This window comes from Erinaceus europaeus, chromosome 14 (genome assembly GCF_950295315.1).
Source record: "Erinaceus europaeus chromosome 14, mEriEur2.1, whole genome shotgun sequence".
Taxonomy (NCBI): domain Eukaryota; kingdom Metazoa; phylum Chordata; class Mammalia; order Eulipotyphla; family Erinaceidae; genus Erinaceus; species Erinaceus europaeus.
In genome coordinates this window covers 28,554,055-28,616,541 of record NC_080175.1, presented here as the reverse complement: position 1 = coordinate 28,616,541, position 62,487 = coordinate 28,554,055, and the positions used below count along the sequence as shown (strand labels likewise).

General features: G+C 43.1%; 1 long non-coding RNA gene and 1 other non-coding gene across 2 annotated transcripts; one reads left to right on the top strand and one right to left on the bottom strand.

Moving 5' to 3' along the window:
* Nucleotides 1-2,096: 2,096 nt before the first annotated feature.
* LOC132532769 (uncharacterized) lies at nucleotides 2,097-38,869 on the top strand. Its single transcript, XR_009544692.1, has 3 exons — nucleotides 2,097-4,645; nucleotides 30,583-30,728; nucleotides 38,511-38,869. It is a non-coding gene; the product is annotated as an uncharacterized LOC132532769 (long non-coding RNA).
* LOC132532942 (U1 spliceosomal RNA) lies at nucleotides 36,848-37,010 on the bottom strand. Its single transcript, XR_009544854.1, has one exon. It is a non-coding gene; the product is annotated as a U1 spliceosomal RNA (small nuclear RNA).
* Nucleotides 38,870-62,487: the final 23,618 nt, after the last annotated feature.

Sequence of the window (62,487 nt, the reverse complement as noted above, 5' to 3'; positions counted from 1 at the left end):
TATCCACAGGTGCACGAGCAAGGGCTCAAACTGGGGTCCTTGCATGTGGTGATTTGTGCGCCACGCCTGGCCCCCCATCTTTGATATTAAGAATTAGTTAACTGCACCAAAGCAAAGGACTCTGGGATGGGAGGAGAAGAAAACTTTGGGGACTTATTACATAATGAAATTGTATATATAATGTCAGTGATTGCACTGAAAGCTATAGCCCCCTCAAAAAATAAATAAATAAATAAAATGTATTTAACAGAATTTTGTATGTAACAAAATCACATTTCCTGTATGACAGCAGTACACTTAAGTAGCTGCCACTCCTTTGTGCTATTTCAAGTTTGCCATAGTTCCACTCATTTTGGTACCTGACACCTTGTTTATCTCCCCCTTTTAAAAGATTTAGTTAGTAGTCAATGAGAAGACGAGAGCATCTGGCACATGCAATGCTGCAGATCAAACTCAGGATCTTAAATTTGAGGGCCCAGTGTCTGATCCACTGTGCCACAGGTTTATCTCTTATGTGACCTGTCTGACCCACACAGACTGAAGTGTGTGACCTTGAATGAGGTTCTCTGAAGTTCTAATAGCTGATAGGTGGCTTCAGAGAAGAGCTCAATAAAATTGCAGGCTTCGCCTTTTTCTCTCATCACCCCTACTCCATTTGGACTGCCAATCTACCCGGCCCCAAGACTAATTTCAGTCTCCCATCAAGAATATGTTAAAAAAAAAAAATGGGGTGGGGTGGGGCGGTAGCCCAGCGGGTTAAGCGCACGTGGTGCGAAGCACAAGGACCAGCATAAAGATCCTGGTTCGAACCTCCGCTCCTTACCTGCAGGGGAGTCGATTCACAGACGGTGAAGCAGGTCTGCAAGTGTCTCTCTCTCCTGTCTTCCCCTCCTCTCCATTTTTCTCTGTCCTACCCAACAATGACGATATCAATAACAGTAATGACTACAACAACAAGGGCAACAAAAGGGGTAAAAGCAAATTAAAGAAAGAAAAACTCTCCGGGGCCGGGCGGTAGCGCAGTGGGTTAAGTGCATGTAGCGCAAAGCGCAAGGACCAGTGTAAGGATCCCCGTTCGAGCCTCTGGCTCCCCACCTGTAGGGGAGTCGCTTCACAGGCGGTGAAGCAGGTCTGCAGGTGTCTAGCTTTCTCTCTCTCTCTGTCTTCACCATCTCTCTCAATTTCTCTCTGTCCTATCCAACAACAACGACAACAATAATAGTAACTACAACACGGATAAACAAGGGCAACAAAAGGGAGAAGATAGCCTGCAGCAGCAGTGGATTTGTAGTGCAGACACCGAGCCCCAGCAATAATCGTGGGGGCAAAAAAAAAAAAAAACCTCTCAGGCTTGAACTTTTTCTTTCTTTTCTTTTTTCTTTCTCTTTTTTTTAATGGTATGCCCTGTTGTGGTAATTTATTTCCAAGGACTGTTTTTGTTTTTGCTTTGTTTTGTTTTTTTAATCTTCTTCTTCTAGCGTTTGCCCTTCTTCCGTAGCCAGTCAACAGCATCAGGTTGAGCCTGATGTAAAGTATCGAGACCTCCTTTGAATCTGGAGAGGTGGCAGTCGTTGACTATGTGGGTTTTTTTAATGAGAGGAAGGGATATGAGTGGGTGAAGGAACTTGCTTAGATTTTTCTGGGACAGGACCAAACCATTTTCTTTTTCTTTAAATATAATTTTTATTATTTATTTAATTTATTTAGCCAGAACACTGATCAGCCCTGGCTTATGGTGGTGTGGGGGATTCAATCTGAGACATTGGAGCCTCAGGCATGAAAGTATTTGCATAACCATTATGCTATCTACTCCCAACTTTTTCTTAAAAAAAAAAAAACAGGACAGAGAAATTGAAAGGGGGAGAGGAGATAGGGAGAAAGTGTAGACCTGGTTCAGTGCTCATGAAACATCCCTGCTGCAGGTGGGGAGCAAGGGATCAAACCTGGTCTTTGCACATAGTGATATGTGCGTGTTTGACCTGGTGCACACCACCCAGCCCCAGGCTTGGACTTTTCCAAACATCTCTTTATTTCCTGCTCTTTTCCGTGACTAGACCTAGTCCAAATATTTTCTTGCCTAGATAATTTGCCTAGGTTATAGCCATATACCCAGCTCTGGAGAAAATTATATATATATATATATATATATATATATATATATATCCTCAGACATGGGAGTCTCTGCATAACCATTATGCTGTCTATACCCCATATTCAGTTTGTCTATAGTACAGTCTCACTTTGGGACATGAGAGGTACCAGCCTCTATTTTATGAAGCTCCCATACCTGCTTATACCTGATCTCTCTGACTTACTTGTTACCTTCTGACTCAGAACCCCAAACCCTGACCTCATCTCTGCTAAGGCTACTTACTTCATGGTCAATGTTGTTACTCAGCCTGGGGACTGGAAGCCAGACTTGGGAAATTTCAGGAGAATTGGCAGATGAGGTTGGAAGTATTTGGACTTTCAAGAGAAAGACAGGTAGAAGTCAACCACAATTTAAAGAGACAGCTCATGGAAGGCTTTTAAAATAGGCTAGGTTAATGCATACGTTTATAGATAGATTTTAGAGATTTTACCTGTAGGAATAAGGCTTCAGAAGAGGCTGGGTCAGGGGTGGGGAGCAGGAGTAGGAAAGAGCAACCGTTGGTTATTCCCAGGGAGATCCTGAAGCTCAGAAACAACAATACCTTAAGAGATGGCAGGAAGGACACCTTTTGAAGTCTAAAATCCTCTAATGAATGAGTCTAGAGTTTGGGAAAATAGAGGGCACAGGCGTGGCGTGAGGCAGTACCCTGAGGCAATAGAAATCTCCAGCAGTGCATCCTACAGCCTCTCATAATATATCTATGGATGTAGCAGAAACACCTAAACCAAATGGTCATGAAGCTTGGTGAAGATCCAGGCCCAGTGAGGGTTGATTAATGGGTCCATGTCAGTGTGGACTAGAGGGACGTCTCCAGCAGTGTGTCTTAAGGCTCAGTCTGGGCCTGAGTCCTCTGACATTTTTATTGACATCTGACCAAAGGAGCAGGCTCATCAAGTTTGCAGGTGATAGAGCTAGGAGGGGCAGCTAATACTTTGTATGAAGAAGTCAGGATTCAAAAACGATTTCAACAGGCTGGAACACTGGGCTGGAACCAACAAGATTAAATTTAACAGGGATAAATGTAGAGTCCTGCACTTAGGTTAAAACAAAATCAATGACATAAGTACCGAGTGGGGGTGGGGTGGGCCCAGCTTGACAGCAGTTCATGAAGAAAAGACCTGGGGGGTTTAGTTGACTGCAAACTCAATATGAGTCAACTGTGTGATGTGACTGCTAAAACCTCTAATACACTCATGGATCACATTAACCAAAAAGGAGCAGCCAGATCAAGGAGGTGCTTAGCCACTGCGTCCTGAGGTGGTTAGACCACCTCTGGTGTACTGGGCCCAATTCTGAGTTTTATTTCCCTGTTATTTAAGGCCACTAATAAATGAGAATATTTTAGACACATAGCCAGTTTGGCCCTAAATATCCCCAGAAACTGGCCAGAAATTTTACCATGCTGAAGTTCTGGGATGAGGGGCAGGGACATACATAATCTGACCTCAAGCAAAAAGACAGTTGTATCTGGAACACCTTGGGGATTTGGGAAAAGATACTGGGTGAGGTCTGCTTTGCCTCAAATATATATATATATATTCCCTTTTGTTGCCCTTGTTTTAGTTATTGTTGTTTTTGATGTTGTCATTGCTAGATAGGACAGAGATATGGAGAGAGAAGGGAGAAGACAGAGAGGGGGAGAGAAAGATAGACACGTACAGACCTGCTTCACCGCTTGTGAAGCGACTCCCCTGCAGGTGGGGAGTCGGTGGCTCAAACCGGGATCTTTACACCGGTCTTTGCGCCACGTTCGCTTAACTGGCTTCGCTACCGCCAGACTCCCTTTGCCTTAATTCTTACTGACATCCAAATGTCAATCATCCCAGGGCTTCCTGAGTCAGACTGAGGATTAGAGGTTACTTAGGAACACTCTAAATGGGGGTCAGCGTTGGAGTGGGTATAAAATGGCTGTGAGGTGGGAAAGAATCCGAAAATGTGGACCCTTGCCATCACTTCCCCTGCACCCCGCGTCCCCGCGCCCCTTCCCAGAACATGCAGTTCTCTTTTCTGTCACTGCGTGGCGCCCTAGCTCCATGCGGGGATGCAGAATGGGCGGCGAGGCGGAAGCTGCCTTCCTTCCCTTCGCTCCCCACTGCAGGAAGCCCGCAGGTGCTGCTCCACTTTGGCTTAGGCCAGACCTTTATGGGACTTTTGCTCCCAAGACATTTATTGCAGAGTGGTCACAAGCTTATTCAAAAATATAATCCAGATGTAGCTCTTGTTAGCCACTCCTTTTCTTCCCTCAAACAAAAACAAAAACAGAGTCGCTGTGCATGTGACTTCTCATCTGCCCTGGTTGTGAGATCAGCTGTTCTTCCAGCAAGAAGGCCTCTTGTCATCCAGGGCTCGATAGCTCTGGGGTCACAGAGAGCCCAAATCCCGTTCCACAAACTGGCTTACAATGGCCACCAACTTACCTAAACTCTGTGTTTTGAATTCTGGAGTGGACTGACACTACCAACGTCATGGACTAGTTAGGATGGAAGGAGACAAGTATCTAGGGCAGCGACTCTGAAGTTTTAAAAAATCACCAGAGGAGCTTGCTGAAATCACAGATTTCTACACCCCTGCCACCATCACCCACTTTAACCCCAGTCAATCAGTTGTTCTGGATGAATTGTATTTGGGGATGAGGGATGCTTGAGTATTTATTTATTTATTTATTTATTTATTTATTTTGGAGGCACTAGAGCCTTACTACATGTGTGATTTCACAGGTCCAGGGCTTTATATTTTCTTTCTTAATTAAAAAAAAAATACTGGATAGAAGTATCTTGAGAGGAAAGGGAGAGATAGAGAAGGGGAGAGAGCGCCTCCTGCAGCACTGCTTCACTGCTTGTGAAGCTTTCCTCCCGCAGATGGGGACTGGGAATTTGAACCCAGGTCCTTGAGCAATGTGACATGTGCATTCTACCAGGTGTGCCTGGCCCCTGGGGCTGACTTTTTCATTCTTTTAAAAAATTAATTAATTAATTCCCTTGTGTTGCCCTTGTCGTTTTATTGTTGTTGTCGTTGTTGGATAGGACAGAGAGAAATGGAGACAGGAGGGGAAGACAGAGAGGGGGAGAGAAAGATAGACACCTGCAGACCTGCTTCACTGCTTGTGAAGCGACTCCCCTGCAGGTGGGGAGCCAGGGCTCAAACTGGGATCCTTACACTGGTCCTTGCGCTTTGCGCCACCTGCGCTTAACCCGCTGCACTACAGCCTGATTCCCGACTTTTTCATTCTTTTAATTTCAGATTGAGAGGGAGAGACAGGGCCGGGTGGTGGCGCACCTGGATGAGTACCTATGTTGCCATGCACAAGGATACAGGTTCAAGCCTCCACCCCACCTGCAGACAGAAAGTTTTATGAGTGTTGTCTATCCAATAAATAAAGATAATAAAAATATTAGAGAGAGCGCGAGACACCATAGCACTAGAGCTTACCCCAGTGCTGTGGCATTCCCACAGAGTGCCAGGACTTGAAGATCAGTTACATGCATGGCAAAATACATACACTTCCAAGTGAGCTACCGTTAGGCCTGAAATAATCACATTTTCATAAAATGATCTAGTATATGCAAGGTGACCTAGCATGTGCTAGTTCTCTTAGAGGCCAGGAAGGACACGATGGCAGTTGTGGGGCCAGACTGACATATACTCAGACTTGCTTTCTAGGTGACTAGCTGGGAGGGAGGATCTAGAGATGGGGACTCGATAGTTAAGCTCAAAAAGACTTGAGACCTGGGAGGAATGAGATGTATTAAGGGCCTTAGAGGGGTTGTGATGCTGTTATCCAGGGCTGGGGAGACACTTAGCAGTGGGACGGACCATGGGACTGTGTTGGAGTTTTGGAGTCTTAAATTCAATATGTATTTAAGAGAATGTGGTCAGGGTGTACTGGGAGGAAAAGGAGCTAAGAGGATGGGGTTGAAGAACACTGGCATTTCGTTGGGGGTGGGTGGGGAGTTGGGGGTTTGTTTTATGAATATGGGGCCAAGGAAGAGGTGATGTAGACTGCTATGCTCGGTGAAGCCCCATGGGGGCAGCCATGCTTTGTGAACAGTGGTGAGGCCTTTGGATAGGAGTGGAGGCAGAGGGAGGAAGCTTCTGAAGATCTCTGGGAGAACTTTCCTGTCCCCAGGGGACACAGGTGAAGAGAGAAGTGGGGGTGGGGGGAAGGGCAGTCTGCATAGTGAGATTTCAAACATTCCTCCCTGAATTTCCTGACTATCATGAGAAAAAGAGTATCTCCCAACACTCTCTTCTCTCCTAGTCTGCCCTCTTCCCCCCAATACTATTTTACTCCTCTCTTGAGGCCCAAATCCCAAAACAGAACACCCCTGTCCATAGCTCAAGAACATATGGATGTCTGCTAGTTGAAATACCTTCCAGAAACTTTGAAGATCTTCCCAGATAAATAGTCTAGGAAATATCTTAAATTCCTCAAATCCTCAAACATTGGAGCCAGAAGAGAATTCAGATACTGTCTGATGTAGCCTCCCTGGCTTGACCAGATTGAGCCTTTCAGGATCCCAGGGGATGGTTTGGAGGACAAGACTCACTTATTTCATACCTATAGAAAAAGAAGTGTGATCTGGGAGATGGTGCAGTGGATAAAGCATTGGACTTTCAAGCATGAGGTCCCAAGTTCGATCCCCGGCAGCACATGTACCAGAGTGATGTCCGGTCCTTTCTCTTTCTTCCTATCTTTCTCATTAATAAATAACATCTTTAAAATTCAATCAATCAATCAATCAATCAACAAATCAATAAAAGAAGCTATGAGGCAGGGCTGGGTGGTAGTGCACCTGGTTGAGTGCACACATTACCATGTGCAAGGATCCAGGATTGGGCCCTGCTCCCCACCTCAGGGGGAAGCTTTATGAGCAGTAAAGCAGGTCTTCAGGCATCTCTCTTTCTCTCTCCCCATCTACTCTTACCTGCTCAGTTTCTCTCTGTCCTGTCAAATAAAATATGGGGTGGGGGTAGAGAAAGTATATTTATAGTACTGGCTCCCAGGGGCAGAAGGGGGGATTCGCAGTAGTCAGGTTGTGGGGTTCTGAAGTGCCTAGGAGATCAGAGATAGATGAGTAGCTATAAAAGAAAAAAAGTTGGGAGATGAGAGAATGGAACATGTTTGTTTGTCTGTCTCCAGGGGAGCAAATTTGTAGAGGCCTAGGTCCAGCTGAAGTTTAGAGGACAGTAAAGAGACTAGCTAGATTAGACCAATGTTGAGACAAAGAGAGAGGACAGAACTTAACTGCAGCAGGAGGTCTGAGGTGCAAAGCCCTGAGGTGAGAGACTTAGGGTTGGGTTCATCTTGCCAGGAACAGTGAGGATTGGGACTGGAGGAGTAGAGGAGAGCATTCAAGGTTACATGGAGGGGGAGAGAAGAGGTTTCAGGGGCAGGTGTTGACATTCCAGAAAAGCATTTCCCAGTTTATCAGGAATAGAACCCCAAGTGGAGGTTGTTGAGGATGGCTCACACTCTGAAGAGGAGCCTGGGTGTAGGAGGTGGGATGGAGACCCAGTGTTATTAGAGTTGGTGATGAAGAGGTCAGCAGGATGGCAGGGGATAGAGGTTGAGTTGGTGGAGAATGGGGGCAACAAGGGCAGACAACTGTAGGTTGTCTTCTGAGAAATACACAGAGGGCTGAACATGGGCTTATATTTTGAAAAAGAAGTTGTAGCAAAGCTACAGCTGGGGCAAAAGCACCATTGAAGAGGAAGAGACTGGGAAGTTGCAATGACCTCTCATGCAAGATTCTAGAAGGGAAAAAAAGGAAAGGAAGCCAGGGCCTAAAAGAGGTTAGCATCTCAGAGGAAGAAGGGCTCTGGCTAGACGTGGGTTTTGATCTACTAAAAGTATGAGTCAAGGTTTGAGGTCAGCTCCTTCAAGTAAGGGTAGAAGTGTGGGAACTGGGCTGGAAGGATGCAGAGAAAGGTACAATCACAGGAGCTGTCACCATCTGACATATTGTCCAGTGGAACTGAGACACAGTGGGGGTCAGGGCTGGGGGTTGCCTTGGGCCAGGTCTGATGCTCTACTTCTGAATGCTGCATGTCACAAGCAAGCCACAAGGTGGCCAGATTACAACAGTGTCAGAAGTCTAGGTGCATAGACACCAGGAGGGCAGGGAGAGACGTCCATGAGGGAAGGGAGGAACATGTCCTAGAGCCCTGGCTGGGGGCTCCTGATGGACCAGTGTGGAGGTCAAGATCCAGAGTTTAAATGTGAGACATTATCATTTTCACTGTCTTCCCGTCTTTGGGGTGAGCTTTGAAGTGAGGAGTAGAGTATAAGGAGTTGTCAAAAAGGAGCATTGATTTCTGCCAAACACTGTTCTCTATTAATTTAATCCTCGTAAGATCTAAGAATGAAGTGCTATTATTACCATTACCATTGTATTTATTTTTACTTATTACTGGATAGAGACAGAGAAATTGAGAAGGAAGGGAGAGAGGGAGGGAGTCAGAGAGACACCTGCAGCTCTGCTTCACCACTTGTGAAGCTTTCCCGCTGCAGGTGGGGACCGGGGGCTTGAACCCAGCCCTTGCTCAGTGTAGTGTGTGCCCTTAACCAGGTGTACCACCACCTGACCCCTCATTACCTTTTTACAAATGAAAGAATTGAGGTTCAGAGAGGGTGGTTACTTGGCTGAGGTCACATAGCTAGTTGGTGGCAGGGTTAACACCTGAAAAGTTTATTTTTAAATTTTATTTATTTATTATTGGATAGAAGCAGGGAGAAATTGAGGGAGGGGAGGTAGAGAAGGAAACAGAGAGACATCTGCAGCCTTGCTTCACCACTCCTGAAGCTTTCCCCTTGCAGATGGGGACCAAGGGCTTGAGCCTGGGTCCTAGTATACTGTAATGTGTGCGCTTAACCAGGAATGCCACTGCCTGGCTCCTGAAAAGTTTTTCTGATTCCAGAATCTGAGATTTCTGTTATATATCTGTCTCTGTCTCTGTCTATATATCTTTACTAGGTGGGTGATCTTGGGCAGATTCTTTTTTTTTTTTTTTTTTTGCCTCCAGGGTTATTGCTGGGGCTTCAGTGCCTACACCACAAATCCACTGCTCCTGGAGGCTATTTTTCCCCCTTTTGCTGCTCTTGTTTTCTCATTGGTTTTTTTTTAAAATAATTTATTTCTTTATTGGGGAATTAATGCTTTACATTCAACAGTAAATACAATAGTTTGTACATGCATAACATTCCCCAGATTCCCATTTAACAATACAACCCCCACTATGTCATTTATCATCCTTCATGGACCTGTATTCTCCCCACCCACCCACCCCAGAGTCTTTTACTTTGGTGTAATACTCCAATTCCATTTCAGGTTCGATTTGTGTTTTCTTTTCTAATCTTGTTTTTCAACTTCAGCCTGAGAGTGAGATCATCCCGTATTCATCCTTCTGTTTCTGACTTATTTCACTCAACATGATTTTTTCAAGGTCCATCCAAGATCGGCTGAAAACGGTGAAGTCACCATTTTTTACAGCTGAGTAGTATTCCATTGTGTATATAGACCACAACTTGCTCAGCCACTCATCTGTTGTTGGACACCTGGGTTGCTTCCAGGTTTTGGCTATTACAAATTGTGCTGCCAAGAACATATGTGTACACAGATCTTTTTGGATGGATGTGTTGGGTTCCTTAGGATATATCCCCAGGAGGGGAATTGCAGTGTCATAGGGTAGGTCCATTTCTAGCCTTCTGAGAGTTCTCCAGACTGTTCTCCACAGAGGTTGGACCAATTGACATTCCCACCAGCAGTGCAGGAGGGTTCCTTTGACCCCACACCCTCTCCAGCATTTGCTGCTGTTACCTTTTCTGATGTCTGACATTCTCACAGGAGTAAAGTGATATCTCATTGTTGTCTTGATTTGCATTTCTCTGACAATCAGAGACTTGGAGCATTTTTTCATGTGTTTCTCAGCCTTTTGGATCTCTTCTGTGGTGAATATTCTGTCCAAGTCCTCCCCCCATTTTTGGATGGGGTTATTTGTTGTCTTGTTGTTGAGTCTGGCAAGCTCTTTATATATATTGGTTATTAAACTCTTATCTGATGTATGGCATGTAAAGATCTTCTCCCATTCTGTGAGGGGTCTCTTGGTTTGGGTAGTGGTTTCTTTTGCTGTGAAGAAGCTTTTTAATTTGATGTAGTCCCAAAGGTTTATACTTGCCTTAGTCTTCCTTGTAATTGGATTCGTTTCATTGAAAAAGTCTTTAAAATTTATGCGGAAAAAAGTTCTGCCAATATTTTCCTCTAAGTATCTGATAGTTTCCGGTCTAACATCCAAGTCCTTGATCCACTTGGAATTTACTTTTGTATTTGGTGAAATACAGTGATTCAGTTTCATTCTTCTGCATGTTTCAACCCATTGTTTCCAACACCATTTGTTGAAGAGACTCTGCTTTCCCCATGTAATAGTCTGGGCCCCTTTGTCAAAGATTAGATGTCCATACGTGTGGGGCCTCATTTCTGGGCTCTCAATTCTATTCCACTGGTCAGTGTGTCTGTTCATGTTCCAGTACCAAGCAGTTTTGATGACTGTTTTCTCATTGTTGTGGTTATTATTGTTGTTGTTGTTGTATAGGACAGAGAGAAAGCGAGAGAGGAGGGGAAGACAGAGAAGGAGAGAGAAAGACAGGCACCTGCAGACCTGCTTCACCGCCTGTGAAGTGACCCACCCCTGCAGGTGGAAAGGGTGGTGGTGGTGTGGAGCCAGCATCCTAATGCCGGTCCTTGCCTCTTAACCCACTGTGCTACCGCCCTATCCCTGGCAGATTCATTTTTCATTCACTTGCCTCATCTGAAAAGTAGGAATAAGAGTAAAACTGCCTCATAGATTTCCATGAGGAGTGAATCAGTATATATAAAAGACTTAAACAGTGTCTAGTCCTTAGGAAGTGTCAGTGTTGGAGGTGTTGATACCATTGTTTTCTTCTTCTTATCATTACTTCTCACAACCTCTAGCTAACAGCTAAGAATTGATGGAAAGAAACTGGTGCTTCTGTGCATACTGGTGATTGAGAGAGGGTCAGAGATGTTCTTGTTGCCATAGTAACCCAGGGGCCTATTGCTTTCTGGTGGACAAGAGCTGGGAGTGTTGGCAGTGGTTAATCCCATCCCAGTTAAGTATAGGCAGGGGAAATTTAGCTGGAAAGGATGCTTGGGATTTCACTCCTCAGCAGAGACAATGCCAGAGATTGGAGCAAGTGTGGGTGTTTGGGATGAGTTTGGAGGTCTGTGGGTAGTTGGAAAGAACTGATCCTATTGGAGTCCTGACTTCCTACATACAGGAGAGACAGGAGTAGGCTTGCAAACCTCAGAAGGCCAGACCAAGGGGTCTGGACACTGAACAGGAGCAGTGGAGAACCCTGGATGAGGGGCAGGATGCATTTGGAAAGGTCATTCATGCAGTCAGGGGAGAGACTGGGTGAGGGAGCAGAATTTGGAGACCTTTTAGGGGAATAGGGCCAAACTCTGGAGGGTAAGCTGGGCTGGGTATGGTCTACAGTGTGCAGAGAAATGACAACACTGAGGAACATTTGAAGGTAAATTCATGATGTAAAGATGCATGAGTGGCTGGGCAGTGGTGCACCTGGTAGAGTTCATATGTTTCTATGTGCAAGAACCCAGGTTCAAGCCCTGAGTCTTCACCTGTTGGGAAGGGGGAGCTTCATGTGCAGTGAAGCAGAGCTGCAAGTTATCTATCTCCCTCTTTATCTCCCCTGTCCCTCTCAGATTGTCTCTATCCAATATAAATAAATGAATAAATACATAAATGATAAACTTTTTTTTTTGCCTCTAGGGTTACCGCTGGGGCTCAGAGCTTGCACTACAAATCCACCACTCCTGTGGCCATTTTATTTATTTATTTATTTATTTGATAGGACAGAGATAAATGGAGGGGAGATAGAGAAGGAGAGAGAAAGACACCTACAGACCTGCTTCACTGCTTGTGAAGCAACACCCCCCCCCCCCAAAGCAGGTGGGGAGCCAGGGCTTGAACCAGGATCCTTGTGTGGGCCCTTGTATAATAAACTTTCTTTTAAAAGGATGCATGAATGGAGTGGCACTGGGATACATCTTTGCAGGCAGTAGGGGGTTCTGGGAGAGGGACTGGCTGGGGGCTGCAGGTAATCATGATGGATTTAAGGTGATGATGGGAAAGCTGGCAGGGGCTCTGTTGAGGAACTGGAAGTCAGGACTGAAGTATCTACTTGGGAGTCATTAATCCACATCTATTGACTCCCCAGGATGCTCAATACACATATAAAATGGGACTTTCTAAAAGGGCCATTTCTGTAGGGGTGCTGGTTGCATTTGAAGTCCTGCTTGTAGACAAATTGGTCAGAAGAGAAGCATATGGAAGGGGAGCACTGAAAACGTGCAGGCATCTTGAGCCTGTCTTCCCCTAATGGGTCTCAGAGGACTGGTGAGATGGCCACTGTAGGTCATGACAAGGGGATAGCTGAGCCTGGTCACCTGAGGGAGGAGACAAGATCACTGGGCGAGAACCAGGGAAGTGGGAGAATGAACAGAGGGTTTCTAGAAGGGCATCACCAGGGACCAGGGAGAAGAGGCCTAGGGGCTGGCAGCCTCCAGAGTAAGTATCTTCAAGACAGTGGAGGCTATGGAGGCAGCAGGGAACCAACCACACAGGGAAGGAGGCAGTAGGTAAGGAATGCTGGTGGGCTGGAGGAATTTTCAGGCTGGGGGCTGGGGTTGTAGGTGTGGTTCTGAATATAAGATGAAAAGAGTATACATGAAAAAGAGAAAATAGTGGAGCTGCCAGAAGGGAAGGAGCAGGAAGGAGGTTCTCCTCTGAGGTACAGGGCTCTGAGGAAACAGCCCCATCTTAGGTAGACTCAAAGCATAGATTTCTGCAGAGTAAATGCTCTAGATTTCCCTACACCCATGCTCCGCCCCACCCCCAACCCCTAACTTTAACTCCCAGGTTAGGCTATTTCCTCTGCCCTGGCCTGAAGGAACACGGAGGAAAACCAGTCTGTGTTTTAACAGGTTCCTATCCTTTCCTTCCCTAGGATAAAGCTCAGGCCCTGTAAAGTGTCTTGACTGTGGAGCTCTTTCCTGTTTTCCCTCAGCAGTGCGTGTGGGCTTTTCAGGAAGCTTGTGGACCACCCTGTGCCCTCCTCGCCTCCCCCCCCAACCCACCCCCCATCATCTGCTACTCCTATTCAGGCCTGACTGGTCTTTTCTTGGCTGTTGCTTTGATCACAGTCCCTTCTGGGAAGTGGTGCTCTGGTCCCTCCCCCAGCAGCTCCCTGGTCTCTTTGAGTCTGTCACCAGAGTTAGGAATCAGCAGAGGATGTTGAAAACTCCTCTCCTCTAGGAATATTCCCCCAATTGGGCTCATTCAAATCTTATTGCTCCTTTCCTCTGTCGATTCTGCAGATGGGGGGCCCACTTAGATAGGTTTGCAGATAAAAAAAGCAGCACGTGGTCTGGGCTCTTACTGCTCCAGAACCATTTTGCTTTCTGTTGCATTATGATCTTCTGGAAGGGAACTGGAGATCACTCCATCTAGGGATCTCAGATAACATTTTATTTTTAAACAAGGTTTATTTATCGATGAGAGAGGACAAAGCATTGCTCTGATAATATATGGTTCTGGGAATGAACTTGGGACTTCATGCATACAAGTCTAGTGTTCCACTCACTATGACATCTCCTGGGCCATTAAAAAAAGAAAGAGAGAGAGAAAGAAAGAAAGAGTATATGTGTACAATCAACCTCTAAATATAACTTTTTTCTTCAGATAGAAAGAGAGGGAAAGAGACCACTGCACCAAAGCTTCCTCCAGTGTAGTGGGGCCAGTCCCTAACCTGGGTCTTGCACATGACAAAGCAGGTGCACTGTCTAGGTGAGCTATTTTGCCAGCCTTCAAAGAAGATTTTAACTGTTCAGATCTGAAGTCCTCTCCTGTGATCATTTGCATGATAAAAGCAGACATGCTTAGACAGCTGGGGTGAAGGCTGGCTGCTCACCCTTGCTCTAGGCCTCTCTTGTAAGAGAGGCCCTACAGCTCCACAGAGCACATTCTGCTAGGCTGTGACTTTATCTGAGGTGAGAAGATTGAGACCTAGACGGATGAAGGGACTTGTTCAAGGTCACTGCAACAACAGCAAAGGCTCAGGATTTCTCTAGCATTCTACTACTTCTAGCATTCTAGCTGTCTCTCTATTGCTCTTTCATGCAGTTTGTACTTGTCATTCATTTACGTAGCGGATGTTTGTTTCACCTGCTATGGGCTAGGCACACAGTAGGTCGTAAGGACTACTGGACAAAAGTCCTTGGGATCCACTGAAACAAAATCAGATGCTGCTGTTGCACAATGGGGAGAGCACCAGACTTGCAAGCATGAGATCCCGAGTTTGATTCCCTGGTATTGCATATGACAGAGTGATATCTGGTTCTGTCAATCATCTGTCTCTCTCTTGTTAATAAATAAGCAAATATTAAAGCAGGTGCTTCCTGCCCTCATGGTCTTTTAGTAGACTGGTGGGTGCAGACACAATCCACCTGTGAGAAGTGCCATGAAGAAGAGCTCAAGGGTGTGATAAGAAGAGCCTGTAAGGAGGGTGTCAGGTTCCTAGAACAAAAGTAGTGGACACTTGATGGCATTTAAGCAGGCTTTCCAACAACAGACATGCATCTCTCAGGGCTGTGTAGTGCTGTGCCTGATTGATCTAATCCAAGGTGGGGACCAAGGACTTGAACCAGGTCCTTGTGCATGGTAATGTTTGCTCTCTATGAGGTATACCATTGCCTGGCCCCCTTGGGAATCATTTTTATAGGGGCACTAATCTCTTTCATGAAAACTAAGCCCACATGGCCTTCCAGAGGTGGCACCTCCAAATCCCATCACACTGGGGGCTCAGTTTCAACATATGAACTTGGCGGTGGACACATGAACATGTGGACTATAACATGGGGGATTTAACCTAGGATGTGACTGGGAGCCAAGAGCTACAGATAAACTGGAGAACAGAGAAGAGTGTCGGGCGGAAGAGCAGCTTATCCTGTGACAGGAGGGATAAAGTGGGCTGAGGGGATGAGAGAAGACCCTCCCCCCATGGCAGGACAGGTGGACAGGGGCCAAGTGTCACACATGCTGCACAGGCTGTTAAGGAGTGCTAGGGACTTATTCCATGATTTTATTTGTGTTTTAAAGGAGTGAGGGAATAACGTAATTGTTATACAAAAAGATTTTCTTGTCTGAGACTCCAAAGTCCCAGGTTCAATCCCCTGCACCACCATAAGCCAGAGCTGAGGTAGTATGCTGGTAATAATAATAATAATAGTAGTAGTAATGATAATAATAATAATGATGATGATGATGATGAATATGTCTCCTGGGGGAGACAGCATAATGATTATGCAAAAGACTTTCATACTTGAGGCTTTGAAGTCACCGGTTCAATCCCCCATACCATCTTTCATAAGCCAGAGCTAAGTAGTACTTTGGAAAAAAGAAATATGAAAAAAGGAGAAGGAGGAGGAGGAAGAAGAGGAAAAAGTCATTTCCATACAAAACCCAACAGTGTCCTCACTGAGTGTCTTCCATTTCCTCTGTTTTTTTCTGTCGACTTTCTCAACTACAATCATATATTGCTTGGCACATTCTTAGCAAAATTCTTTCCTTCTTTCTGTGGCATACACATTTCAACTTCAAGGCATGCCTTGTAATGTGTGGACATGCTACTACTGTATCATCTACTAATTCAAAAGGTTACTAAGTACATCCATGAACCAGGTACTTACTATTCAGTATCATCGTGGGCAGCATGATGGGTGACAGTGTGATGGTGCATCGTGTGAGTGTTTGTGTGAATATGTTGATCTTGGGCTCCAAATGACAGCCACGGTGGGCGGCTGTGTTATAGGGTAGCTATTAGTGTCTAAGTCTTCTCCAGGTATCACTGTGTTTCGCCATCATTGTGTTGTGATACAACAGTGGGCATGGCTGAGGCTGTGGGTGGTTGAGCGTATTGCTTTGCGCCCTCTGCCACACACTGACTGTCTGACCTGACCCTCTGGGTCTGGCTATTATGATGTGTCTGTGTGTCCGTGTGGACATGGGAGGTCTCCTGCTATAAATTCAGAGGAGAACAAGCTCTCTGGGGACTGTTGGAGGTGCCCCCAGGGATGATTGATGCTGGGAGTGGAGCCTCAGCCTGCATCGGGCTGGCCCAGGATGTAGAGGAGCCAGAGCCTCCCACATTGGCCTAGAAAGGGGAGAGGAGATGGGGCGACTGGGTGGGCTGGGGCTGGCCAGACAGGCCAGATTAATAAAGAGGGACCTGAAGGAGGAGAGGCCCGGACTGGCGGCTGCTGCAGGAGGCGGCTGAGATGAAAGTCTCTGCTGGCGGGCAGGCAGGTGGCCTCTCCCCTGCCCTGTCAGCACTTCTTAATGTCCCCTTGGTTAGAATGTGTGGGAGGAGTGGGGCGAGGGGAGCCGGAGCTCACCTTTCCCAGGCCCTGAGGAGGGGGTTGGGGCCTCCACTGGGCAGGAGGGGTTTCTCCTGTGAGAGGGAGGAATGCAGCTCCACGGTGTGACCCAGAGGAAGAGCCTGGGCAGGCCCCTTTCTCCTCTCAGTCTGTGGATGGCAGGCAGGAGGAGAAAGGCACTGGAGAAACAGGAAGGGCAGGAAGGGGGTAGGCATGTGCTAGTGAGTATCCAGCCACACGCAGGTCACCCTCAGTTGTGGATTTGAGCCTGAGAAAATAAGTGAGTGCGAGGCCTAGTTCAGGGAAAACGTAGCGTGCCCAAGTGTGTTTGTGTTTGTGTTTGTTGAGCTCTCTACATGTGGGATTTTAAAACTGGCTGCCTGTATACAGCCTGGTGCGTAGCTTCACAGAGGTCACCTCCCCTCCCCCCATCCACTCTTGCCTCCCCAGAGGAGTGAAGTATCTGCCTCATAGGGTGGTTGTAGGGCTTAAGTAGACTGAAACAAATGTTCATTGGCAATTACCCCCCCCACACACAACGTGCAGCGTCACTGTTAAGAGTTGCATGGGGTGGGGGCAGTGTTGGGTGACTGTGTGTGATGTGGGTGTGTCTGGGGGGGGCCTCAGTAGCCTTGTGTATCAGTCATAGCAGGTGTCTGGGTGAGAGGAAAATATGTGACCTCTCTTCACTGTGAGTCTGTGGTGGGAGTGAATACACAGGTGCTAGATGTAGTGAAATATACGGACATATCTCCTTGAGCTCAAGGGTGGGGCATGTATGTCTCTGTGTGACTGTGGAGCTTGGGTCAACACCTGTGACTGTTTGCAGTGATGATTGTGTGTCTCTTAGGGAGACTTTCAGTTGCCCTAGTGCCTAAACAAGCGTGTGTGTCTTAGAGTGTGTGCTGGCTGGCTTTGTGGGGGGTGGGTTTGGTATGTCTTATGCCCTGTTTGTGTCTCTGGGTTGTGTGGTCTAATGCAAGTGTGACTGTGCTTTTGTCTCAGTTGTGTGAGTGCATTGGTGGTTTGTGGTACCTTGGTGTGACTCTGAGTAAGTGTGGTTGTGTGTGTGTGTGTGTGAGTGTGTGAGAGTGTGTGTGTATGTGTGTGAGTGTGTGTTTGGTGAGCGGCTCTGCTGCCTTAAGCACCTTTCGAATACATTGGCCACAGCTCATTGAATCCTTTAACAATCTGACTCTGCTCTTCCTTCCCCGTTTTTTCTAATTCAGTTCCTCTTATTACAAAAATAAAAAATAAAGCGCTGCCCCTTTCCAGTGGCTGGCCCCGCGGAGCCCCCGCCTCGGGACCAGCCTCGTTTCACTCCATTTCGGAGAAAACGGGAAGTCAGTAATTTTAAAAAATATTTTCTACTTTATTTGGGATTTAATGTTCTTACAGAATCCTGCTGCCTCCCTCTTTCCCCCCCTCCCAACCCACCCCCAGCCCTGCATGCAAGAGGCGTAATGGCCCATTCAGCATATTAGGAGATCCAAGCGCGTCTCTCTCTCTCTGTGTGTGTGTGTGTGTGTGTGTGTGTATGTGTATCTGTATGCACATGCGCCTGAGTGTGTATGTGTGCATGTACAGACACCCCCAGCAGACACACATAGGAATACACAGCAGAGCAAACATATACTCAGATGTGGCCCCAGTGCCTTAGTCCTCAGACACCACACAAAGACACAGGCACACCTCCAGGCACAGTCCCACTCTGAAGGGAGCATGAACATGGTCAGGAAGGCCCTCTAGAGACATGAGGAGAAACGGACAGACAGTGTATGGAAGAGGGGGACATGGTCTCTGTGAGAGACAGATAGGAAGCAACTCCTATGCTATAAAGCAACGCGAATTGAGTCATCTGAGGAAATGTATGGGGATTGATAAGTTCGGGGCCAGGTACATGCCCTTTTGTATGAGGGGGACACTGCAGGTCATGCAGGAAGTCAAGATTAGTTGTGGAAATAGAGATAATAATCTTGTGCCCTGCTGTTGGGGTCTCAGGCAATAAGCTGTACACATGTGTGTCAGGTGTGCTCTTTAAAAAACAAAAACAAACAAACAAAAAACCACTTCCTCCAGGATTATTGCTAGGGTACCAGCATACACAAGGAGTCCACTGCTCCTGGCAGCGGCCATTTTTTTTTTTGGTGGGAGGGGCGAAAACTAAAATTGAGAGTGAAGGGGGAAGAGAGAGGAAAAGAGATAACGGCATTGCTCCACCACTCCTGAAGCCCCCTCTCCCCCCATTGGTAGGGACCAGGGGCTTCAGCTCTGGTCCCTGAGCATGGTGTCATGTGTGCTCTACCAGATGCACCACTGCTTGGCCCCGTCAGGGGTCGGGGGTGATTTTAGTAGCACCAACTTGAGTGCCGTCGATATGCTTTTTAGAGATGGACAGGTCCTGAGTGTGTTATCTTTGTCTGTAAATGTGTATGTGAGAGACTGTGTGTGCACATGGTGTGTAAGCCTGTGAGTAGACATGTCACTACATAGACTGTAAGCCACAGGAACCATGCCTGTGCTACTTACCTCTGCATCTAATCACCCAAGAAAGGGGCTGGGTTGCAGAAGGTGCTCAATTAATATTTGCACAGGAGTGGATGAAATCACTCTGAGTGCTCATACAGCTTTGGGAGGATCTGACTGCTAGAGACAGTGAGCTGCCCAGCTGCTGGGGGAGCATGGCAGAAATTGGAGAAATGGTGTCTATGGTGGGGTGAAAACTCTGACCATCTTTCCCTACTGCCATCTCTCTTGCTAGGAAATAAGTGTTCTGAGGTCTATACTTTGTCCAGAGTGACGAGTTTTGAGAATTATTTTAGACTGTTTTCTGAAGGAAAAGAATAAAGGAAAAGAAAAAAAAAAAGGGCTCTCTATTGGTTAACCATCAGACAGGTGAGGGAAGAGAGGGCAATTGTGGACAAAATCTCAAGATGGATGCATGGACATAGATAGATAGACATACTGACTAGCCACACAAACTGATAGTAGATTTATTTATAGACAGACCAAAAGACAAATGGAGACAGAGATAGACAGATGTAGAGGTAGACACACAGACTGGCATGACTAGAAAGGCAGGGAGATATTCTGCAGGAGTGACTCACAGACCAACAGAAAGGCAGGTCAATCAATAAACAGGTAGATGGACAGCTGACTTCACAGAGGATATAGATGTGTAGTCTAAGAGACAGAATAGGTCTATCCAACAGACCTGCCTCCACATTCCTCCTTCCCTGCTTAATGGAGTCACTTTTTTGATTAGTACTTGAAGTACTTTGGAAAGGGGTGAACTCCTTTGCACCAGAGCTGAATCTTAGTTGGTCACAGAAACATATATCTTGTGTTTTCTACTCTACTCTGATTAGAATTTAGGCTTCTCCAAAATCATAGATGGATCATGACCAAGACCTTCAATAATCTTGGGTCCACCCTCTCCAAGGAGGCCTGTTATGCCGTTTGGGTTATCAACCTCAACCTATCCCTTCAATCTTTCTCACTGCCTGCCCAGAGCGTGGCCCTTATTCCTCTCCACCATTCCTCTCCCCTCCCTTATTCTTCCTCAATATCAATAAACATTCTTTTTAAATATATGTATTATTCTTTTTATTATTGGGTAGAGACACAGAGACATTGAGAGGGGAGGAAGAGATATATATAGAGAAAGACAGAGCAGCTCTGCTTCAGCACTTGTAAAGCTTTGCCCCTGCAAGTGGGGACCAGGGGCTTGCACACTGGTCCCCCCGCACACTGTAATGTGTGCCATTGCCTGGCCCCCAACAAACATTCTTTAGCCTACTGTATGGAGCGTGCTTCTCCATCCCCAGAGACCCTGTAGCCCTGCCTCTTCCTAGTTGTGTGACCTCAAGCAAATTACAAAGTCTCCAGTGTGTGTGTGTGAGTGGGTTGGGTGGTAGCACAATGGGTTAAGTGTATATGGTGCAAAGCTCAAGGACCATCAAAAGGATCCCAGTTCCAGCCCCTGGCTCCCCACCTTCAGGGGGGTTGCTTCACAAGTGGCGAAGCAGGTCTGCAGGTGTCTATCTTTCTCTCCCCTTCTCTGTTTTCCCCTTCTCTCTCAATTTCTCTCTGTCTTATTCAACAACAGTAACATCAATGGCAACAATGACAATAACGACAACAAGGGCAACAAAATAAGAAAAATGGCCTCCAGGAGCAGTGAATTCGTGGTGTAGGCACCAAGCCCCAGCAATAACCCTGGAGGCAAAAAAAGTCTCCAGTGGGGGTAGACCGCATAATGCTTATGCAAAGAGACTCTTATGGATGAAGCTCCAAAGTCCCAAGTTCAATCCCCCACACCACCATAAGCAAGAGCTGAGCACTGCTCTGGTAAAAAAATAAAATAAAACTACAAAGTCTCTTGTGTCCTATTCCCACATCTACAAAATAGTGCCGACCTCACAGGATTATTGAGAGGACTGAGTTGGTGTAAGTAGGATACTTAGAATATTCCTGTCCCTGGCATATAGTATTATAAACATTGGAGCAGTTCTTCTGTTATGTTTCTTGACCCTGGGGACTCAGGATCGCCAAATTTAGAGAAAGAAGTCAAGTCTTCTGAGTGATCGCTGTGTGCTGAGGGTCTAATATATATCATTTCAATTAAAAAATAGCTTGTGGTCTAGGAGTGAGTACAGTACATGCCTAACCATGTGTTAAGTCTTGAGTTCAATACCTAGTTTTATATGGGAGCACCATGGACAGTACCAAAGAATCTCCTTGGACTGTGAAGCAATACCCTCGTGTCTTCTTTCTCTCTCAATCTAAAAGATGTAGAGGTGGATCAACAGCATTGCACATGCATGATGAGGTCCTGGATTCATTACCAGCCATTACATAAAAAAAAAAAAAAACCTACAGAAAGGATTGTCATTGCACCTGTTCCCCAAATGAACACACGAGGTTTTCATTTGCTGAAGTAACTTGCCCAAGTGTCATAGCCAATGCACGAAAGACTTAGAAGCTGAATTCAGAGTCACCTGATTCTACTTGATGCTTTGTCCAGAGCTAGAGAGATAGTTCAGCACACTGGAGCACAGAACTTTCATGCTTGAAGGCCAAGGTTTGATCCCCAACACCACCATATGCTAGATCTTAGCAGTGCTCTGATCCCTCTCACACAGGAAAACAAACACATAAATAATAAATTGGTGCCTTTCCCAAGACATCATACTATTTCTCTGATCTGAGTAAGAAAATTAGGAGTTTGCGATACAAGGACCAGAGATTTAAGAGTGCTGCTGCTTTGGGGAGAGGGGTCCTCATTATCTTGATTGAGTGGGTAAGTGGTTTTCAGAGTGGTCACATTGTGTTACAGGATTATTTTAGATGTATACGATCCCACCCTCTGCCTTCAGAAGCTAATGCTTTGGACTCACAGTATGGTTTGGAGGTTTCTGGGGCCTCTGGGTGCCAGGTGAATATTGGAGGACAGTAAACGCCGTAAATGAATGACCCACCTGGGGTCAGGAAGTCCAAGACCACCTGTAGATGGATTAGCTGGTTAAGAAGCCATGACCAGGTGGATCAATGGAGGCAGAAGGTCTTGTCACTGATAAGTAACATTTAAAGAGCTGCAGCCCTGGGGCTGGGGCCCTTTGGAGGGAGTTTCTTTTCCCAGCAGAGTCCCAGCTCTGGCTCACTGAGTCTGCAGGGAGTTCAGAGCTTGGCTGGGGAGACAGGACTGCAGGTTTCCCTAGGAAGCAGATTCTGAGGTGGAGATTAGTGTGCAGGACTTTGTCAGAGAGCTCCTGGGGTCAGATTCTCTGAAAAGAAAGAAAGGCATCAGGATTGGGCAGAAGCAGACACTTGGGGTACTCAGAGTTGAAATGGTCTTCAATCCCCCTTCCCAATTAGGGCTTTTAAACTTCTTTTTTTGCCTCCAGGGTTATCACTGGGGCTCAGTGCCTGCACCACGAATCCACTGCTCCTGGAGGCCATTTTTCCCATTTTGTTGCCCTTGTTGTTGTCATTATTGTTATTATTTCCATTGATGTTGTTGTTGTTGGATAGGACAGAGAAAAATTGAGAGCGGGGGGGGGGGGAGACAGAGAGAAGGAGAGAAAGATAGACACTTGCAGACGTATTTCACCACTTGTGAAGTGACTCCCCTGCAGGTGGGGAGCTGAGGGCCTGAACCAGGATCCTTATGCTAGTCCTTGAGTTTCGCGCATGTGCACTTAACCCACTGTGCTACCGCCTGATCCCCTATTCATTTATTTTTGATAAGAGATATACAGAGAGAAAGAAATGAGGAGAAAGAGAGAGAGAGAGAATTAACCACTAGGGCACTGTTCTGTTCTGCTCTAGTTTATGGTGGTTTTGGGGGTTCAGCTTGGGACCTCAGACCTTCAGACCCAAAAGTCATTTGCATAACCATTATTCTGTCTCTCCAAATTAAATTGGGGCTTTTAAAAACATATTTTAATTTTATTTATTTATTTATTTATTCCCTTTTGTTGCCGTTGTTTTATTGTTGTATTTATTATTGATGTCGTCGTTGGATATGACAGAGAGAAATGGAGAGAGGAGGGGGAAGACAGGGGGAGCGAAAGATAGACACCTGCAGACCTGCTTCACCACTTGTGAAGCAACTCCCCTGCAGGTGGGGAGCCAGGGGTTTGAACCAGGATCCTTACACTGGCACTTGCGCTTTGCGCCACCTGCGCTTAACCCGCTGTGCTACCACCTGACTCCCTCAATTGGGGCTTTTATACCCATTCCTTGATGGATCATGGGATGTAGTATTCCTGGGAAGGGGGATGTAACCTTGGGCTAGGCAGCTCCTTTCAGCTTAGGTCACTCCCCACCAGCCCCTGACAGCTCAGGGCTATGTACTCACCCTCTTAGCAACAGGGGTAATTCCCCCAATGAAGAGAATCCAGGCAGGATATTATAGAGCCCATCCCAGTGCCTACCCAAATTGGGGGAGCAGGACACTCAAGGAAGGCTTCATGGTGGAGGTAGGAAAAGGGAGTCTCTGGTAGAATAGCCAGCAGGTACTAAAACTCAGAGGCAGAGTAGAAGTGGAGAGAGAGAGAGAGAGAATGAGAACTCAGGCCTGAAGGTCTGCTCTGTCCCATGATAAAGAATTAGAGTTTTTATATTAAGAGGATGAGGATTTTAGGACAATGTATGACATGATTAAGATTTGCATTTTAGAATAATCTGGGCACTATCACTGTGTTACTAATAAGGGACTTAACCTTGAGTGCCTGCTCTTAGGGCTTTTTGTGAGGATGACATGAGATACTGTAGCTAAGACTAGCAAGCACTTTATGGAGAATAATTACTGGTATTAGCTGCTACAGACTGGGTTGGGGTGGGATATGACCAGGGGAAGGACAGTGAGATGGCCATTGCTGTTGTTCAAGGCAAGAGGACAACTAAGACAGAAGTAGCAAAGATAGGAAAGGAGAGGCTGGTTTAAAAGCTGTTCAAGGGTTAAAGTTCACAGGACTTCGTGATTGCTTGGATGGAAGAAGTGATGGGAAGGATGGTGTTTACAGTGACTCCCAGGGTTCTGGTTTGGATGACTAGTTCTGGGAATATGAAAATGACTCATGGCAGAGAGGAGGTGGTATGTTCATTGTGGATGACTTAAACTTGAGGTTCTTGAGGAACCCAGTTGTTGACACTTTTTTTTTATGCAGGCACTGTATTAATATTTTATTATTCTGTGGTCTGGGAGGTGGCGCAGTGGATAAAGCATTGAACTCTCAAGCATGAAGTCCTAAGTTCAATCCCTGACAGCACATGTACCAGAGTAATGTCTGGTTCTCTCTCTCCTCCTATCTTTCTCATTAATAAATAAATAAAAATTAAAAAATATTTTATTATTCTGTTCTATTTTATTTTACCAAAATACTACTCAGATCTGGTTTATGGTGTGGTGGCGGATTGAACCTGAGACCTAGGAACCATAGACATGAGAGTTATTTTGCATAACCATTATGCTATCTCCTGGAGATACTTATGAGTTGCTCAGATCTGAGCTCTCAAATGGGATGGATGAGGGGTGGGGAGAGGGTGTGGTGACTGTGTAAATGACATCAGTGGAGCCATAGGTCTGGATGTGGTCCCTAGGCTGTGTGGAATGGGAAGCATTGTGAGCTGCAAAATGGAGCTGTGGTAAAACCATCATTAAAGGGACCTTACAAGGAGGACAGAAGAGGTTCCAGAAAGCGTTCTATCAAAGTGGTGGGTAAAAGGCAAGTTGTCATTGTTAGCTTTGTGGCACCACGTGTTTCTCACACATGTGACTGTATTGTTTCTGGTTAACTTTTTAAAAGATTCAGAGATAAAGACAACAGTGAGATACCACTTCACTCCTATGAGAATATCATACACCAGAAATGATAGGAACAACAAATCTGGAGAGGTTGTGGGGGCAAACAAACCCTCCTCCACTGCTAGTGGGAATGTAAGTTGGTTCAACCCCTGTGGACAGCAGTCTAGCCTAGCAGAAGGCTAGAAGTGGACCTACCCTATTTCCCCACAATTCCTCTCCTGGGGATATATCCTACAAAATCAAACACATCCACTCAAAAAGATCTGTGTATGCCTACGTTCATAGCAGCATAATTTGGAATAGCCAAAACCTGGAAGCAACAAAACAAAACCTGGTATCCAACAATGTTATGAGTAGCTAAGAAAATTGAAGAGAGAGAGGGGGGGATATTGTGGCATATATACACAATGGAATATTACTTAGTTATTAAGAATGATAAATTCTTCTTAAAAGTTTTTTCTCTCTCTTGAGGGGACTAATGATTTATAGTTGACAGTAAAATATAGTAGTTTTTACATGTGTAACATTTCTCAGTTTTCTTTTTTCTATACTTTTTAAATTAAAAAATATTTATTTTCCCTTTTGTTGCCCTTGTTTTATTGTTGTAGTTATTATTGTTGTTGTTATTGATGCCATTGTTGGATAGGACAGAGAGAAATGGAGAGAGGAGGGGAAGACGGGGGAGAGAAAGATAGACACCTGCAAACCTGCTTCACCGCCTGTGAAGCGACTCCCCTGCAGGTGGGGAGCTGGGGGCTTGAACCAAGATCCATAAGTTGTTCCTTGCACTTTGCTCCACGTGTGCTTTGCTCCATGTGTGCTTAACCCACTGCGCTACTGCCCAACTCCCTCTACTTTTTTTTTAAAGAGGGGGAGACCTGTAGCACTTCTTCACAGCTCCTAAAGCTTCCTCCTTTCATGTGGAAGCCAGAGGCTTGAACCCTGGTCATTTCTCAGTTTTTTGCATAACACTCTAACCCCCCACCTAGGTCCTCCTCCACCATCATGTTCCAGGACCTGAACACTCCCCCACCACCACCAGTGCCCTAGAGCCCTTTACTTTGGTGCAATATAAATTCACCTTCACCTCATCTTGGATGGAGCTTGAAGGAATCATGTTAAGTGAGATAAACCAGAAAGAGAAAGATGAATACAGGATGATCTCACTAATGGACAGAAATTGAGAAATAAAAACAGAAAGGGAGGGGGAGTCAGACAGTAGCACAGCGGTTTAAGCGCACATGGCGCAAAGAACAAGGACTGGCATAAGGATCCCAGTTTGAGCTCCTGGCTCCCCACCTGCAGAGGAGTCAATTCACAGGCAGTGAAGCAGGTCTGCAGGTGTCTATCTTTATCTCCCCCTTCCTGTCTTCCCCTCCTCTCTCCATTTCTTTCTGTCCTACCCAACAATGATGACATCAATAACAACAACAATAATAACTACAACAACAATAAAAACAACAAGGGCAACAAAAAGGAACTAAATATTTAAAAAAAAAAGAACAGAAAGGGAAACACAACACAGAACTTGGACTGGATTTGGCGTATTGCACTGAAGTGAAGGACTCTGAGGGGAGGGAGAGTTTTACTTTTAGGTCCTGGTACATAATAGTGGAAGAGGACCTAGGCTGGGGGTGAGAGTGTTTTGCAGAAGACTGAGAAATCTTATGCATGTATCAACAGCTGTACTGACTGTAAACTGTTAACCCCCCCAATAAAAAAATTCAAAGAGAGAAAGAGGGATAGAGAGAGAAGGAGAAACACCACAGCACTGCTTTACCATTTGTGGAGCTTCCCATATGGTGCAGAGACTTCAGCCTGGGTTCTCAAACCTGGTATGTTGTGTTCTCTACCAGGTGAGCTATCTCTTGGATCCAAGCTGTGATAGTTTGAAGAGTGAAGATAGTTGAGGGCTGCACATTTTTGAATGGACATATATGTGGACAAAGTGGTTCCCAGGGGTCAATGCTTGGCCAGTCCAAATGAGTCTTTTCAAATGACTGTTTTATGCGTTCTTTTTCTCATGTCGCCCATCACAAACAGGCAGTATATTCTGCTGTAGTTTTTTTTTTTTCTTCTTCCAGGGTTATTACTGGGGCTTGGTGGCAGCACTACGAATCTACTGCTCCTTGCAGCCACTTTTTCCCATTTTATTGGATAGGACAAAGAGAAATTGAGAGAGAAGAGGGAGACAGAGAGGGGAAGAGAAAGACAGATACATGAAGACCTGCTTCCCTACTTGTGAAGTGACCCCCCTGCAGGTGGGGAGCTGGAGGCTAGAACGGGGATCCTTGTTTGGGTCCTTGGGCTTACTACTGTGTATGCTTACCTGGTGCACTACCACCCAGCCCCCTCTGCTACAGTTTTCTCTACGCCTGCCCACTTCATCTAGCAGGCCTAGGCTCTTTCAAGATGTGATTTTGTGATTCAGGAGATGAGTGCAGTGGATAAAATATTGGACCCTTAAATATGGTGTCCTCAGTTCAATCCCCAGAAACACATGTCTAGAGTAATATTCTGGTTCTGTCTTCTCTTTTTTTCTCTCTTTTTAAGATTTTATTTTTTATTTTGTTGGATAGAGACAGAAGTCAAGTAAAAGGGGGAGATAGAGGGAGGGAGAAAGAGAGACACCTGCAGGACTACTTCTCCACTCATGAAGCTTTCCTTCTGTAGGTGAGGACCATGGGCTTGAACCTGGGTCCTTCCACATGGACTTATACAATTAACACACATTTAATACATACTTAACCATCAGCATCACCACCTAGCCTTCATATCTCTTGCAAACAAGCAAGCAAGCAAACAAACAAACCTCTTTTATTTTACACTTTTCTGTACCGGGTATGTTATTGACTGGACCTGCAAGTCATTGGCAGTTCTTGAGGGCTGAATCGTTGCTCTCAGGTAAGACCATGAGGTAAGTTTCCCAGTGTGTAGACCTGTAAGTCAACAGAAAAGTAGTTCAGACATGTTCTGGAAGAAGATATATAATGTGAAGAAGTATGGTTGAGACTATAGGGAGATGATATTGTCCTTTGAGCAGAAAGTCCTGACCTGTCCAGATCCTGTACCCTTTAGAGATGCCAAATGTAAACAATGAACTCTTGCTCTAGGAAAATATGTATCACAGTGCGTAAATGATGCCCACAGCCTCAGAGACGGTCCTTCCATGGCCATCTACCCCCTGTCCAGTGACCCAGTGGTTCTAAGACAAGATGCTTCCAAAATGAAGTACTGAGCAGTAATATAACCCAGGGTTACATTACTTACCATCTTCTAAATTTTTAAAATTTTTATTTGTTTATATTGTCACCTGGATTATTTCTGGGGTTCAGTGCCGACACTATGAATCCACTGCTCCTGGTGGCCTTTCCTATCTTCCCTTTTGCTCTTTCTGTTTTATTGAGTGAAACAGAGAAATTGAGAGGAAAGGGGGAGAGAAAGAAGGAAAGAGAAAGATAGACACCTGCAGACCCGCTTCATAGCTCATGAAGGTGCTTGTGCGTGGTAATGTATGCACTTAACTCAGTGTGCCACCACTTGACCCCCATTATTTCCCATTTTCAGACTTCAATTATTAGGATTCGGCACCAGCATCGTCACTGGTATTTGGGGCCTGCATGGCTTCACCATTCCCAGTGGCCGTTTGTTTTTTTCCTTTATTTTTTCCATGATAGAGGATGTGTAAGAAAGAGAAATATAGAGGGAGTGGGGAGAGAAGAGGAGAAGGAGATCAGAGAAACAGCACAGCTTCATGGTTTGTGAAGCTCCCCCGCCCCCCCGCAGGTGAGGAAAGAACCTGGTTTTAGTGCACAGTGATGTGTGCATTCCACTAGGTGCACCTAGTTCCTAGGTTTCGATTTCTTTATCTGAGAAAAAAAGCATCCCAAGGGGGAGGTGAGAAGCATAAGGAAGACAACAACTTCATGCATGTATGGGTGTTTCACATGTCACACATATTCTGCTGATAGTGAGTGAAGTCATTCTCATTTTGGAAATAAGGGAATCCTGGGGGGGAGAGAGCACAATAGTTTTGCAAAAAGACTTTCATGCCTGAGGCTCAAAAGTCCCAGGTTCAATCCCTCACACAGCCATAAATCGGAGCTCTGCTTTCTCTCTGTATCTCTCATTAAAATATAACAAATCATTTTTTTAAATAAATGAAAATAGGGGAACAGAGACTAGCCTCTAAGCAAGTGACTCAAATCTATACTCTTGACCAGAGACTTATATCAACCATCTGCTAGAACTTTATCACCCCAATCAGTGCTCTCAGACTTTGCTGTGCATCCAAATCATCTGAACATTTGTTAAAACACTTTTCTGGGCCTGATGTCCACACTTTCTATTTCTAAGGCCTGAAGTAGGGCCAAAGAACCTTCTTTACAGCATTATAAAAGGTATAATTGTCATATAATGAATTACACATTTAAAGTGATCAATTTGATGCATTTTGAGAGAAATCCAGTAATGAAACCAGCAGCGCAGTCAAGCTATCCACATTTGACCTAGCCAACACCCCAAAAGTGCCCTTGTCCCTCTTTACTCTGTCCCTGTCCTCAACCTTCACTCCTATCCCCAGCCACTCGCTAACCTGTTTGAGTCACAATTTACAGTTTCTAGAGTTTTATTTGAATGGCTCGTAAAACACGTACTCTTTATTATTATTTCTGGCTGTGTCACTCAGCACAATTATTTCGAGATTCATGCACACTGTTGCATCATATCAAAAGCCCATTCCTTTTTATGACTGAGTAGTAGTCCATTGTATGGCTAGATACAGCAGCTTGCTTCTCCATTCACTGAGTTGATGGATATTTGGGTTGTTTCCAGCTTGGAGCTATTACCAAAAAAAAAAGCTGCCAAAAGCATTTATGTAAAAATCTTTGTGCTTTTATTTCTCTTGGACATGCAATGTCTGGGTTATATGGTAAGTATATGTTTAAGTTTTTTAAGGAACTAATTGACAGGCTGTTTCCCAAATTGATTGCACTATTTTACACAGTCACCAGAATTGGATCAGAATTTTAATTATTCTACATTTTTGCCAATATCTAGTATGATCAGAATTTTAAATTTTGGCTATTCAAGTGGCTATGTAGTGGCATGTTATTATGGTTTTTGTGTTTTCTTAATAAGTAATCACACCAACTTTTCAGGTGCTGATTTATTATCTTTGTTGAAATGTCTGTTCAAATCTTTTCCCTATAAAAAAAGTTGATTTATGTCTTTTTTCTTACTATTAAACTGCTAGTGTTCTTTGTACATCAAATCACACATTATGTTTTGAATATATATATTTGCTTTTTTACTCCCCTTTTGTTGCCCTTTTTTTATTGTTGTTTTAGTTATTATTGTTGTTGTTGATGTCATCATTGTTGGATAGGACAGAGAGAAATGGAGAGAGGAGGGGAAGACAGAGAGGTGGAGAGAAAGATAGACACCTGCAGACCTGCTTCGCTGACTCCCCTGTAGGTAAGGAGCCGGGGACTTGAACAGGGATCCTTACGCTAGTCCTTGTGCTTGGTGCCACATGTACTTAACTGCTGTGCTACTGCCTGACCCCCTGAATATATGTTTTGCAAGTAATTTTTCCTAGTATGGCCTTTACTGTTTCACTTATTACTGTTACTAATTGTTGTTTTCAGGGCTTCACTACTCCAGGTTGATAGAAGAGCAGAGACAGAGAAGCAGGGGGAGAAGGAGAGACACTGTAACACCTAAGCTTCACCCTTTGTGGCGGGGTCATGCTTGAGCCTGGGGAGCGCACATGGCAGAACAGGAATACTTCCAGGTGAACTACCTCATCATTTTCTTTTTTTCATTTTTAAAAGAATATCTTTTGGAGAGCAAACCTTTTTAATCTAATGAAATCCAACTTACTGATTTGCTTATAGTTTCTAATTTTTACCAAACTCAAGGTTACTAAGATTTTCTCCTATGTATTTTATAGACATTTTGTGGGTTTAGTTCTTATATTAGGTCTATGAAGCTCTTCAAGTTAATTTTTGTATATGGTATGAGGTAGGGGTCAAGAGAAGAAAAAAAAAACCCTACTGGCACATGCCTATCCAATTGTGCCAGCATCATTTGTTGAAAAGATTATCTTTTCTCTATTGAATTGCCTTGGAACTTTTGTCAAAAATCAATTGACCATTGGGCCTATTTCTAGACTCTATATTCTGCTCCATTGATCTGTTTGTCTTTATGCTAGCACCACACTGTATTGCTGTGTCTTTATAAGTCTTAAAATCAGGTAGTATAAGACACTGGCTGTTCTTTTTCAAGGCTTTTTTACTTATTGTACCATCTTTCTAATTACATATGCATTTTTCATGCAGTGTCAGAGATGAACTCAGGGTCTCACACATACACTCTATTGCTGAGTCACCTCCTTGGCCCAATTTTAACATTTATGCTTTAAGAGAGGGGGGAGGAGAGAGAGGAGAGAGAGACAGAGACGGAGAGATAAAGCACAATGCTTTATTTCACTATCCATGCACAAAGCTTTGTTTCACCATCTATGGAGTCCTAGATATTTTTGTTCTTGGTTGCTCTCCTGTGCTTCTGGGAATTGAGTCCAATACACCAATACAAGGTGGATACTCCACGACTCTGCCATCTCCTTTGTCCTCCATATGCATTTTAAAATCCACTTGTCAATGTTTACAAATAAGTCTGCTGGAATCTTTTTTTTAAAAATATTTTTAAAATATTATTTAAAAATTTATTTATTAATGAGAAACATGGGAGCAGAGAGAAAGAGCCAGACATCACTCTGGTACATGGTGCTGCCGGGGATTGAACTCAGGACCTCATGCTTGAGAGTCTGATGCTTTATCCACTGCACCACAGTCTGCTGGTATCTTGAGGTTACATTGAGTCCATAAGTAAATTTGGGAAGTATGGACATCTTAACGGTTTGAAGTCTCCAAAGCATAGTATTTTTCCACTTATTTGGATATTTAATTTATTGCATCTCAGTAATTTTTTTGATTTTCAGAGGACTGGTCTTGCATATATATTTTTTAATGGGGGGGTTAGTAGTTTACAGTCAACAATAAAATACAGTAACCAAAATACATTAGTTAGTTTGTACATGTATAACATTTCTCAGTTTTCCACATAATAATTCAACTCCCTTTAGGACCTCTGTCTTGCACATCTTTGACCAAATGAGTCCCTATGTATCCTATGTATTTAATCCTTTTAGGATAGATAGTATGGTGGTATTGCACCAGAATTGCATGCTTGAGGCTGTAGAGGTCCTAGATACTATCCTTACCAGCACTGTATGCCAGAGATGAGCAGTACTCTGGTTTCTCCCTCTCTCTCTGTCTCTCACTCATGAAAATAAATAAATAATTTAATATTTTTAAATACTACTATACTACTGTGTCTTTTTAAAACTTCCATTTCCTGTTATCTGTTCCTACTATATAGAAATTCAATATGTGGGAGTCGGATGGTAGTGCAGCAGGTTAAGCGCACGTGGCGCGAAGCGAGTAAGGATTCCGTTTCGAGCCCCAGGCTCCCCACCTGCAGGGGAGTCACTTCACAAGCGGTGAAGCAGGTCTGCAGGTGTCTGTCTTTCTCTCCCCCCTTTGTCTTCCCCTCCCCTCTCCATTTCTCTCTGTCCTAACAACGACAACATCGATAACAACAACAACAATAAAAAACAAGGTCAACAAAAGGGAAAATAAATAAATAAATAAATATAAAAAAAGAAAAGAAAGAAATACAATATGTATGGGCTGGCAGGATAGTTCATTTGGATATTGTGCTTGCTTTGTCATGGGCACCACCCAGGTTCAAGCCCAGTGCCCTAATACCCCTCACTACTGTACTGAGGGAAGATTTGGTGCTATGGTATCTGTCTCTCTGTCTCTGTCTTTCAACCTGAAGCAGTGAAGCCCCAATGATGAAAAGAGAGAGATAGAAAGAAAGAAAGGAAGGAAGGAAGGAAGGAAGGAAGAAAAGCATTGTGTGTTTGCTGACTCAGATTGGTAGGCACCCATAGTTTCTGGCATGTAGACCCCAATTTTGTATATCTAATAAATGTCCAATTGATGCTGATGCTGTTTGGGGGGGGGTCACACTTTAAGAACCATTGACAAGTATTGTGCCCAACCTTTTATTTCAAATCAAGATCACCATGTGGCCCCAAATAAGCTTTTTTTTTTTTTCCCCTTCTGATTACTCTATTTTCAGAAATGCCTCTATGATATCTAAATCCATATCCATTGGTCACCTGGTTACTTACCATCTGAGTTTCTCAGTGAAAAAAAATCTGTGGTTTATTTTAGCTCCTTCGCATACAATCAGCTGTTTCCCTCTACCCCCTTCTCTTTGCTTCCCATTTTCTATCTTTGTCACTTCATTTCTGAACCATTATAGTCACCTCCTGACTGATCTCTCTGACTCTAGTCTTTTCCTAAAATTCTGTTCTCCAGACGCCCAAACTAATGTTTCTAGTCAGCAACTTGGGTTGTGCCAGTCTCCTACTAAATAATATGTTAAGGGAGCTAGGAACATAGCATGATGGTTCTGCAGGCTTTCATGCCTGAGGCACCCTCTTCCATGATTCCCTTCCCAGTTCTTCTGTTCAAATGTAATTTTTCTCTCTCTTTTCTGAATTCTGAAAGAATTTTGATTATATCTTTTTTTTTTTCTTTGCCTTTAGGGTCTTCCCCAAATTGTCACTCCTGGGATGCTTATACTGCTAGACTATAACTCTTCTTATGGTGTAAAGCAAGGGTTTGTTATTTAACAAAGATCTGCTTAAGAAATTCATGAATGGGAGTTGGGCGGTTGCACAGCAGGTTAAGTGCAGGTGGCACAAAGCACAAAGACCGGCATAAGGATCCCGGTTCAAGCCCCCGGCTCCCCACCTGCAGGGGAGTCGCTTCACAGGCAGTGAAGCAGGTCTGCAGGTGTCTGTCTTTCTCTCCCCCCTCTCTGTCTTCCCCTCCTCTCTCCATTTCTCTCTGTCCTATCCAACAATGACGACAACAATAATAACTACAACAATAAAACAACAAGGGTAACTAAAAGGGAATAAATAAATATTAAAAAAAAGAAATTCATGAATAAAGAAAGAAACAGTAGACATCCTGTGCTTCACTCTTCTTCTGTAGGGGAAGCCTTTTGGCTGATTTTGTTCCTATTGCCTCTCTCTTCTCTTTATCAGTTATAACAAATTTCTTTTCTTTCTAGCTTCTTTTAAAAACATTTATTTATTTATTTTGGATAGAGACAGAATTTAAAAGAGGAAGGGGGATAGGGAGGGATAGAGACACCTGCAACACTGCTTCAACACTCATGAAGCTTCCCTCCACTACGGGTGGGGAACAGGGGCTTGAACCAGGGTCCTTATGCACTGTTATGTGTGCATTCAACCAGGTGCACCACTATCCTACGGCAACTTTTAAAACCTAGTGGAGTGTCTTGCAAGGGATTGAGGTGGATAATAGGAACATTATCCATAAGGCCTCCTCTACAGAGGACAAGTCTAAGAAAAAGGGGGGGGGGGAGTCGGGCAGTAGCGCAGCGGGTTAAGCGCAGGTGGTGCATAGTGCAAGGACTGGTGTAAGGATCCCAGTTCGAGCCCCTGGATCCCCACCTGCAGGGGAGTCGCTTCACAAGCAGTGAAGCAGGTTTGCAGGTGTCTATCTTTCTCTCCCCCTCTCTGTCTTCCCCTCCTCTCTTGATTTCTCTCTGTCCTATCCAACAACGACATCAATAAAACAACAAGGGCAACAAAAGGGAATAAATAAATAAATATATATTTTTAAAAAGTTAGAATTTCATGATGGAGATTTTAGTTTTGAGGGCCAGTGTGCAAAGACCTGGGTTCTAGTTCCTGGTCCCCACCTGCAGGAGCAGAGCTTTGTGAGTGGTGAAGCAGGGCTGCAGCTGTCTGTCTGTCTCTCTCCCTCTCTCTCCCCCCCATCTTTCTCAATGCTGGCTGTCTCTATCCAATAAATAAATATAATTTTTAAAATTAAAAAAAGAGATTTTGTTTTTTGAATATTTAAAAATTAAAAAAATATTGATTTATTTATGTATTCCCTTTTGTTGCCCTTGTTTTATTGTTGTAGTTATTATTGTTGTTGTTATTGATGTCATTGTCGTTGTTGGAGAGGACAGAGAGAAATGGAGAGAGTAGGGAAAGACAGAGAGGAGGAGAGAAAGACAGACACCTGCAGACCTGCTTCACCACTTGTGAAGTGACTCCCCTGCAGGTGGGGAGCCGGTGGCTTGAACTGGGATCCTTATGCCGGTCCTTGTGCTTTGCGCCACCACGTGCGCTTAACCCACTGTGCTACCACCCGACTCCCTTTTTAAACATTTTAAGAAGATTGATTAAAATTTTTTTTTATTATATTTGTTTTCCCTTTTGTTGCCCTTGTTTTTATTGTTGCTGTTGTTGATGATGTTGTTGTTGTTGGATAGGACAGAGAAATGGAGAGAGGAGGGGAAGATAGAGAGGGGGAGAGAAAGACAGACACCTGCAGACCCGCTTCACTGCCTGTGAAGCGACTCCCCTGCAGGTGGGGAGCCGGGGGCTTGAACCGGGATCCTTATGCTGGTCCTTCCACTTTGTGCCACGTGCACTTAACCTGCTGTGCTACCGCCCGACTCCCCAGAAGATTGATTTTTATATGAGAGAGAGAGAGAAAGAGAGAGAGAGAGAGAGAATGAGAGAATGATGTGTATACTTGGAACCAGAGGGTCACTTTGGTGCATTCAGTGCCAGGGAAGCACTGGAAGCCTGGGCATACAAGTTCTGTGCTCTACCTGCTAAGCAATCCCCCCTGGCTATTCTTTTTAAAATTTTAAAAAATATTTTATTTATTTATTAATGAGAAATATAGGAGGAGAGAAAGAATCAGACATCACTCTGGTACATGTGCTGCCAGGGATTGAACTCAGGACCTCATGCCTGGGAGTCTAGTGCCTTAGCCAATGCGCCACCTCCTGGACCACTCCCCCTGGTTATTCTGACAGATACTTTAAAGCACTTATCACAGAATGATTCAGTGAGTAATTATGAACAACACCGTACAAATGGAAAAATAGAAAGTCTCAGCAAAGTAATAAGAACCATAAGAGCCGAATGGAAATTTTAGAGTTAAAGAATACAACAGAACTAAAGACATCAATGGAGGGACTCAAAGGCACAGTGGAGAGAAAATAGGAAGAAACAGTGAGCTGGAAGATACAGCAGTAGAAAACACCCACTCTGACCAATAAAGAGAATAAGACAATGAAAACAGACTTTAGAACTCTAATGAAAAAAATCTAACATTTTATTCATTGGAGACCCAGAAGAGGTAGAGAGATTGGGGATGGAAGGAGTACTCAAAAATAGCGGAAACTTCTCCACGTTTGATAAAAGATGTAAACCTACATGTTTAAGTTGACTGAATCTCAAACCCCAAGGAAGTTCAAATTAAGACCCATAAGTTCACATAGTCAGGGGGCCAGGCGGTTGTATCCAATAGAATGCACATGTTACTATGAGCAAGGGTCCATATCTGAGCCCCTGCTCCCCATTTGCAGAGAGGAAGATTTGGTCTAAAGGTGTCTTTCTTTCTCCCTCCATATCTCCCCCTCTAAATTTCTTTATGTTCTATCTAATTAAAAAAGACAGAGGCTCATTCTCAGTTGATTTCAGCTGCAGGTTTCCAAGCTGTGACTGTTATTTGTTGGCTTAGCAGTGGATGGGTGACCTTCTGCAGGCGACTGGACATCTTCCTGCCAGCTTGTTCATTCCTCAGCTTCTCCAAAAGAAGGTCAGGAGACAAGGACAGACATTGACTCAGTATGTTGGCATCAGACTTTCGGCTTCTTACTTCATGATCCCAAGATGGCTCTTCTAGCTTCAGACATCACATCTCATCCGTTTTTAAGGGGAGAGCGCGAACACAGTCCCCCACTACCACAAATTATGCAGTTGAGTTTCCCACAGTTGGAAAAATTGCAGGGTCAGCACATCTGGAGTGCAATGGATAAGCTTCACCCTGGGAAAACCACCTTCGTGCTCATGGTATCTCCCCTGCCAGGTCCAGATGCTACCATAATGCCAGCCTGACTTCCCTGGACAGATGACCCCACCAATGTGTCCTGGAACCTGGCCTCCCCAGAGCCCTGCCCTACTAGGGAAAGAGACAGGCTGGGAGTATGGATCAACCTGCCAATACTCACGTTCAGCGGAGAAGCGATTACAGAGGCCAGACCTCCTACCTTCTGCACCCCATAATGATCATGGGTCCATACTCCCAGAAGGACAGAGAATAGGAAGGCTTTCAGGGGAGGGGACTGGATGCGGAGTCTTGGTGGTGGGAATTATATGGAATTGTACCCCTTTTATCCTATGGTCTTGTCACTACTTCCATTTTATATAAAAATAAATATATATTTTTAAAAAGATAGATGGGGTAGATAACATAATGGTTATATGAGGAGACTGTCATGCCTGAGGCTCCGAAGTCCCAGGTTCAATCCCCTGCACCAGCATGTGGCAGCAGTGGTGGATTCGTTGTGCAGGCACTGAGGTCCAGCATTAACCCTGGTGACAATAAAAAAGGAAAAATAATAAGGCACACACAGTTAAACTTCTAAACACTTATGTCAAAAGAAAACACTTAATAGTAGTAAGTGAGAAATGACACCTTACCCAATTAAAATGCAGGGAATTTTTCTTCTGAAACTATAATGGCCAAAATGGAATGGCACAATGAGTTGCAAATGCTGAAAGGAAATTGTCACTCCAAGTACCTATGAAAATGTACTTAAGAAATGAAGGGAATATAGAGACATTTTCAGATGGATCAAACAGAAACAAAAACAAAAAAGAATAAATTCCACTATCAAAATTATTCTGAAAGAATGACTAAAGGAAAAAATCACTGAATAGAAAGAAATTGATTTTAAAAATAAAGAAACTCGGGAGTTGGGTGGTAGCACAGCGGGTTAAGCGCACGTGGCGGCACAAAGCGCAAGGACGGGAGTAAGGATCCCAGTTTGAGCCCCTGTCTCCCCACCTGCAGGGGGAGTCGCTTCACAGGCAGTGAAGCAGGTCTGCAGGCGTCTGTCTTTCTCTCCCCCTGTCTTCCTCTCCTCTCTCCATTTCTCTCTGTTCTATCCGACAACGACAACATCATCATCAACAACAATAATAACTACAACAGGGAGTCGGGCTGTAGTGCAGCGGGTTAAGCGCAGGTGGCGCAAAGCACAAGGACCGGAATAAGGATCCCGGTTCGAACCCGGCTCCCCACCAGCAGGGGAGTCGCTTCACAGGCGGTGAAGCAGGTCTGCAGGTGTCTATCTTTCTCTCCTCCTCTCTGTCTTCCCCTCCTCTCTCCATTTCTCTCTGTCCTATCCAACAACGACAACAACAATAATAACTACAACAGTAAAACAACAAGGGCAACAAAAGGGAATAAATAAATAAAAGTAAATATTAAAAAAATAATATAATTAAAAAAATAACTACAACAATAAAACAACAAGGGCAATAAAAGGAAATAAATAAACTTTTTTTTTTAAATAAAGAAACTCTTTTCAGCCACCAGGTTCCAGATGCCACCATCATGCCAACCGGACTTCCCAGGGCAGAGGACCCCACCGATGTGTCCTAGAACCCCACCTCCCAGAGCCCTGCCCCACTAAGGAAAGAGACAGGCTGGGAGTATGGATCAACCTGTCAATGGCCCTGTTCAGCGGGGAAGCAATTACAGAAGCCAGACCTTCCACCTTCTGCACCCCACAATGTCCCTGGGTGCATGCTTCCAGTAGGTTAAAGAATAGGAAAGCTATCAGCAGAGGAAATGGGATATGGAGTTCTGGTAGCAGGAATTGTGTGGAATTGTACCCCTCTTCTGCTATGGTCTTGTCAGTGTTTCCATTTTATAAATAAAAGCTTAAAAAATAAAATAAACTCAGGAGTTGGGTGGTAGAGCATCAGGTTAAGCACATGTGGCACCAAGCACAAGGACTAGCATAAGGATCCCGGTTCCCCACGTGCAGGGGGTTTGCTCCACAAGCAGTGAAGCAGGTCTGCAGGTATCTATCTTTTTCTCCTCCTCTCTGTCTTCTGCTTCTTTCTCCATTTCTCTCTGTCCTATCTAACAATGACAACATCAGTAACACAAAAATAACTACAAAAAGGGCAAAAAAAGGGAAAATAAATAAATATATAAAAAAATTTAAAAGGTTTAAAAAATAAAATAAAGAAATGGAACATCAGGAAGAAAAAAAGAGAACTTAGTAAGCAAAAACAAGGGTACATGTAATAGTCTTTCATTTTCTTGATTTTTCTAAATAGTGTTTGATTATTGATGCAAAATTATAACACTGGTGTATGCACTAAAATATTTGAGACAATGATATCATAGATAGGAAAGATAATGAGATAGGAAAGTGAGGTAAAGTTTCTACACTTAAATTGATAAAATAGTGATATGAATATACTGTGATAGGTTATGCATATGCAGTGTAATACCTTAAGAAACTACTAAAATGGGAGTCGGGTGGTAGTGCAGCGTGTTAAGTACAGGTGGCGCAAAGTGCAAGAACTGGCATTAAGGATCCCAGTTTGAGCCCCCGGGTCCCCACCTGCAGGGGAGTTGCTTCACAAGTAGTGAAGCAGGTCTGCAGGTGTCTCTCTGTCTCTTTCCCTCTCTATCCCCCTCCCTTCTCAAATTCTGTCTGTCTCTATCTAGAATAATAAAAAAAGCTTTAAAAAGAAAAAAGAAACTACTAAAAATTCATACAAAATGATATGGGGCCCAGGAGATTGGCATGGTGAAATTTACCACAGTCATGAGCCCCTAGGATCATACTTAAAATAGGTATCCTAGTTTCTGTCTACCCTAAAATCCCTATCCCCATCTTCTCTGTTCCTACTTTATGGTTCCTGCTTATTAAATATTTTGTCCTGCTTTATATCTTATTGCATTTCAGCCACCAAGTTGTGGATGCTACTATGATTTCATTCTGAACTCCCTGGGCAGATGACCTCATCTCTGTGCCCCAGAACCTCACCTCTCCAGAGCCCTACTCCACGAGGGAAAGATAGAAACAGGCTGGGGGTATGGATTGACCTACAAATGCCCATGTACAGCGGAGAACCAATTACAGGAGCCAGACCTTCCACTTTCTGCACCTCATAAAGAATTTTGGTCCATACTCTCAGAGGGGTAAATGTTAGAGGAAGATAACCAAAGGGCTCTGAACTCTGATTCCATCAGGACCCTGAGAGAGAAGGACTCTCAGAAGTAGTAGGTATAACTTAGAAAGGAAGGGAAAGCAGGACGAACGAGAGAGAGAGAGAGAGAGAGAGAGAAGAAGAAGAAGAAGAAGAAGAAGAAGAAGAAGAAGAAGAGAGGCGAGAGAGAGAAGGAGGGAGAGAAAAAGAGAGAGAGAAGGAGGGAGGGAGGGAGGGGGAGAGAGAGAGAGAGAGAGAGAGAGAGAAAGCAAATAAGAGGGCCAGGAAATGGAGCACTCGGTTAAGTGCACATATTACCAAGCACAAGGACCTGGGTTTAAACCCCTGCTCCCACCTGCAGGGGGTCCACTTCACAAGCAGTGAAGCAGGTGTGCAGATGTCTTTCTCTCTCCCTCTTTTTTTTCAATTTTTAAAATTTTATTTCATTATCTTTATTTATTGGATAGAGACAGCCAGAAATCAAGAGGGGAGGGAGTGACAGAGAGGGAGAGAGACAGAGAAACACCTGCAGCACTGCTTCACCACTCGCAAAGCTTTCCCCCTGCAGGCGGGGACTGAGGGGCTCAAACCCTGGTCCTTGCGCATTGTAATAGTGCACTCAACCAGGTGCACCACCACCCAGCACCCCTCTTTTTTAAATATTTATTTATTTTCTTTGTTGCCCTTGTTATTTTATTGTTGTAGTTATCATAGTTGTTGTTATTGATGTTGTCATTGTTGGATAGGCCAGAGAAAAATGGAAAGAGGAGGGGAAGACAGAGAGGGGGAGAGAAAGAGAGACACCTGCAGACCAGCTTCCCCACCTGTGAAGTGACTCCCCTGCAGGTGGGGAGCCAGGGGCTGGAACTGGGATCCTTATGCCACATGCACTTAATCTGCTGCACTACCACCCAATTCCCTCTCTCTCCCTCTTTATCTCCCTGCCCTCTCTCGATTTCTCTCTGTCCTATATAATTAAAAAAATTACACAACGTACAGCAACAGTGGTAGGGACTGTCCCACTCTCCAAAGGGAGGCTGTGCTAACCTATTCTGCCACTCAAGGAAGACTGGTCCTGAAATGAGTGCAGTCTAGAGTGTTCCTGGCTTTGAACATGAACTGTGAGCTCAGACTGACAGGGATGCAGAGGTCACATAGGCTCTTGTGCTAAATATGAAAATATATGGGCCTTAGGTTAGATCAGTTGGGTTTATAGTTAATGGTATTTATATATTTCCTCATAGTTGGGATCTACTCTCTGCCCTAGTCCAGCTTTCTAGGCCTATTCTCAACTCTGACACCATCTTCCCAGACAACACTTTTAGTTCTCCTGCATGTTAGCTATCAGGCTCAGGCAAAAATTCCTAAAGTCATGGCCCCCTTGAAATGTACCTAAAATAGACTTCCTAGCTTCTTCTCACACATTGACCCCTAGTTTCATAGGCTCTATTTTTATCTTTGAGTTCCTGTTTATTAAACAATTTTTCCTGCTTGGTGCTTTACAGCCACCAAGCCAAGTTACTGATGCTACCATGATGCCATCCTGAATTTCCTGGGCAGAAGACCTCACCAATATGTCCCAGAACCTCACCTTTCCAGAACCTCACCCAACTAGGTAAAGATAGAAACAGGCTGGGGGTATGGATTGACTTGCCAACTTTCATGTCCAGCAGAGAAGCATTACAGAAGCCAGATCTTCCACTTTCAGCATCCCATAAAGAATGGTCCATATTCCCATAGGGATAAAGAATAGGGAAGCTTCTAATGGAGGGGATGGGAAACGGAACTCTAGTGGTAGGGACTATATGCAGTTGTACTTCTGTTATCTTATAGTCTTGTTAATCATTATTAGATCAGTAATAAAAAAAATTAGGGGGAAAAAAGGAAAAAATGGTTGCTGGGAGTGGTGGATTTGTAGTGCCAGCACCAAGCCCCAGTGATACCTCTGGTGGCAATAAAAAAAGAGAAATAAAGGGAAAGAAAGAGAGAAAGAAAGAAATGAAAAAAAGAAAGAAATGGCAAATGTATATAAATACAGATAGATAGTTACAGAAATAATAGCCAACCCATATCTGTGACCTTGGGAGAACCACTTGAGTTTCCAGTGGAGGGCATGGGACACAGAACTCTGGCGGAAGGAAAGGTGTGGAATTATACCAGTTATCTTATAATTTTGTAAATCAATATTAAATCACTAATTTAAAAAAACTCAATAAAAGAAAGAGATCTGCTAATTTTATGTAAACATAACAAAACCAATCAATTGAATTAGAAAATGAATAAGAAAGGAGACATTATACTGAATAGAAAATATCCAGGGCAGGGCAGGTAGCATAGTGGTTATGCAGAGAGACTCTTGTGCCTGAGGCTCCCATGTCCCAGGTTCAGTCCATCCCCCCACTATTCTAAGCCAGAGCTTATCTATATACCAGTGATCTGGTAAAAAAGATAAAAAGGAAGGAAGAAAGGAAGGAAGATACAAAGCAAATTTTCACATGCTATTCAGGTGCTGGAGTAACAAAAAGATAAAATGACAATGAAAGATTATTATACACACATTGAAATGACTTAGAACAATCTTAAATGTCAATGCTAAATACTGCCAAGGATGCAGAGAAATGATCACTTGTGTATTAATATAAAAGGTAATGTGTATAATGACTGGGAAATCATATAATTGTTTTTTTATTAGTGATTTAATATTGACTTATAAAATTATAAGATAATAGGTACAACTTCACACTGTTCCCATCACCAGAGTTCTAAACCCCCAATCCCTCCATTGTAAACTACAGCAATTCTCCCAAGGTTGCACATATGGGTTAACTATTATTTCTACAACTGTCTATATTTGTATATATTCGGTCTTTTTTTTTTTTTTTTGGTGGGGTCCCATCTTCTCTTCCTTTCCAAGTCACACATACACCTATTATTACATCCAAATGTCCTTCCTTCTTTCCTCCTCTCTCTCCAGTTCCTGATTAAGTTGGAGTTCAGAGCCCTCTGGTCATCTTCCCCCTATCATTCCCACCTCCCAAAGTATGGATCAAAACTGTTTTTGGGGTGCAGAAGATGGGAGTCCTAGTTTCTGTAATTGCTTCTCTTCTGGACATAGGTCGATAGGACATAAGTTAATAGGTCGATCCACACCCCCAGTCTGTTTCTGTCTTCCTCTAGTGGGGTAGGGCTCTGGAGAGGTGAGGTTCCAGGACACATTGGTGAGGTTGTCTGCCCAGGGAAGTCACTATTAAATCATGATAGCATCTGCAACTTGGCGGTTAAAGGGAGGCAAGATACAAAGTGGGACAAAATCATTAATGACTGGGAAACAAAAAGTAGAGCAGATGAGAATAGGAATCTTAGGTGGAAAGAACCTAGAAGTCCATTCTAGGCATATTCTTAGAGGCCCATGACTATCTTAGTTTTTTTTTTTTTGCTTGAGTTTGATAGCTAACATGGAGTTGGACAAAAATACTGTTTGAGAAGATGGTGTCTGAGTAGAGAAAAGGGCTAGAAAGTTGAATTAGTGCAGAGAGTCACTCCCATTCTTGAACAACAACAAAAAAAAATCTGTTAGGAAAATTAACTGTTTACCTCATCCACCTGATTCAGGGCCCATGTATATATATCAAGAGCCTGTGTAACTTCTGAGTCTCTATTGATCTGAGCATGCAGTTCATGGCCACAGGTGAGAACATTGCAGACTGCATTCATTTCAGGACCAGTCTTCCTCGAGTTGGCAGGGCAGGATGACCCAGCCTCCCTTCAGAGCCTGAGGCAGTCCCCACCGTTGCTGCATTAAGGTGAAGGCAAGGTCCTGGGAACACCTGCAAAAGATTAGTGATGGAAGTGACCATTGATGGTGGAGAGAGGGCTCCATCAGAGGTCTAGGCCCATCATATTTGCGTGGGAATCCAAGGATTCCCTGAGTAGGGAATTCAGTAGCACTGAATCCTTCAGTAGTAGTATTCCAGATGATGGGGTGGTGTGATATTGACCAAAAAGACCATTATTAAGTGAGCCAATCTCTTGCCCTTGAGATAGTATAATTATTATGCAAAAAAAAATTTCAGGTCTGAAACACCAACGGTCCTACGGTCAATCCCCAGCATCATCATAATCACCACAAGCCAGAACTGAGCAGTACTCTGGTAAAAAAAAAAAAAAAATTAGTGTGTGTACATAAGTGTATGTATATATATAAACGTAACTTTGACCAGTGTTTTCAAATTTTAAATGGATTTATTGGGCCAGGAGATAGCTCACCTGGTATCATGTACAAAGACTTATGTTCAAGTCCCTGGCACCACATGCGAGCACCATGCACATGGCACTAAGGGAAACTCCATGAACAGTGAAGCAGTGCTATGCTCTCTCTACTTTTGTTTCTACCGAAAGTTGAAAATAATCACCAAGAATTGAGGCCCTGGTGGCAATAAAAAAAAAACACTTCTATGACTCAGCAATTGTACTCTGCCTCTCTGTCCTCCCAGGTGGGCATGTCTATAGAAGGGAAACATGAGCAGTCTATGTATAAGTGAAATTGCTCCTTACCTTGCTCTATCAATGTCCTGGTTCTGATGTTGCTGTTTACTATAAGATGTAACATCTTATAGAATTGGGATAAAACAGACAAAGAGTATCCTGTTATTTCTTAGAACTGGATCTGAATCATTTCAAAAAGTTTTATTTCTTTCACCAGAGCACTGCTCAGCTCTATTATTGCTGTCATCATCGTTGTCACCATCATCATCATCATCATGATCATCATCATCATCATCATCGTCATCATTTTCCCCAGAGCACAGCTAAACTCCAGCTTATGGTGGTGCTGGGGATTGAACCTGGAACATTTCCTGCCTTGGAAGTGAAAGTCTTTTTGCACAACCACTGTTCTACTGACTTAGCCCAAGTTAAAGTTAAAAACATAGAAAATTAGCACTACTGTGAAGAAGCCCTTCTCAGAATCACAGACATTCCAAATAAATGTGTATGCAATATCTCTCTAAGGCATTCTGCTATACTCTGAGTTCCTCCTCAATCCCAGGGAGCAGCCTATCCCTGCTAACACTCTTTGAGGATTTTTGTCTTTGTTAGAACCTGAAATGAAAGGACCCCATAGTACAACACTGGCGGGCAAGTCCGTGTATTTTTATCAGAGGACTATTTGAGAGGAGTTGAGCAAATGTGAATGAGGACAGAGCCAGCTCAGGAGCCACCTCTTCCCAGAACACTCTGCACAGTTGCTCCTTTTCCCTCTATTCCTATTTATTTATTTATTTATTTATTTATTTATTTATTTTTACCACAGAAATACTCAGCTCTGGTTTATGGTAGTGTGGGGGACTGAACCTGGGGCCATATTGACTACTTGAAGTCTCAGGCATGAGAGCCTGTCTGCATAACCATTATGCTAGCTACCCCACCCCAGTTTTTGTTTCTTTGACTTCGTGTGGAAACTGCAAAGTATTTAAGAAACAGAATAAAAATTCCTAGAGATCTGATTTCCCCCCTCCTTTTTTAAAATTGTCTCACCAAATATGTAATCTGAAAAAAAATTTTTTTAGCAACTTGCTGTCATGTCATTATTTCCAAACAGCAACATTAGGTTTTCATTTATTTTTATTGTTTATGTAACATTTAGTTAAATTGTATAATAAGAATAATATGCACAGCTGGCATAAGCAGGCTGAGCTAAAACAAATGGCTCTTGGTAAGCCTGCAATTCAACCAAATGGGGAGACACGAGCACACGGCATCCTAGCCATGAGGGCTTGATAAGCCAGGAGTGCGAGTCGGTGTGCTTTATAAAAGAACGGATCATAAGTCAGTGAGCCAGGTGAGTACAAGTTACTTAAAGTTCTGTTTTACTAACACCAGTCAAGATACACTTTTTTTAAATTAATTTTTTTTCTATTATCTTTATTTATTGGATAGAGACAGCCAGAAACCAAGAGGGTGATAGAGAGGGAGAGAGACAGAGAGACACCTGCAGCACTGCTGCATCACTCACAAAGCTTTCCTCCTGCAGGTGGGGACCGAGGGCTTGAACTTGGGTCTTTGCGCATTGTAATATGTGCGCTCAACCAGGTGTGCCACCACCCGGCCCCTAAAAATACACTTATTGACTACTATTTTGTAATATACATCTCTCAATGAATCATTTCGTAAAGAAAGTATCATCCCCATTTTATAGAAAAGGAAACAAAAGTTCAATGAGATTCACTTGCTTTCTCAACACCTCATAGCTATTAGGTGGTAGAACTGAATCTCTGTCCAATTATGACATTCAAACTCTTATGAACGTCACTGTCTTTTTCACAGTATTTGTCTTACCAAAGAATGAGTGAATGCAAGCAAGTGTGCAGAAGCCGGGGAGGAGCCAATAGTTGGGAAACATCTTGCTATTGTTGAAAAAGTGTCCCTTGAAGTCCAACCTGAGGATTCTGGGTAGTTCCCAAGAAGAGGGCTGGACATTCTTAAATGAGTTGGGGTTGGGGGAAACCCACTGAGAGTGACAAAGGAAGTCTACACCTTGTGTTGGACCGGTCAGTTCTATCTCCTATGACCAACACCACTGTTGGTCTTCCTTTAGAAAGCAATATATTTTGCTTATTTTATTTTATCTTTTGATAGAGAAGGCAGAGAGGCAGAAAGAGAATGAAAGAGACCACAGCACTGAAGCTTCTTTCAATGTGCTGGGGGCAGGGTTTAAACCTGGGTCATGCATGTGGCAAAGCAACAGATTATCTAAATGAACTATTTTTTAAAAAATATTTATTTATTTATTCCCTTTTGTTGCCCTTGTTGTTTTATTGTTGTAGTTATTATTGTTGTCATCATTGTTGGATAGGACAGAGAGAAATGGAGAGAGGAGGGGAAGACAGAGAGGGGGAGAGAAAGACAGACACCTGCATACCTGCTTCACTGCCTGTGAAGCGACTTCCCTGCAGGTGGGGAGCCGGGGGCTCAAACCGGGATCCTTATGCTGGTCCTTATGCTTTGTGCCACGTGCACTTAACTTGCTGCGCTACCACCCGACTCCCTCTAAGTGAACTAATTTATTGTCCTATATCCTGCTTTCTTTTATTTCCATAAAGTGTGGCTAATTTTTTTCAATTTAATTACAAAATAAAAGGAAAACCCCAACACACTAGCAGCTGAACAACTAGCAAGCTTAAATGCTGAGCTGTATGGGTCACACCTTCCATTTCAACTTTTCAGCTCCACTCTGGGTGGATCAAGCATGGTGAATTCAGGCTGGCCACTACAGCTGACCCCGGGTGTCAGCTCCTCCCTAAACCTCACTCCTAGTTGCCTTCTCTGAGCATTTGCCCTCAGGCCATCTGCACACTTGATCTCTTGGTGAGAATGGTCTGGCTGTTGTGCTGGAGTTCAGGCCTTCTTTCTCCCCACCCATTACCATTCTTCTGTGTTCTCGGTTGGCTCTGTTTCTTTCTTTTTTCTTTTTTTTCTCCAGGGTTGTTGCTGGGGCTCTGTGCCTACACTATGAATCCTGATAGCCATCCCCCCCACCTGCTCCGCCCTTATTGTTATTGCTGCTACTGTTTTTGTTGTTGGATAGGACAGAGAGAAATGGAGAGAGGAGGGGAAGACAGAGCAGGGGAGAGAAAGAGAGCCACCGGTTGACCTGCTTCACCGCTTATGAAGCGACACCCCTGCAGGTGGGGAGCCAGGGGCTTGAACCGGGATCCTTGGGCCGGTTCCAGTATTCTGTGCGCTTAACCTAGTGTGCACTTAACCTGACCCCAGCTCTATTTTTAAAAATCATTTTTTTAGGGGGTGGATTGATGATTTACAGTACAGTTGGTGACATAGGGTGTACTTTCTCACCTTCCCATGATGGGTGTCTGCAGAACACTCTCACCCCCAATTTAGGTCCTTTTCTATCATCATGCACCAGGACCCCAAAGCCTACCCCACCCCCTCCCTCCAGGCTCCACCCCCCACAGAGTCCTTTGTTTTGTTGCAGTTAAGTCCTCAAATGATCATTACTCTAAAAAGAATAGACTCTGCCATCACCCTCATATCCAGCTCTCCTCAGATTCTTAAATCCTGCCACCTGAAGTTACTCACCTACCAGCTGTTAACTGTTACGTCACCTGAGGTTGGAGGTAGAGGTGGAAAATGTAGTAGGCACAGAGGCAGTATGTGCAAAGGCCCTGGGGCAGGAAGAGAGGAGCATGTACAGATAGAACACAGAGAGAAAGAGATAGCAAACAAAAGGGGCACATCATGCAGGCCTTACAGGCTGAGGTGGCATTTTGAGTTTTATTCTAATAGCATTAGAAGCCAATGAAGGTGTTCCCTGTCCAACAGAGAAAAGGTAGACAGATTAAGGTCATTAATTAAATGGCTTTTTATAATAAAACACTCCACTGTTTAAAGCATAACACTTTATGCTTCCTGAAATACTTTTACATCATATCTTCCTTGCTGCAACCCTCTGAGGGAGATAGGCCAAGCGTTGGTATTGATGGGGAACATAAGGCCCTGAGAGGTGAGTTATCGATGGATACACGGTGGCCTAGCCAGGGAGCCGGCATCCACCTCCTGATCATTTCACTTCTTAGGCCAGTCAGGCAGAGAAAGCACTGGCTCTATATGAGTCCATTTTGGAGTCTGTGTCCTTATTGGCAAAGAGGCCCCTTTGTTGAAGAATTGTATAAAATCACTGGTTAAGTGTCTGGACCAAAAGTCCACCAACCTGGAGTTCAAATTCCAGTATGAAACCACTTACTAGCTAGGCAACCTCTAGCAAGTTGCTTGCATCTCTGTGTCTTTCACACTCCCCATGATTTCTGACAAGATGGCGGTCTAGCATGTCACCCTGCTAGTCTTTTTCATAGAGTCTGCACCTTCAACAAACTGGCATTAAGAACCACCTACAGGCAACCTGGGAGGTGGTATGGTGCATAAAGAGTTGGACCTTCAAGCATGAGGTGCTGAGGTCAGTCTCTGGCATCACATGAGCTACAGTGATGCTCTGGTTCTCCTTCTTCTCACAAACAAACAAATATTTTCTTTTTAGTTTATTTATTTATTTATTTATTTATAGATAGAAACAAAGAGAAGTTGATGGGGGCTGGGTGGTAGTGTACCTGGCTCAACACACTTGTTTTTTTTTTTTTCTCCCCCTCCAGGGTTATTGCTGGGCTCGGTGCCTGCACCATGAGTCCACCGCTCCTGGAGGCCATTTTTTCCCCCTTTTCATTGCCCTTATTATTGTAGCCTCGTTGTGGTTATTATTATTGACATTGTTGATGTTGTTTGTTGTTGGATAGGACAGAGAGAAATGGAGAGAGGAGGGGAAGACAGAGAGGGGAAGAGAAAGATAGACACCTGCAGAACGGCTTCACTGCCTGTGAAGTGACTCCTCTGCAGGTGGGGAGCCAGGGGCTCGAACTGGGATCTTTGCGCCAGTCTTGCGCCACATGCGCTTAACCCACTGCACCACTGCCCAACCCCCCAACACACCTGTTACAACGAGCAAGGACCCTGGTGGTGAAGCAGTGCAGCAGGTGTCTCTCTGTCTCTCTTCCTGTCTATCACTCCCTTCCCTCTTGATTTCTGGCTGTATCTATTTTATAAATAAATAAATAAATAAATAAATAAATAAATATAAAATACATCTAAAATGCTTACTTGTCATTTCAAAAAAAAAAAAAAAGACAAAGATGCAAGGACCCACTCAGGGATCCTGGTTCGAGCTCCAGCTCCCCATCTGCACGGGGGTTACTTCACACATGGTAAAGCAGGTCTGCAGGTGTTTATGTTTCTCCCTCCTTCTCTATCTTCCCCTCCTCTCTCAGTTTTTCTCTGTCCTATCAAAAAATAATAACAATAATTAAATGGCCAAAGGAGCAGTAGATTCAAAGTGCAGGCACTGAGCTCCAGCAATAACCCTGGAGGCAATAATATTAAAAAAAAAAAAAGACAAAGATGTTGAGAGGGAAGGGGGAGAGATAGAGAGAGATATCTGAAACACTGCTTCACCACTTAGGAAGTTTACCCCCTGCATGTTGAACTAGGGGTAGATAGCATAATGGTTATGGAAACAGATTCTCACTCCTGAGGCTCCAAAGTCCCAGGTTTAATCTCCTGCACTACCATTAGCCAGAACTGAGTAGTGTGCTGGTTAAAAAAAAAAAGAAAGAAAAGAAAAGAAAAAGAAAAATGGCATACCAGCAGTGGATCCCAAGTACAGGCCCTATCAGGATACAGGAAAGTGACCTTGCCTGGGGAAGAGGATCAGTTCCTGAATCCCTGGGCACCACAACCTAAAGGGCTGGTTCTCCAGAGAGTGAAACAGGAGACCCTAGCATAAAATGAGAATTCGCTGTGGTGACCTTCACACTCCTTATTTGTGACACTAACCTCATAGATTTTTAGAGATTAAGTGAGCCTAGTGCCAGGTGGTGCACATCTGGCTAAATGCACAAATTATCAAACTCACAAAGACCCTAGTTTAAGTGCAAGGGAGGAATTACCCAGGTGTCCTCCAAAGTGGATATGGTATGGTGGCCTTGAGAGCCACATTCCAGAAACTCTAGAGGACAGCTGGAAGATCCTCCCAGAGTGTTGTCTTGGGCATCAGGGATGCAGGAGTAGTAGAGTGAAGTATGGGGCTGGAGCAGAAGGGATATCTGTAGTTCACAGGAGTCATTGGGTATCTCTGACCATTTGGGGAGCTTCAGATCCAGGGCACTATGGACTTCTGTGGGACCTTCCATCACCGTTGTGCAGGGTATTGTACCCCAAGAGCTGCATATGGAAAAGGTGGGCCCTTGAACTTTCTTAGTTTTGCAAATAATACTTGCTGTTGAAGATGAGTCTGTTAGAAGTAGACGGCAGGGGGTTGGGTGGTGATGCACCGGGTTAAGCGTACATAGTATGAAGCATAGGACCCAAGCAAGGATCCCAGTTCGAACCCCTGGCTTCCCACATGCAGGGGGAATTGCCTCCCAAGTGAGGTGAAGCAGGTCTGAAAGTGTCTTTCTCTCTCTGTCTCTATCTACCCTTCTCTGTATTTCTCTCTGTCCTATCCAATAAAAGGGGAAAAATGGCTACCAGAAGTGGATTCATAGTGCAGGCATCAAGCCCCAGCAATAACCCTGGAGGAAAAAAAAAGGGAGTCGGCTGTAGTGCAGCGGGTTAAGCGTACATGGCACAAAGCACAAGGACGGGTGTAGTGATCCCGAGCCCCTGGTTCCCCACCTGCAAGGGGGTCGCTTCACAAGTGGTGAAGCAGGTCTGCAGGTGTCTATCTTTCTCTCCCTCTCTTTGTCTCCCCTCCTCTTCCATTTCTCTCTGTCCTATCCAGCAATAACAACATCAACAACAACAACAATAACTATAACAATAAAGCAAGGGCAACAAAAGGGAATAAATAAATATTTTTAAAAAACAATAAAAGAAAAGAAAAGAAAGAAAGAAAGAAAAATAAAAGACGTAGATGGTAGACTGAATAGGTTCTGAGGAAAATGTGAACTCTATTTAATTTTTGGTACTCAACCACTTTAACCCTGTATATAAATAAGCCTAGATGCATTTTGAATGCCTAGATGCCTTTTGAATGGTGATTCAGTACACCCACACAGAGAAACAAAAGTTTTAGCAAGCCATAAATTTCTCTCTCTGTGTGTGTGTGTGTGTGGCGTATCCTTCTATTTTCTTTTCTGTTGCATTTTATTTCATTAAATTGATTTCATGACCTGCTAATGGATTGCAACCTACACTTCCAGAAACTCTGGCCTAATAGATGATGACTTGTCCTTGCAGGTGATTGAGGAAGACGTTCATGAATAATGAAATTCAGATGAGCAATGCCACAGGCTGGGCAGGCTGACTATACTTTAAATGCTTGTAGCAGACACAGAATCTGGTTTTCTGTTACCCTGGAGATAATAACATAACAAAATGAAACAAATAAAAACAATGCAATACCAATATTTACCTAGGAACCACTTGATGTAGAGAACTGGATAGGTATTTGAGAGATAAAAATAGCTCCCTGGGGGCTGGGGAGATATCTCACTAGGAAGAGCTTGTGTCTTGTTATGCCTGTGACCTAGGTTCAAGGCTTCTTGAAGGTGCTATGCTGTCTCTCCCCCTTTCTGTCTCTCTTGTGTCATTCTCTCTGTGTCCTTCTATGAATGGAGAAGCAGTGTGCAGTGGTGAAGTCATTCATTCTTGAGGTCCCAGCTAGGCAAAATAATCCTTACCAGACTCATGAAGGACAAGTTGGTGCCCTGTCTTGATGTTTCCTTGATTATTTCAAAATATAAATAATTATCCCTTTCCTTAAAGAGCTCATAACTCTGTGGCTTGGGAGGCTGAAGAATGGATAAAGTGTCAGTTTTTCATGTGTGAGATTGAGAATTTGATTCCTGGTATTGGATATATCAGAATGGTGATCTAATTATTTTTTGCACCTCCCCCTTGCTGCCCCTGAGTCTCTCTTATATTATTACATTAAAAAATAAATAGGTCTTTAAAATATTTTTAAAGAGTTCATAACCTAGTGGAAGAGGATTGAATCATAATACAAAAAATAAGGAATTTTACATCCGCATGACAGATTGAACTGGAAAATAAGTAGGAAAATATCTCATACTAGAAATAACTTTGTAACAGATTTTAAAATACATAAAATATAAAAACAGAAAAGTGTATAACCACGTTTTGATGAAGTAGATGGGAGTCCCTAGGTGCCATGCATGAAAAGAAAAATCTGAAACAGGGTGGCCAGGGGAAACTCACAAGCAAGCTTTAGAGCCTGTAACACATGAGCTAAATAGTGATGGGAAGAAAAGTGCAAGTCCCAGGCCTCTGCATTTTGGGGAGCTGGAAGTGATAATTAAGGAACCATGAATGGCAGCTTCATAATTAAGGAACCATGAATGGCAGCTTACCTATGTAATGGAAACCAGAAAACTATACTAATGAAAATTCAGTAAGTTTATAATTTTTCCAGTACTAGGGGTAGAGTAGGGGTAGAGTAGGGACTTCCAGGAGGTGTGGTTTATGGAGAAGCTGCAATCAGACTTTTGATCTCCCTGATACAACTATTAAACACAACAAGAGACCAAATTGGACACATAATAAACAGCTTAAAAAAAAATTCCGGTCTCAGGTGGGTGCTAGGCGCGATTGGGGAAATGAGAGTGTGTTGGAAGACAAGGTGGGTCGAAAATGAGAGCTATGGGCTGATGGCGCTCAGCACCAATCTGCACCATCATGGACAGTAACACGGTTAGCAGACTTTCCCTAAGAAAAGAAATTGGAGCTTAAAACCTCAATCTTTGACTCAGGGTTCTGTTTGCTTTTGTTTTTTTCTCAGTCTGAGTTTAAGACAAAGACGAAACCCAGCCCACAAAGTAGCCCAAAACACCCCTCCCCCCACCCACCGCTGCAGATTCAAATAAGAGGAAAGCAAAGACCACAACAGCACCACCTACTGGCCATAACTAACACCATACATGCGAAAGCAAAGAGGCAGAAAGTTAAATCGCATGTCACATCAAACAGAGAAAAGTAAATCAGATGAAATCCAAGAAATTCCAGATACAGAGAGTCTATCAGAGACAGACTATAGAAATCTTAACCACTCAGCCACCTCATCCCCAAGACTATAGAAATCTTACAAGATCTTTACAAGAATATAAGCAAGAGTTGAAAGAGTATTTTTCTTTGGAATTTGATAAGCTACAAGTGTGAAAGAACAACTCAAAGCAGAGTTCACTAAGCAGTTAAACAGCATGGAGGAAAAATTTCAAACAGAACTGCAAGTACTGAAAGACATCTTTAGTGTAGTTCAATCTCAGGTAGGTAGGTAATAGACTCACACATGCAGAAGGAAGAATTTCCAATCTAGAAGGCACAATTAGCCCACTCTTTCAATTCAAAGATGAGGGAGAGGAAAAGTTTAGAAAGAATGAAGCTACTCTCTGTCAAATTGAAGATTCCATAAAAAAGGTCAAATATATGAGTTATAGGGATACCTGAGGAAGTAGACCAGGTTAAAGGCCCAGAGGTAATTTTTATAGAAAATTTAGATGAAAATTTCCCTCACCTAGGCAATCCTCAGAATATACCTATTTTGGAGGCAGATTGATCACCCAGGTTCACAAATCCAAAACGACCAACAAAATTATTAAAATGCAATGACAAGGAGAAAGTTTTGCAGGCTGCTAGGGAAAGGAAAGAAGTTACATATAAAGGGAGAAATATCAGGCTTATGTCAGACTTTTCTTTACAAACCCTAGAGGCAAGGAGAGAGTGGAATGACATATTCAAGGCACTAAAGGAGAGGGAATTTCAGCCACGAATTTTGTGTCCTGCAAAATTATACTTCAAGTATGAGGGAGAAATAAAGGTATTCCCAAATACTCAAAAACTAAAGGAATTTGCTACAATCAACCCCAACTTACAAGAAATACTGAATGGAGTCTTACGGGAAAGGGGGAAACAAAGGAACACATGTTCTCAGGAGGTGAACAGCAGTAGACTAGAAACAAAAACACAATAAAATAGGAAAGAACAGCAAGCAAATAGAGGAGGGAATTAAAAGACAAAGAAGCCTTATCAAATATTTGTTAATCAAGATCAACTTAAAAAAGCCTTTTTTAGATACACAATGCTAGTGTAACCCTGTAGTTACACACAGGGTAACCACAAAACAAAACAGGGAACAGAGATTTGCAGAGAACACAAGAAAAGTTAGTGAGGAATTCACTACAGAAACTTATCCACACGACAGGCTAGATAGAAACAAATGGGTAAAGACTCAACAATTTAAAGTAAACTTAAAACAAAAATTAGAATGGACATAAGTAAACCACGCACACACGCACACACACACACACACACACACATATATATATATATATATATATATAGTCACCTTAAATTTGAATGGCCTAAATTCACTTGTCAAAAGACTCAGAGTAGCTAAATGGAATAAAGAATAGGATCTATCCATTATATGTCTTCAGGAAGCATACATCCAAAGAAAAGACAAACGGAAACTGAATATAAGAGGTTGGAGCAAGATGTTCCAAGAAAATAACTCACAAAAAAGGGCAGGAACAGCTATCCTATTCTCTGATAAAACAAACTTTCAGGCAAAGAAAGTAATCAAAGATAGAGAAGGACATTACATAATGATTAAAGGTTCAATCCAACAAGAAGACATAACCATCATTAATTATATGTCCCCAGTGGTCTGGGAGGTGGCACAGTGGATAAAGCATTGGATTCTCAACCATGAGGTCCTGAGTTCGATCCCCGGCAGCACATGTACCAGAGTGATGTCTGGTTTTTCTCTCCTCCTATCTTTCTCATGAATGAATAAATAAATTCTTTTTTTTTTTTGGGGGTGCTTGGTGCCAGCACTGCAAATCTACTGCTCCTGGTGGCCATTTTTTCCTTTTTTATTTTTAATTAATTAATTAATTAATTAATTTTTTTCTTTTTTATTTAAGAAAGGATTAATTAACAAAACCATAGGGTAGGAGGGGTACAACCCCACACAATTCCCACTGCCCAATCTCCATATCCCACCCCCTCCCCCGATAGCTTTCCCATTCTCTATCCCTCTGGGAGCATGGACCCAGGGTCATTGTGGGTTGCAGAAGGTAGAAGGTCTGGCTTCTGTAATTGCTTCCCCACTGAACATGGGCGTTGACTGGTCGGTCCATACTCCCAGTCTGCCTCTCTCTTTCCCTAGTAGGGTGGGTCTCTGGGGAAGCTTTAAAAATTATTAAAAAAATAATTATATGCCCCCAACTTAGGAGCACCCAAATATATAAAACAAACACTTACTGAATTCAAGGGAGACATTGATAGCAACACAATAATAGTAGGAGATTTCAACACAACACTCACAACAGAACATCTGAACAAAAAATCAATAGAGAAATAGTGAACTTAAATGAAACCATAAATGAAATGGACCTAATAGATATATACAAAACTTTGCATCCCAAAAGTAATGAATACACATTCTTCTCAAGTACACATGGAACATTTACAAGGATTGACCATATGCTGGGCCACAAAGACAGTCTAAACAGATATGTAAATATTAAAATTATAAAATTCATCCTTTCAGACCATGAAGGCATGAAACTAGAAATCAATCAAAAAAGGAAAAGAAATTTCCCCAAAGCCTGGAGACTAAATAGTATGCTGTCGAATAATAAATTGGTCATTGAAGAAATAAAAAAAGAAATTAAGAATTATCTTGATACCAATGTAAATGAAGAAACCAGTTACCAGACCCTATGGGATGCAGCAAAAGCAGTGCTGAGAGGGAATTTCATAGCAATACAGGCCCACATGAATAAACAGGAGGAATCAATCACTAGTAAACCATCTAACAACCCACCTTAATCAACTAGTAGTGGAGCAACAGAAAGAACAGTCAGCAGGAGACAGGAAATAGTTAAAATCAGAGCAGAAATTTGACAAAATAGAAAACAATAGAAAATAGGAAGCTTAATGAAACCAAGAGTTGGTTCTTTTAAAGGATAAATAAAATAGATAAGTTACTAGCTACTAGCTAAAAAGAGAATGCTATGGTAAAATCACTCAAAAATGAAAGAGGAGATATTTCAACAGATGAGGTAGAAATTCAAAAGATTATGCAAGAATATTATGGACCCCTGTATGGAACCAACTTTGACAACTTAGAAGAAATGAACACATTCCTAGAGTCATACCCACTACCAACCTTGACACAAGAGGAAGTAGATAAACTTAACAGGCCAATCACTAGTAAGGAAATTGAAACAGTAATTAAAAGCCTAGCCAAGAACAAAAGCCCAAGTCTTGATGGCTATACTAATGAATTTTACAAAACATTCAAAGAAGAACTAATACCCATCCTCCTCAAACTCTTCCAGAAAATAGAAGAAGAGGGAACATTCCCAAATACATTCTATGAGGCTAACATCACCCTGACCCCCAAAGCAGGAAAGGACCTCACCAAAAATGAAAACTATAGACCTATATCCCTGACGAACATTGATGCAACAATCCTCAACAAAATCTTGGCCAATCGAATACAACAATATATTCAGAAAATAATCCACCAAGATCAAGTGGGATTCATCCCTGGGATGGTTTAATATCTGTAAGTTAATAAACGTAATCCACTATATCAAGAAAAGGAAAGATAAAAGTCACGTCACATGATTCTATCAATCTATGCAGAAAAAGCATTTCAACAGGAGAGTCGGGTGGTAGTGCAGTGGGTTAAGCACAGGTGGCGCAAGCACAAGGACACGTGTAAGAATCCCGGTTCGAGCCCCTGGCTCCCCACTTGCAGGGTAGTTGCTTCACAAGCGGTGAAGCAGTACTACAGGTGTCTATCTCTCTCTCCCCCTCTCTGTCTTCCCCTCCTCTCTCCATTTCTCTCTGTCCTATTCAACAATGACTACAACAACAATAATAAACACAACAATAAACAACAAGGGCAACAAAAGGGAATAAATGATAAATAAATAAATATTAAAAAAGAAAAAGCATTAGACAAGATACAATACTCATTTATGATAAAGGCCCTCGAGAAACTGGGAGTGGAAGGAAAATTCCTTAATATAATAAAGGCTATATATGATAAACCAATGGCTAATGTCATAGTCAATGGGGAAAAATTGAAAGCTTTGAAAGTAACTAGACAAGGGTGCCCACTCTCACCATTTTTATTTAACATAGTCCTAGATATCCTTGCCTTAGCAATCAGACAAGAAAGAGATATCAAAGGAATACAAATTGGAAAGGATGAAGTTAAACTCTCATTATTTGCAGATGATATGTTGATATACCTAGAAGACCCCAGAAATTCTGCCAAGAAGTTACTGGAAACCATCAATAAATTCAGTAAAGTAGCAGGCTATAAAATCAATACCCATAAATCCATGGCATTTCTTTATGCAAAAGATAGGTCAGAAGAAATGAAACTGAAGGAAGCAATACCATTCACAACTGAACCCAAGAAGATAAAATATCTAGGAATAAATCTAACAAAGTATGTAAAGGATCTCTTTAAGGAAAACTATAAGACACTGTTAAAAGAAATAGAGGATGACACAAAGAAATGGAAGAACATTCCTTGTTCATGGATTGGGAGAATAAATGTCATTAAAATGGCAATTTTGCCAAAAGCAATCTATAGATTCAGTGCAACCCCTATTAAAATCCCAATGATATATTTCAAGGAAATTGAACAGATTATTCAAAGATTTGTGTGGAACTCTAAAAAAACACAAATAGCAAAATCACTCCTAAGGAAAAAGAAGAAAAATGGAGGCATCACAATACCCGACTTTAGGTTATACTACAAAGCAGTAGTAATTAAAACAGTGTGGTACTGGAACAAAAATGATCAGATGGACCATGGAATAGGATAGAGAGCCCAGAACTCAATCCATAGATATACAGATACCTTATATATGACAAAGGGGCCAAATCTGCCCATTGGGGAAAAGAAAATCTCTTTAACAAATGGTGTTGGCAGAAATGGACAGCCATGTGTAGAAAAATGAAACTAGACCACCAATTAACACCATACACCAAAATTAACTCAAAATGGATCAAAGATCTGGATATCAGACCTGAAAGTATAAAATACATAGAAGAATATATCGGTGAAACATTTCATGACATTAACACTGAAGACATATTTGGAGACTTCACCCCATGAGCAAAAGAAACAAAAGCAAGATTGAGCAAGTGGGACTACATCAAATTAAAAAGCTTTCATACATCAAAAGAAAACTCCATAAAGATAAACAGGAAACCCAACAAGTGGTAGAACATATTCGCACATCATACTTCAGAGAGACCCTTGATATCAAACATCTATATAGAACTCATTCGGCTCAACAAAAAGAAAAAGAACAACTCAATAAAAAAGTGAGCAGAGGACATGCATGGACAGTTCTCCAAAGAAGAGATACGCTTGACCCACAGACATATGCAGAAATGCTCTAATTCACTCATTACCAAAGAAAAACAAATTAAAACCACACCGAGATACCACCTCACACCTGTAAGAATGGCCTTCATCAACAAAACAGGAGAAGATAAATGTCAGAAAGGATGTGGAGAGAAAGAACTCTAACACACTGCTGGTGGGAATGCAAAATGGTACAACCATTATGGAGAACAGTATGGAGCATCTTTAAGCAAATACAGATGGAAATACCTTACAACCCAGCAATCCCACTCCTAGGCATTTATCCAAAAGATATAATATCACTAATTTGAAAGGATATATGCACCCCCATGTTCATAGCTGCATTATCTACAATAGCAAAAATTTGGAAGCAACCAAAATGTCCCTCCACAGATGGTTGGTTAAAAAAGTTATGGGACATATACTCAATGGAATATTATTCAGCAATAAAAACGATGATTTTACCTCCTTTGGGATAAAATGGATGAAACTTGAGAATATTATGCTTAGTGAAATAAGCAAGGAGGTAAAGGAAAACTATAGGATTATCTCACTGATATGTGGAACTTAGAGAACTGAGCACACATACATAAAATAAACAACCAGACACAACACAACCCATATTTAAAATGGGAAAACTATTGTGGTTACCTAGGGGGGAGAGGGTAGGGCACAGACTTTCAGTGGTGGGGAAGATGTGAAACTCTAGTCCTATCACTGTTTAGTCCTATCAATAGCAACATGACATGTGGGAGGGGTGGAGAGATTTAATACCTCAAGTTCCCCAACTGCCTAGACTATAGCCCTAAGCACAAATACTAGCTCTTGCTAATATTTATCTTAGATTTGCAAAATGATCATACTCTGATAAGGGGATCATTTATGGGTCTCTAAAAATGTATCGGAAAATAAAGCTCTGCAAACATCTAAATCAATTACAGCTTTAGGCCAGATAGGTCAAGACCTTTTGACCTTGAAAGTATTTAAAGTACAGGGAGGTTCCGCTACCACTAGAAATGTTCAGATCATAGTGAAGTCAAGTATAACAACAAAGATACTTAGCCCCCCCCCAACTAACCTGGCTATCATAATTAATTATTGATATTTTAACTTTCTCTAAACTATAAGAGACCCCTTGCATCCTCTTTAAGACCTGAATTAAAAAAAAAAAAAGAGTCCAGTGGTACTGCATCATAAGGATCCCGGTTCGAGCCCCCCACTTCCCACCTTCAGGGGAGTCGCTCCACAGGAGGTGAAGCTGGTCTGCAGGTGTCTATCTTTCTCTCCTCCTCTCTGTCTTCCCCTCCTCTCCCCATTTCTCTCTGTCCTATCCAACAATAACAACAATGATAATTACAATAAAAAACAAGGGCAACAAAAGGGAAGAAATAAATAAAAAAGAAAATTAAAAAATGACCTGCATTTTTCCTAGTGCTGGTACCTCTAGGATATGCTCATACTTCTTGAAATTCCTTTTCTATGATTCCTTACTGCCATACCAACCCTGTCAACTTTAACCAAATGGCTACTTGTTGTTTTCGATGGGTTATGTTGTTTTCACCGGGCTGGCTTCACGGGCAGGTAACAGACGACCAGGGACTCATGACTGGGTTGTAGGCAGTGTCTCTTTATTCATGCAGGACGCAGCACAATCTAAGACGAGCTAAGTTAAACTCAAAGTACAGTACAGTACTCTAAAACTCACAATGCTGTCTTTATATAGACTTCCCAAGTAGGGTGGAAACAAGATGTGACGTAGAGAGGGTGGAGAGAAAAGTGACTGGTGAAAATCAGAGTGTGACAAAGAGGGGATCAGGGTGTGACAAGGAGGGGGGGTGGAGCAAAAACATATCATGAAACAGTGGGGATTGAACCAATGCCCTGGAGGGAGGTGCTTGTTAACAGCGGTTATATAAATAGAATAGTGTTAAGCAGGGGGGATTTAAACCAAATGAAACAGAAGGGGTCTCATGCATACCAACAGCTACTGGTGCTGCCACCCTGCATTATGCTGCTATTGAAAGCCTACTGTGGACTGTAACCTGAGATACCAGCCTGAGAAGTCAACCTCCCAACTCTTCAAATCTGGAGCTCCACTCTGACACCATTCTCTCAGACAACATTCTCATCCAACCTCAGGTTAGTTACCAAACTCAAGCAAAACTATTATAGTTGTATGCCCCCAGGAACATGCCTAAAATGGTTTCCCTAGCTTTCTTCTACCCTAAAATCCCTGATCTCATCTGCTCTGATCCTACTTTCTGGCTCCTGTTCATTAACCATCTTGTCTCAGCTTAGGTCATGCCACCTTCCAGATACTAGGCTGCAGATGCTACCATGACTCCATCCCAACTTCTCTGGGAAGATGATCTTACCAATGTGTCCTGGACCCTCGCATCTCCAGTGCTCTGGTCCACGAGGGAAAAATAGAAACAGGCTGGGGGTATGGATTGACCTGTCAATGCCCATGCTCAGCAGAGAAGCAGTTACAGAAGCCAGAACTCCTACCTTCTGCTCCTCATAAACAACCTTGATCCACACTCCCAGTGGGGGAGAAGTGACAGGATGAAGATAAGAGGACTCTGCACTCCAGCTCCATCAGCACCCAGAGATAGAGAAGGAAAAGGAGAGGGACATATGGAGGTAGCTTTGATGTCACGAGTGCTTTAGAGGGAAAGAGAGAATTGAATCAGGAAAAGAAGGGGTAACTTTGTATAAATGTGGACAGATAGTTGTAGAGAAGATGGTTGGCCTATGTCTACAATTTTAGGGGAACTGTGGTGGATTGCAGTGGGGAGAGTGAAGATTCAGAATTCTGGTGGTGGAATGGTGTGGATTCAAACCCCTGTTAACACATAATTTTGTAATTTAAAAAAATATATACATATGAACTACAGAAAAAAAGGATTATCTATGAGGGACTGGGTGGTGGTAGACTTGGTGGAGTGTGCATATTACCATGTTGAAAACTTGGGTTCAAGACCCCAGATCCCATTTGCAGGAGGGGGAGCTTCATGAATGGTGGAACAGTCCTGCAGGTTTCTCTCCTCCTATGTCTCTCCCTCTTGTTTTCCTTTCTATCTCTCTCTGTTTCTCACTTTCTATCAAAAGAAAACTTGTTTAAGTTACAGAACCTATATATAGACCAGGGCCCATGAGATAGGGCACATGTGCACGTATGTCCATAAGTTAGGGGAAATATATTCCTTAAAGTAAAAGTCTCAATAATCTACAGTGACTCATTAAGTGCAGCAAGTAGAAAGACCTAAAAAAGACACCATAAAGTACTTAATCAAATATTTTCTACTTAGACCTAGTTACCCTCCTCACCTACTTCCTATTTCACTTCCC